The 72,089-nt window shown below is 41.4% G+C and overlaps 2 protein-coding genes across 2 annotated transcripts; both read left to right on the top strand.

Annotated features, from left to right (window-relative positions):
- The first annotated feature begins 9,474 nt into the window (after positions 1-9,474).
- On the top strand, positions 9,475-21,439 carry LOC140467414 (pepsin A-like). The gene is made up of 10 exons (XM_072563756.1): positions 9,475-9,530; positions 9,627-9,789; positions 11,820-11,864; positions 16,247-16,319; positions 17,548-17,666; positions 18,377-18,576; positions 19,706-19,825; positions 20,090-20,234; positions 21,016-21,114; positions 21,267-21,439. Exons 1-10 carry the CDS (start codon positions 9,475-9,477, stop codon positions 21,411-21,413), a joined length of 1,167 nt encoding a protein of 388 aa, XP_072419857.1. The 3' UTR covers positions 21,414-21,439.
- A 9,957-nt stretch (positions 21,440-31,396) lies between these two features.
- Positions 31,397-54,946, top strand: LOC140467412 (cathepsin E-A-like). Its single transcript, XM_072563754.1, has 9 exons — positions 31,397-31,546; positions 34,394-34,556; positions 38,152-38,269; positions 40,330-40,448; positions 41,441-41,640; positions 45,010-45,132; positions 51,753-51,897; positions 52,216-52,314; positions 54,630-54,946. The coding sequence occupies exons 1-9, from the start codon at positions 31,491-31,493 to the stop codon at positions 54,795-54,797; spliced, it is 1,191 nt and encodes a 396-aa protein (XP_072419855.1). The 5' UTR covers positions 31,397-31,490; the 3' UTR covers positions 54,798-54,946.
- The last annotated feature ends 17,143 nt before the right edge of the window (positions 54,947-72,089 follow it).

Below are 72,089 nucleotides of genomic sequence, written 5' to 3' on the forward strand. Positions count from 1 at the left end.
AGTGCATGTTAAAAGAAAAACGCTCATCAGGTTAATGCACTGGTAACGATACTGTGGCTTGAAGAGGCTTACTTTGTCCTGGTTTCTTTTAGAAAGAGATTGGGGGACAGGGAATGAGCAGTCAATGAGAAGATAAACAACTTGTGAATCCTTGTGTTTTTTTAAAGTTTGAACAATAGAAGCATCCTGAGTGGGTGTGGGCGAGCTCCCACTGAACCAGGGATTTTAGATTTATCTTTCAGCCATAAGCAAGGGTTCTCTGCCACTACTGGGGTTGCATGTGAGACAACCTGTATTCTTAATTTGCCTTTTGCCAAGGGTGTATTTATGGGATGTTGCTATCGCAGAATAGTTAATTAATAATAATTTTTCTATCCAGTGTTCTGTTAAGTTTTCTCATAGAGTTAAATTATTTTAATGCCTTCTTTCTTTTGTTGGATTCTAACTATTGTGTTTGAATAAATTGTGTTTTGCTCAATGTTTAGCTAATCAAATTGCATCTGTAACGCAGCACTTCACATTTACCTTTCAAATAAGAAAACGTTTGTGTCTTGGCTACCTTCTTAATATATTTGGAGGGGGTCTGGTCTGGTCCATGGAATACTGAACAAACTAACTGCTATTTCTTGTGAACAAATGGTTTTTGACAAATAACAAAAAAAATGCAAATTACTAACTTATAATATCCTATAATTTACTCTACTCTTTGTAAGAAAAGAAAAGCACACATACAAATGGATGCACAAAGAAACAAGACTAAATACAAAAATTACAGGAGGGAAAGGAACAAAAAAAATTCAGGCAGCACAGTGGCTCAGTGGTTAGCACTGCTGCCTCACAGCACCAGGGTCCCAGGTCTGTGTGGAATTTGCACATTCTCCCTGTGTCTGCATGGGTTTCCTCCAAGTGCTCTGGTTTCCTCCCACAGTCCAAAGATGTGCAGGTCATGTGAATTGGCCATGCTAAATTGCCTGCAGTGTTAGGTGAAGGGGTAAATGTAGGGATGCTCTTCGGCAGGTCGGTGTGGACTTGTTGGGCCGAAGGGCCTGTTTCCACACAATAAGTAATCTAATCTAATCTAATCTAAATTGCCCGTAGTGTTAGGTGCATTAGTCAGAGGGAAATGGGTCTGGTTGGGTTACTCTTCAGAGGGTCAGTGTGGACCCGTTGGGCCGAAGGGCCGGTTTCCACACCGTAGGGAATCTAATCTAATCAGTGAAGCACAGTTCTAGCATGAGTCCAGATTACAAGTGTTGATGCAATGTTTTCCTTCAGTGCCCTTCCAACCTCTTTATTTCTTTGAGGAGGACCTGAGGACGTGAATATTCCAATTCTCAACTTTTCACACATAGGGTAAGGTTTCACCTTTCCAGAATTTCTGACAGTGGTTTTTCCTTTCTTCTTTCAGAAGGGGATTTGCAGAGAGAGAGAGAGAGAGCAAGAGAGAGTATTCAGCTGCTTGGAATGTTCTTTTATCTTTCAACTCACAGAGGTGGGAGTGGGTGAGGGATGTTGACTCCTTCATAGCCTGTTTGCTTCTGCTGTATTGTCCAAAATCAACGCTGTAGCCACTCACCCAGAGTCCAGTCAAGAAGTTTTACTGAGCGGAGTACTCCTGAACATGCACAAATAGTCCTGGTTCCAAAACCAATCAGAAATCTGTCACTGGGCAAAACTGTCCCTGGACACATACCCGTGGTGCAGAGGTGTTCAACATTCTCCCCCATTCTAGGCACCTTCTAGGTAGAACACACAATGAATTCCAGTAACTTGTTTATTCCAAAGAACTGCAGCACCTTCTTCTACAGTCCGTTGATTTAGAGCATCTTCTTTTCCTATTTTTAAGTCCACAATCCTAAATCAAAGTGGTCTTTACAGCTGTAATTGCTGTGGCTCTACATTGCCCCTCTCTGCTTTCTGACCAGGAAAGGTGTTATTCATCCTTGTGAGTGGTTTTATATTTAAAAACATTGAATCTTACGCAGGTTCCCAGAAGAATGGAAACTTATTCTGCCATTGACACAATATTGGCTTTCTTTCTCATCACGGTCTAAGAAGGTGTTCAATGCTAGATGTGTCCAGTCACAGCTATTCCTGTGCATTCAAACATCAAGCTTAGTTATTTGTCTGACTTCAGCAGGCAGGAGTTTGTGTTCAAAAGAGTGGTGATGACTGACTGGTTTAGAGACTGGTATGCAGTGAGCTTGTTATTGGATTAATTGAAGGATTTTCTGCTTGTAATAAGTTAAACTCCAGAGTGCTGATAAAAGGACTCAAGGGAAAGAATATAAAGGTGACACTGGTAATAGAGAGTGAACTTCTTATAGGCTTCTATATCTCTTTACATCTTTCATCTTCCTTTTGAACTGGAAACTACCTTTATCACTTGCTTATGATTATGTTTGACATTGCATCTTCATTATTTTCTCTCAAGGTTGTCAGATAATAAGATTGCTCTTCCTTTACCTCGAGGAAACCTCATAATCAGTTCATACAGTACAGACAAGGTACACACAATTTAACTGGGAAGCCTTGCTCTAAATTTAAGACTTTGTTGCACTCAACTGGTAGACATTGTACAGACAGGATGAAAACAGAAAGTTCTGGAGAATCTTCTCAGGCCTGGCCAGATCTGTGGAGGGAGATACAAAATTAGTGTTTCGAGTCCAATCTGAGTATTGTTCAGATGCAGCGCTGAGTCACCACACTTGGTTGTGAGAACATAGACACAAAAGTCTTGCTCCAGGCATAACAAGAACATTTCAAGGATAACATACCACATGATGATTGTCCAAGAGATTGCACGCAGGATTTTTAAAAGTTAATCTAACCTTGAAGATTTCAAGGTTTTAGATTAGATTATCGACAGTGTGGAAACAGGCCATTCGGCCCAACACGTCCACACTGACCTTCCGAAGAGTAACCTACCCAGACCCATTCCCCTATCCCGTATTTAGCCCTGACTAATGCACCTAACACTGTGGGCAATTTAGCATGGCCGATCCACCTGACCTGCACATTTTTGGACTGTGGGAGAAAACTGGAGCACCAAGTGGAAACGCACACAGACACAGAGAGAATGTGCAAATTTCACACAGACAGTCGTCCGAGGCAGGAATCAAACCCGGGTCCCTGGCGCTGTGAGGCGGGAATGCTAACCACTGAGCCACTGTGCCATCCCAAACTGCTAGAATAGGCTAAACCAGGTGCACTGTTTCATTAATCTATTCTGTTATTACATTTTGTATCACCACTCCAGTGAAAGTCTAATAATGTAACTCAGGGAAAACAACTTTGGTAACATGCAGGATGTATACATCACCTCACATCAAAGAAGCTTTAAGAAGGGGTTCTCTGCGTACGCAATACTCTGAACTATTTCTGTGCCCTTGTTAAGTCAGTGAATGAAACAGATATGCATTGAAGCAAGGCATAGTATGTTAAATATTATACATTGCAAAAGGTAGCAACAGGATATCAAGCAAGCTAACATCTGATAGCCACCTGTGAATGCAATCACTCAACCTGAATATAAGCATACAGATGACAAGTGTTGATGTGAAGTTTTCCTTCAGTGCCCTTCCAATCCCTTTATTACTGTGAGGAGAACCTGAGTTTATGAATATTCCAATTCTCAACTTTTTGCACAATGTTCGAGGATTCACTTTCCGAGAGCATCTGAAGGTGGTTTTTCCTTTCTTACGTTCAGATTCAGAAGGGAATTTGCGGAGAGAGAAAGAGAGAGAGAGAGTATTCAGCTGCTTTGAATGCTCATTTATTTCTTGACTCACAGACATGGATGTGGGTGAGGGATGTTTTCTCCTTCTGCTGTATTCTACCAAAGGAGTGAGACCAATCAGCCCCTTTAGCTTGCTCCGCCACGCATTGGCTGGTCTGACTATGCCCACAACTCCATATTCCCACCTACTGGGGTCACCATTGACTTCTTTGTTAGTTAAGAATCTGTCCACTCCTGCCTTAAAAGTATTCAATAAAAGTATCCTGCCTCCACCACTCCCCTTTGAAAACAGTTCAAAAGACTCATGAGCTAATGAGAGAAAAAGTCCCTATTCATCTCCATTCTAAATTAGATTAGATTCCCTACAGTGTGGAAACAGGCCCTTTGGCCCAACAAGTCCACACCGACCCTCTGAAGAGTAACCCACCAAGACCTATTTCCCTTTGACTAATACACCTAACACTATGAGCAATTTGGTATGGCCAATTCACCTGACCTGCACGTCTTTGGACTGTGAGAGGAAACCGGAGCATCCGGAGGAAACCCACGCAGACACGGGGAGAATGTGCAAACTCCACACAGACAGTCACCCAAGGCTGGAATTGAACCTGGAACCCTGGTGCTGTGAGGCAGCGGTGCTAACCACTGAGCCACCCTTATTTTCAAACCTGTCCCAGAGATCGATTCTTCCAAAAGGGAAGTCAATCTTTCAGCATCCAACATATCACCTCCACTCAGGATCCTGCTGGGCCAGCACAGTGGCTCAGTGGTTAGGACTATCGCCTCACAGCAAGCGACATGGGCTCAATTCCAGCCTTGGGCAACTCTCTGTGGAGTTTGCACTCTCTACTTATGTCTGTGTGGGTTTCCTCCCACAGTCCAAAGATGAGATTAGGTGGATTGGCTGTGTTAAATTGCCCTTGGTGTGCAGGCAAGGTGGGTTTGGGTGGGATGCTCTTTGGAGGGTTAATGGTGACTCAATGGGCTGAACGGCCTGCTTCTGCACTGTGATAGATTCTATGCTTCACTGAGATCACCTCCCATCCTTCAAAACTGTAATGGATACAGGCTCAATGCTTTCTCACAAGATAACACCCCACCTTCCAAGTATCAGTCAGGTGAAGCTACTTTGTACTGTTTCAAACATATTGCCATCCTTTCTTAAAGAAGGAGACCAAAACTGTACACAGTACTCCAGAAGGAGCCTCACCAGCACCCCATACAACTGTAGCAAACCAACTCTTGTTTTATATTCCATTCCCTTACGTTAAATGACATTATTCCAATTGCCTTCCAGATTATCTACTGTGACTTTGTGTTGAACATCAGGAGATAGGAGAAATATTACATGAATATTTCACATCAGCTTTTAATTTGGGGAAATAAATGTTAATGTTTGAAAACAGTTCACATCACAGAGGAGGAAGTGCTGGAGGTCTTAGGAAACATAAAGGTGGATAAATCTCCAGGACCTGATCAAGTGGATCCCAGGTGATAAATTAGGGAGGAAATTGAGGGGCCTCCAGCATAAACATTTCTATCATCTATAACCACGAGTGAGCTGCTGGATGACTGGAGGGTGGTTAATGTTGTGCTTTTATTTAAGAAAGGTTGTAAGAAGAAGCTTGGGAACTATTGAGTTGCAAGTCTGACATTGGTGGTGGATAAGTTGATGGAGGTGATTCTGAAAGATAGGATTCACATGCATTTGGAGAGGTACAGACTGATTAGAGATAGTCAGCGTGGTTTTGCACGAGGGAAATCATGTCTCACAAATTTGATTCAGTTTGGACTTTGGAAAGCCTTTAATAAGGTTCTGCATGGTAGATTAATTAGTAAAGTTAGATCCCAGTGGGATTCCGAGTGACCTTGCCAATTGGATACAAAATATTAGCTCCTTCCTATTGGAAAGGTGTTGTGAAACCTGAAAGGGTTCAGAAAATATTTACAAGGATGTTGCCAGGGTTGGAGGATTTGAGCTATAAGGAGAGGCTGAACAGGCTGGGACTGTTTTCCCTGGAGCGTCAGAGGCTGAGGGGTGACCTTATAGAGGTTTATAAAATCATGAGGGGCATGGATAGGATAAATAGTGTGTGTGTGTGTGTGTGTGTGGGGGGGGGGTCCAGAACTAGAGGGCATAGGTTTAGGGTGAGAGGGGAAAGATATAAAAGAGACCTAAGGGATAACCTTTTCACGCAGAGGGTGGTACGAGTATGGAATAATCTGCCAGAGGAAGTGGTGGAGGCTGGTACAATTGCAACATTTAAAAGGCATCTGGATAGGTATATGAATAGGAAGAGTTTGGAGGGATATGGGCCGGGTGCTGGCAGGTGGGACTAGATTGGGTTGGGATATCTGGTCAGCATGGACGGGTTGGACCGAAGGATCTGTTGGATCTGTTTCCATGCTGTACATCTCTATGACTCTATGACTCTTTACGATAGGAGATAGAGGGTAGTTGTGGAGGGGTTTTTTGGACTGGAGGCCTGTGACTGGTGGTGTTCCATTGGGATCAATAGTGGGACCACTTTTGCTTGTCATTTATGTAAAAGATTTTGATGAGAATATAGAAGGCATGGTTAATAAGTTAATAAGTTTGCGGATGACAATAAGGTTGGTAGTATTGTGGCTAGTGAAGAAGGTTACCTAAGATTGCCAAGAGATCTTGAACAATGAGTCAATGAGCTGAGGAGTGGCAGATGGAGCTTAATTTGGACAAATGTGACTGCATTTTGGTAAAACAAACAAAGGCAAAACTTATACAATTAATGGCAGGGCCCTGGGTAGTATGAAGAACAGAGAGACTTCAGATGCATACTTGTTTGAAATTTATGTCACAGGTAGTGGAGGGTTTGAGTTATAAAAATAGCCTGGATTGGATGGGATGTTTTCACTGGAGTGTCAGAGGCTGAGGAGTGACCTTATAGAGGTTTATGAAGTCATGAGTACATAGATCAGATGAATAGCAAAGGTCTTTTCTCTAAGGTGGGGGGAGTTCAAAACTAGGGGGCATAATGTTAAGGTGAGAGGAGAAAGATTTAAAAAGGCAATGTTTTTACACAGAGTGTGGTTAGTGTTGGAGTGAGCTGCCAGAGGAAGGGGTGGATGCAGGTGCAGTCACAATGTTTAAAAGACATCTGGATAAGCTGAATAAGAAAGGTTGGGAGGGATGTGGGCCAAACACAGGTAGGTGGGACTAGTTTAGTTTGGGAAAATAGTTGGCATGGACTGGTTGTCCCAAATGGTCTGTTTCCATACTATATGACTCTATGACTGTGTCCCAACATATTTAATTCAGGTCCTGGGACACTCAATTCCCTCAATACTGCAGAGATCTGCAATGTCTCTCCTTTTGAATTATATGCTGCTTCTCTATTCTCCAATGCTCAGCAGACGAGTTCACATTTCCCCTCATTATTATCTACCGCCAATGTTTTGACTGCATACTTAGCCTGTTTATATTGCTTTCCTGACTCTTTTTCTCCTCGTTGCAGCTTACCTTCCTAGTTGACTGTAGATCTATATCACCAGCTAGTTTCGCACCCTTCCATTTCGTTGTTCCATCCAGTTCGTTGATATGGATTGTAAATAACTAAGGGCTAAGCTATAATTCCTGATACACAACATGCATCACATCTTGCCGACGGGAAAAGTGACAAATTTCTTCCCATCATTTGCCTCCTATTCACCAACCAACCCGTGCTTATATATTAGCCCTTTATACCACACTTACTCATTTTGTGTAGTAACATTTGATGTCGCACCTTGTTAAATGCCTTTTGGAAATCTAGGTACAATAAGCCACTGGATACCCTTTATTGAAGTTGGTTGTTACTTTCTAAAAGAACAAATAATTAGACAGACATGATTTTGCTTTCACAAAGCCATGTTGACCCCGAAAGCATTCAGAAGTTCCAAGTGCTCTGAAGCAACCAGCTTGATAATAAACTCCTGCTTGTTCTTTATGACAGATGTTAAGCTAATTGGCCTGTAGGATTCTGCTTTCAGTTTCTTTCCTTTCACAAATAGAACAAATATTCATTTTGTTTTCTAACCTGATTGGACCTTGCCAGGATCTAGGAAATTTTGGAAAATTGAAACAATCTATCTACCATGTTAGGCCCTTTTGCAGTGGCCAGCAATACAACATTGCTCAGAATCAAGTGAATAATAAACAGAAGTAGAATTTCATGTTATTTTGTTTGTAGGTTGGATCATGCTGAAATTGATTGCAATACAACAGGTGAAATCAGTGAACTGATAAGTACCGACAATGTTTTAAATATGCATTGCTACAACACACTTGGGATAATTCGCTGATGCTCAAATCTCACTGCTTCCCGGAACAACACAAAAGATAATGATTTAATCAAAACACACAGAGTCCTCCTTCTGATTGACTGTTGGAATCAAGTTAACAGAAACACTGAGCAGTTTCCTACACATAACAAGGACTACAATTTGTTACTCTAATCTCAAGTAAATAGCTTTGAACTATCAACATATGATGCTACTCGTTAAAACTCTAATCCTCTTTTAAAACCCTACACATACATACAAAACAAAAATTAGGACAGAAAAAAAGACTAGTTCACAGTTCTATTAAGTTTTGCTTGCCAATGTCTTCTCGCTTTTGATCTCCTTTCTCTGGAATCTTGCACTTATCCACAAAAGGCACAGAGTGATTGGTATACCAATTACAAAGTCTCTCAGCCACTGGTTAAAGGTGAGAGCTTATAGCAGCTGGTGGGAAAAAATCATTGACTTTCTTTAAGTTTTGGGCATTTTTGCTATGGGGGAGACAAGACCTGCCCTTATAGCAATTCAAAGACTCCTTCCTGCCTTGTTCACACGCACAAGCTGTTCAGCTGTCCAGAAACCAAATAGAGAGTTGTCATCTAGCTGATGACTGTTCATATTTGCACAAACTAATCAGCTATTTGCTGCTAGCCAAATCACAGTCTGCACTTTATGTATACCACCCAATGATATGGCATTACAAACATGGACAGCACACACTGGCCTTGCCAGTGACACATAAATCTAAAGAATATGTTAAAAGAACATCACATCTGTTTTGGTGGTTTTGACAGAGGAGATGAATATTCAGTACAATATTAGGTGAATCACGACTCATTATGGATTAAGTTTGGTTGAACAGGCAAAAGCTCCATATTTGAACATGGCATTTTATCTGTAGGCTCAAGGTTATGTATTAAAGACCAGGATCAGCCTTGCAATTGAAGTTATCAATTGAACCTCTCAATTAAAGTGTAATAAAACTGACCACCCCAGGAAATTCCGCATCAGAAATGTTTCACCTTCTGCAGTGATTAACAAGCTAATTGTTATATGTAGCAATTAAAACAGTTAATTTATCTTCAGATGAACTTGTGAAATTGCAATTTTCCAGCTTTGATGCAACTGTTTTTGCTTTGATTTGAAATATATTTATGGTTACATTATCAGTGATAACACAGTAATTGTACAATATTTAATAGTTTTGTTGATAATTCAAATATTCCCTGTTGGATATCAATTGAGTGAAAGAATGGCCTTTCTAAGAGAGATTAAATTTAAAATAAAACAGTCATGAGTTAAATATTATTTACTTCATATATTATGTTGGAAGCCTCGTGACAATGGAAAGGTTTGATTACAGTAAGTATAAATGTTGCTGCTCAGACACAACACTTCAGATTCTGACGAGTCTCTGAACCAACCCAACTGGCAACATGAAGTGGCTACTTGTCGCCCTCGCTTGTATCCAGCTCTCGGAATGTGTGATCAGGTCAGAAATTGTCACACGAAGAGAGAGAACGGATAATCTGACAGTGAGGAAGAATAAAACATGACAAAATTTATAACTTTTGTTTTTTCTTGGCAGAATGCCTTTGATTAAGGGCAAATCTGCCCGTGATGTTCTCCAGGAGAAAGGGCTGCTGGAAGAATTCCTGATGAAACATCCATATGATCTCTGCTCAAAATATCAGGTGCCCTACTGCAGCCAATCTCTGGATACAACAGAACCAATGATTAACTACCTGGATGTAAGTCATTTTTTAAACAAAGAAAAAAACCTACATCTTAAATCTGTTGCACCTTCTGACCTTTGAAGAACTTGTTGTGAGACAACCTTAGTATTTGAGAGGATAAAGTGTGTTTTTTCTAACAATAAGCTGTAAGTCTTTAACCTATTGTTATATGCAGTACAGGACTATTGGGGTTCAGATGTTTCAGAATGGGTGGTTGCTGGATGTTCTATGTCACTTGAAGAAATGTTGATCGATAAACGAAAGCTGACAGGGATCTGTAAAACAAAGTCTTTTTAATGAAGTAGCAACACGAAGTTGATCAGGTTTTGAAGTGGTCTTGGTGTGTGAACTCCCTAAACTCATTTGATAAAGTGCTATACAGTTGCCTGGGTGAGTGCTGTTCCAACGACACTCAAGGAGCTTAATAATATGCAAGACAAAGCAGCCCATTTGATTGGCACTACAACTATAAACATTAAGTCCTTCCAGCACCAATGCAGAGCGGTGTGTACCATCTCATAGCACGAACCCACAAACACTACCATCGAGAAGAATAAATGCTGTATATTCATGGAACCTCACCATCTGGAAGTTGTATGCTTTTCCAGGGATTGGTATTAGCACATTTCAATTAATGAAAGTGCTGGTAAATTTCAAAACTTGCAGGTGAGAGAAAATGTGGAAGTATTGTGAACTGTGACAAAGTTAGGAGCTGACACCACAAAGACCGAGACAAATTACAGGGTGAGGAAGAAATGCAGTAGATGAAATTTAGTGCAGGGAACAGTGAAGTGATACATTTTGAAAGGACACAGAGAGACAAAGTTACTTAAAGGGTACAATTCAAAAGAGGAGTGTATATCTGAACAAATTGTTGAAGTTAACAGGGCAGGTTGGTTAATGAGGCATTTGGGAACATGAGCTTTGGTAAAGGTCATGAAAGCAAGAAAGTAGTAATCCATCATTAAAAAAGCACTGATTCAGCCTGAATGGGAGTATTGTGCCCAAGTCTAAGCACCACAATTCAGGAAGGATATGAAAGCAACAAAGAGGATACAGAAAAGATTTATGTGAACTTTTCTAGGAGCAAGCAACCTCACTAACATGGATAGATTGAAGAGTTTGGGCTTGTCCTGCTTAAAGAGAAGGAGAAAGTGAGGACTGAAGATGTTGGAGATCAGTCACTAAGTGTGACTCTGGAAAAGCACAGCAGGTCAGGCAGCATCAGAAGAGCAAGAGAGTCGGCATTTCGAGCGTAAGGTCTTCATCAGGAATATTTTTCCAGCGCCACACTTTTTGACTGCTTAAAGAGAAGATTAAGAATAGATTTAAAGGAGGCTTTCAAAATCTTGAGAGAGCAGGGCAAAGTAGACAGATAGGAAGCTTTCTATTGACCAGTGGTCAAGAACCAGTGGACACTGAATTAAGACTTCTAGCAAAAAGAACAAATGGGGGCCTGAGGAAACATATTTCTTGCACAGTGTTTGGCAGGAGTTTACAGTGCACGGATTAACAGGGTGGATGAGATAAATTCAATTGCAGCTTTCAAAAGGAAACAGGGTAATGATCTGAATAGGGGATGTATACAAGGTTACAAGAATAAGATAGGGGGTGTAGGAGGAGTGGGCTGCTCTTGCAGGGAGTCAGCAGGTCATGACTGGTCATGCTGTAACCATTCTCTGATTGTGACTGCTGCTCAGAACACTGAATTCTATCAAACTGATGGAAGTTTCTGATTCAATGTGAGAACTTACTGATGATTTCTGTTGGACCTGCTGACTTGGTGTTTCCTTGCCATTGGTCAATATTTCTAAATACCCTTAATGAGCTTGGCTTGTGCTGTTGGCTGGCATATTAACAATGCTGGCATCTATGTTAGCACCACTAGCTTGGAGTTACCATAGGAATTCAGAAGAGCAAATAATCATGTGATTTCAGAAGGTGCACACTTTCTGAAAGGTGCAGTATATAATGAGCCCAATAACATGTGTTGCTCAGCTATATTTCCAGTTGATAAGTTGTGGTCTTCTTGTTTTTGTTGACAGTTGTCATACTATGGAGCAATCAGCATTGGGAATCCACCACAGAGTTTCATTTGAGTGGGAGCAGCGGCCGAGGAAAAACGAACCCGGGAGACTACAGCTAAGGTAAGACAGTTTGTTTCAAAATTACTTACCTGTAGCGGGCAGCGGTGTTTTTTTTTCTCTCTTCACAAAAAGAGCGGGAGCAGCAGAGGAAGTGACGGCAAACAGAGGGGCAGCCGGGAAGGAGAACGGTGAGTATAAATACTCACCCTTTAATCACCAACGGTCATTTGAGTGGGAGCAGCGGCCGAGGAAAAATGAACCCGGGAGACTACAGCTAAGGTAAGACAGTTTGTTTCAAAATTACTTACCTGTAGCGGGCAGCGGAAGTGAGGTTGGAGCGCATAGCTGGGCGGGAAGGCAAGTGATTAGTATTTGAGTGGGTGTGTTCTAGACCCCAGGTCCTACTTTCGTAGGGCCTCCTCTAACCTAACTTTAAAGTCCACAGGTTATTGACTCAGTGTTCTTGTTTTTGGAGACAGTGTACAGTCATGGCAGTGCAGGCGGTGGAATGTTCCTCCTGCAGGATGTTTGAGGTAGGGGTGACCACCGATACTCCTGCCGACTTCGTGTGCAGGAAATGCAGTCAGATCCTGATCCTCACCGAACGAGTTAGGGAACTGGAACTGGAGCTGGATGAGCTGAGGATTATTCGAGAGGCTGAGAGGGTGATCGATAGAAGCTACAGGGACATAGTTACGCCGGAGAACAGAGGTAGCTGGGTAACAGTTAGAGGTGGGAAGGGGAAGAAGCAGGCAGTGCAGGGTTCCCCTGTGGTCGTTCCCCTAAAAAATAAGTATACAGCTTTGGAGACTGTTGGGGGGGACAGCCTTGCAGGTGTAAGCTGCAGTGAAGGGGTCTGTGGCTCTGAGATTCAGAAGGGAAAGGGGGAGAAGAGGAGAGCGCTAGTTATAGAGGACTCTCGAGTTAGAGGGACGGACAGGCAGTTCTGTGGACATGGGCGAGACTCTCGGATGGTTTGTTGCCTCCCGGGTGCTAGGGTCCGAGACATCTCGGACCGTGTCTTCAGAATCCTTAAGGGGGAGGGTGTGCAGCCAGAAGTCGTGGTACACATTGGCACCAATGACATAGGTAGGAAGAGGGGTGGGGAGGTCATTCAAGAGCTCAAGGAGTTAGGCTGGAAGCTAAAAGCTAGGACAGACAGAGTCGTCATCTCTGGGTTGTTGCCGGTGCCACGTGACAGTGAGGCAAAGAATAGGGAGAGAGTGCAGTTGAACACGTGGCTGCAAGGATGGTGTAGGAGGGAGGGCTTCAGATATTTGGACAATTGGACTGCATTCTGGGGAAGGTGGGACCTGTATAAACAGGACGGGTTGCACCTGAACCAGAAGGGCACCAATATCCTGGGGGGTAGGTTTGCTAGCACTCTTCGGGGGGGTTTAAACTAATTTGTCAGGGGGATGGGATCCGGACTTGTAGTCCAGCAAGTAAGCTAGCTGTGTGTCAGGATGTCCAAGACTGTAGGGAGGCTGTGGAGAAGGTAGCACTGACAGGAACTACTTGCGGACACAGAGATGGGCTCAAGTGCGTATACTTCAATGCAAGGAGTATCAGAAATAAGGTGGGTGAACTTAAGGCGTGGATCGGTACCTGGGACTACGATGTTGTGGCCATCACGGAAACATGGATAGATGAGGGACAGGAATGGCTGTTGGAGGTTCCTGGTTACAGATGTTTCAGTAAGATTAGGGAGGGTGGTAAAAAAGGACGGGGGGTGGCATTGCTAATTAGAAATGGTATAACGGCTGCAGAAAGGAAGTTTGAGGGGGATCTGCCTCTGGAGGTAGTATGGGCTGAAGTCAGAAATAGGAAAGGTGCAGTCACCTTGTTGGGTGTTTATTATAGGCCCCCCAATAGCAGCAGAGATGTGGAGAAACAGATTGGGAAACAGATTTTGGAAAGATGCAGAAGCCACAGGGTCGTAGTCATGGGCGACTTCAACTTCCCAAATATTGATTGGAAGCTCTTTAGATCAAGTAGATTGGATGGGGCGGTGTTTGTGCAGTGTGTCCAGGAAGCTTTTCTAACGCAGTATGTAGATTGTCCAACCAGAGGGGAGGCGATATTGGATTTGGTACTCGGTAATGAACCGGGACAAGTGGTGGGCTTGTTAGTGGGTGAACATTTTGGTGATGGTGACCACAATTCTGTGACTTTCACCTTGGTTATGGAGAGAGATAGGTGCGCACAACAAGGAAGTTTTTACAACTGGGGGAAGGGAAATTACGATGCTGTAAGACAGGATTTGAGGAGCATACGTTGGGAGCATAGGCTGTCAGGGAAGGATGTGGTGGAAATGTGGAACTTTTTCAAGGAGCAGATACGACGTGTCCTCGATATGTATGTACCGATCAGGCAGGAAAGAAATGGTCGTGTGAGGGAGCCTTGGTTGACGAGGGAGGTTGAATGTCTAGTAAAGAGGAAGAAGGAGGCTTACATAAGGTTGAGGAAACAAGGTTCAGACAGAGCAGTGGAGGGATACAGGATAGCCAGAAGGGACCTGAAGAAAGGGATTAGGAGAGCTAAGAGAGGGCATGAAAAATCTTTGGCGGATAGGATCAAGGATAACCCCAAGGCATTCTATGCGTGTGTGGGAAACCTGAGAATGACGAGAACGAGGGTAGGTCCGATCAAGGACAGTGGTGGGAGACTGTGTATTGAGTCGGAAGAGATAGGAGAGGTCTTGAACAAGTACTTCTCTTCAGTATTTACAAACGAGAGGGACCGTATTGTTGAAGAGGAGAGTGTGAAACGGACTGATAAGCTAGAAGAGATACCTGTTAGGAAGGAAGATGTGTTGGACATTTTGAACAACTTGAGGATAGACAAGTCCCCCGGGCCTGACGGGATATATCCTAGGATTATGTGGGAAGCAAGAGAGGAAATTGCAGTACCGTTGGCAATGATCTTCTCGTCTTCACTGGCAATGGGGGTGGTACCAGGGGACTGGAGAGTAGCGAATGTTGTGCCACTGTTCAAAAAAGGGAATAGGGATAACCCCGGGAATTACAGGCCAGTTAGTCTTACTTCTGTGGTAGGCAAAGTAATGGAAAGGGTACTGAGGGATAGGATTTACGAGTATCTGGAAAGACACTGCTTGATTAGGGACAGCCAGCACGGATTTGTGAAGGGTAGGTCTTGCCTTACAAGTCTTATTGAATTCTTCGAGGAGGTGACCAAGCATGTGGATGAGGGTAGAGCAGTGGATGTAGTGTACATGGATTTTAGTAAGGCATTTGATAAGGTTCCCCATGGTAGGCTTATGCGGAAAGTCAGGAGGCATGGGATAGAGGGAAATTTGGCCAATTGGATAGAAAACTGGCTAACCGGACAAAGGCAGAGAGTGGTGGTAGATGGTAAATATTCAGCCTGGAGCCCAGTTACAAGTGGAGTTCCGCAGGGATCAGTTCTGGGTCCTCTGCTGTTTGTAATTTTTATTAATGACTTAGATGAGGGAGTCGAAGGGTGGGTCAGTAAATTTGCAGATGATACGAAGATAGGTGGAGTTGTGGACAGTGAGGAGGGCTGTTGTCAGATGCAGAGGGACTTAGATATGATGCAGAGCTGGGCTGAGGAGTGGCAGATGGAGTTCAACCCTGCCAAGTGTGAGGTTGTCCATTTTGGAAGAACAAATAAGAATGCGGAATACAGGGTTAATGGTAGGGTTCTTAGTCAGGTGGAGGAACAGAGGGATCTTGGGGTCTATGTGCATAGATCTTTGAAGGTTGCCACTCAGGTGGATAGAGTTTGTAAGAAGGCCTATGGAGTATTATCGTTCATTAGCAGAGGGATTGAATTCAAGAGTCGTGAAGTGATGTTGCAGCTGTACAGGACTTTGGTTAGGCCACAGTTGGAGTACTGTGTGCAGTTCTGGTCGCCTCACTTTAGGAAAGATGTGGAAGCTTTGGAGAGGGTGCAGAGAAGATTTACCAGGATGTTGCCTGGAATGGAGAGTAGGTCGTACGAGGATAGGTTGAGAGTTCTCGGCCTTTTCTCGTTGGAACGGCGAAGGATGAGGGGTGACTTGATAGAGGTTTATAAGATGATCAGAGGAATAGATACAGTAGACAGTCAGAAACTTTTTCCCCGGGTACAACAGAGTGTTACAAGGGGACATAAATTTAAGGTGAAGGGTGGAAGGTATAGGGGAGATGTCAGGGGTGGGTTCTTTACCCAGAGAGTGGTGGGGGCATGGAATGCGTTCCCCGTGGGAGTGGTAGAGTCAGAATCATTGGCGACCTTTAAGCGGCATTTGGATAGGTACATGGATGGGTGCTTAATCTAGGATAGAAGTTCGGCACAACATCGTGGGCCGAAGGGCCTGTTCTGTGCTGTATTGTTCTATGTTCTATGTTCTATGTTCTATGTTCACCGTCATCTTTGACACTGGCTCATCCAACCTCTGGGTCCCTTCAGTTTACTGCTCTGAACAGTCATGCAGTGAGTAAATGTTTTCATCCGTTTAAATGTGTTTCCATTTGTGATTTTTTTGTTTCTTTTAAAGTTCAGTCCTGTGATGAAGATTGAAAAAGAATAATATATTTCTACAATAGTTAAAGTTGAACATTGTGCTCTGATGATTGGATGAAACAGGGGAACTTTTCTTGGCTATCTTTCTTGGGAGAAATATTTTACAGAGGTTCAACTTCTTAGTGGTTTAACAATGATGCTGTACTTTCCTCTGGAACTGAGATGAATCATGAGATGAATTTACAGAAAAATACTTAGCATTGGTATGAAGTAATTTCCAGCTTGCATTCCTTGGTTGGATGTTTTGTGGCACAGTATTGCTCAGATGATATACCTTTCGGCCTTGATTTTGACTTACTCAGGAACGTTGGCTCTACTTGGGACTGGTAACATGGCAACACAAGCTCTTTCTCAGCCTGAAAAGCCTCCCAGTACGCCTGAGGGCAACTGTAAGACAAAAGTACAATGACAGTGCATTCTTCACAACACTGTGTGTTAGAGACACAGAGGAATCGAGTCATTATTGCCCTGTGTTCTAGGGACACAGAGGAATATAGATCATTACTGCACAGAAGAGGATTGTTCAATTTATAGAATCCATGCTGGTCTCTGCAGAACAATCTAGACAAGGGACAAGCACCATTCTGTTACTGTAGCACGCTGCTTGGTTTGCTTCAAATGCCTAAACAATTTCCTTTCAAAATCATTGGCTATGATTATTTCCACCATACTCATTGGTAACAAGCACCAGGTCATTACTATTTGCTGGGCAAAAATAACTCTTTCCATTTGATAGGAATCTACAAGGTTGCTGAACTAAACTGTCACAGTTCAATAATCTTTTACACTTGCATCAAATTTTCCATGAAGGCCTCCCTGGGTCAGTAAGAGGTATTTCCCTTTGCAAATGTGCACATGGACACATATACACAACCACTTGTCCAACTCAAAACTTCCCCTCATACATGACGACACAGTATCTTTCAGGATTTCTGAGCCTCCTCACATTTTCAGGATCTCCCTTCAAAGAAAAAGCAACCAGACAAACACATATTAGGGTAAAGGAATGCTTGTAAAAACATAAACATTTTAAAAATGTAACATAATAGATTATTTATAGCACAAATCTTTCTTCCTACATTAGGCTAAATGTTCAAATATTTCTTATTAATTTCATTACATGTCTGGTCCATTACAGAGATGCATCACAGATTCAATCCCAGTGCATCTTCAACATATCATTCCAACAACCAGGGTGTATCTATCCAGTATGGTACCGGCGCCATGAATGGAATATTGGGATATGACACTGTCAGAGTAAGTCAATTGTAAACTTCATCAAATGATGTAACATTGATCATTTTAGTTTAATGACAAAGCAAGTTCAGTAAAATAGATTGTCTCACATGCAATTCTAACAGCAGAAAGAGAACTCCAGCTTTTAGCTGCAACAAACAGAGAGGGAGAGAAATATAGCAGCTTTCCCAACCCCAACAGCTACAGAAAGCTAACCTAAAAAACTTGGTTCAGTGGGAGCTTGATCCCACTCATTCAGGCTGCTTCTATTGTTCCAACTGTAAAAACAACATCCCAAGGCCTCACAAGTTATTTATTGGCTTGAAGCAGACTGATTGGTACCTCTGTCTCAACCTCTTTTCATAAAAAGACAACCAGGACAAAATATGCCTCTTAAGGTCATATTATCATCACAGTTTGCTGAGAGTCCTAGCAGTCCCCACTCCTGTCCACGCAGCCTAAAGAATCTTGTAAATGTTGAACAAATGCAGGCTCCTCATACATTCGAAGAGCATAAATCTCCTCCTCGTTCCTTTTCTGAAATGTATCCATGCTCCAGGGTTGTGTGAAAAAATTTAATTGTCTCTCTATCTCATTTGTTCTCAGCATTGTCTCTAAGAGGATTGAGAAACCTATTTGCTAAGTGTGAGCAATTTATGGGGAATGTATAATTCACAAGATAATGCTTTGCTGAGTTCCTCAGGTGTTCTCACTTGACCATATCTTCCTAGATTTCAAACATCAATATCCGCAATCAAGAATTTGGTCTCAGTACTAGTGAACCCGGTGGCTTCTTTTCCTACGTGAAGTTTGATGGAATTCTGGGCATGGGCTACCCATCTCTTGCAGCATCAGGAGCTACAACTGTGTTTGAGAACTTGATGTCTCAGCATCTGGTGGATGAGCCTCTCTTTTCTGTCTACCTGACCAGGTAAGCACTTCTCACCTGTTTTTCTTACCGTGGTATATTTTGCTGAATGTTGGGACATCTGGTCGGCATGGATGGGTCAGACCGAAGGATCTGTTTCTATGCTGTACATCTCTTTGACTCTACAACTGCATGTTTTTCTTTCATAGGGACATAGGGCAGATGTAGTACATTCAGACCCTTGACAGTTGAAAAGCAAAAAGTTAATCTTGAGTTGTGAAAGCTCTTGTCTCTGTGTCAGAACATCATGGACTCAAATTCAAAGTAAAACTTAGTACATTGTGACAGTCAATTCTTAAGTATGTTATTGTTTTCCATACCTGGAAGACTGCAACAACATTTGCTTTGGACATAGCACAGCAAATGTTGGCCACAGCATTCAATGTTTTTGTTGTTTGCTCATACTTTTCTTTTGACTGCTCCCTGTGTGCAACTCATTAAAAGCCTGGGTATGGTCACATAGAGAGAGAAAAGGGGTGAACAAAGTCAGGTTGTTACAACAATGACATTAGAAACTTTGGAAATAAAGCTTACCTTGCTCCCTTCAAAACTCAAGTACCGTTTCTGTATATCTTAAAAGGATAAAACATAATAATGAGACTAAAATACAGAAAATTCAGGTGGGGCTTGACAGGGGTAAAACTGTCATCTCTTTTCCAGAGGCTGTGCAGTTTAGAAATGTGAATGGTCGAGTGGGAAGATGGATATTAATGACATGGGATTTGTTGGTAGTGATAACAAGCAATAATTAATGCTATTTGCATCTCACCACTCCTTAATGAGAGTGTCATTTCCCCAAATGCTGTCAGAAAACCCAATGTGCTTTTCCTAAAATTGAGGAAGTCTCACTAGATTTCTTTTGTCCTTCTCCTAGATTTTTCACCAAGCCCCATGTTGTTCAGGGTTGTATGTGCTTCAGCCAGTAGTTTCTCAATGCAAACAAATAATATTCAAGCGGATAGTATCTGTGGCTGTATTGCAATCAATTTATTTTCGAAGCTCATTTGGTATTCAGTGATTGAGGTACAATATCTAGTGGGTATTAATAAATCTCTAAACCAGAAATAGGTTGATGCTAATGATGTTATTTCTTCACCTCTCAGCATGTTTATGATTCTCCTGTGTTTTACAGACAGGACGGTGCATCTGGAAGTGAAATTGTGTTTGGTGGAATTGACTCAAGTCACTACTCAGGTCAAATTCACTGGGTTCCCGTCACTCGTGAGGCCTATTGGCAAATCCTCATTGACCGGTAAGTGATTACCCCCACCCACAACTAGGATCGATACTTTGCACTGAAATCCTCGAGAGTGATTCTACCAAATGGTCTTGAAATTTAGAAACTAAAAGACAAAGAACAATAAAATAATTGGCTAGTTTTTAAGTTACAAAATCAACATTTGTGGTGGATATAATAAATATGTCATCCAACTAAGAAACTCAAGTTGGTTTTAATTGCTCAACTGGCCTAATTAGTCTTTTTTTGGCTAACTGTTCATTCATTTCTCTCCCTCAGGGTGACAATCAATGGACAGGTTGTGGCCTGCAGTGGAGGTTGTCCAGCCATTGTTGACACTGGCACTTCTCTCCTTGTTGGTCCCAGCACACCCATCAACACCATTCAGCAATACATTGGAGCAATTCCAAGTTACTATGGACAGGTAGAGATGGCATTTACAGTATTGATCATGGCATAATACTACCAAGATGTGCGCATCACAAATTCATTCATCATGCAGCCTGTAGCTGATCATTTGAGTTTTCGCAAAGTGAAAATAGTTCATTCGTAAAAATGACGCAAACTCCTGCATATAATTTGCTCTGGAGAGATCCCCTCAGCCTTTTGAGGGAGGTCGGGAAAGGGGGCGGACAGAACTACAGGCGCAGGGTTACATTAAATTAATTTTAACCAATATGAGCCACTGTCACTGCAGCAAAAATATTGGGAAATGCATCAGTATTTCAAAAAAAGATGAAAGTGAAGGCTCTTTACATGCTTAAACTTATTTATTCAGACAAAGTATTGTGTTGAAATAAGGCACTGTGTTAGAACAACCAGGTGTATGGAATCCTGAAATTGCAGATGAGCCATGCTCATATTGAATGATGCTACAGGCTCGAAGGGCTGAATGGCCTTCTCCTGCACCTATTTTCTCTGTTTCCATGCTTCTAAGAAAAAAAGTGCTTAATCTATAACCCACATAACACCTTAAGATCAAGATAATTACAAATATTTAGAAATACTTTAGTGTTGTGATGCAAGTTGGAAATTAATTACATCCTGGGGACCACTGCTATATAAACATTTTCTATTAGCCTTCTGGTATATTCCAATTTCACCTATGTTTAGTCATTATTAATTTAAGTTACTGTGCCACAAATTCTAAGTTGTATATTTCTACACCTACACAGTGACTGAATACTGTCTCTGTTTCCTTGCAGTACACCATAAACTGTAACAATCTGTCTAACATGCCCGATGTGGTCTTCACAATCAATGGAGTCGACTTCCCTCTTCCCCCACAAGCCTACGCTTTGCAGGTATGTTTTTGGACAGCATTATTGTGCTAGAATACATTTATAATTTCAAAACATTTATAGAATACACTTTTGGGGATAAATGTACAAGACTAATAATAGCTAAAGGTGATGATGATATGAGCCAGTGTTAACTGTGCTTGTTTTCCTTACAGAGCACTGACAACAACCAAAGAAGCTGCATGAGTGGATTTGGTGTTAGTGGTGGAAGCCTCTGGATTCTGGGAGATATTTTCATTGGGGAATATTATTCCATTTTCGACGTGGGGAACAACCGTGTGGGCTTGGCTAAGGCTGCTTAATTCTTCGTTTACTTTCTCATTAAAAACACACCCTGATCGGTATTTCTGGGATGACATTCAGTGATCACATCGTTCTCCAGCACTGCAGTTGTCACATGGCTTCACAGTAAAGTCTTCATCTCTTGAATGCCTACAAATAAAGATATATCATTAGCAATAGCCTGTGGACTGTGCTTAGCAGTGCTCCACATTAACTTACAACAAATGAATGTGAATATAACAAATAAATCCCTTGTCAGGATGGGTTTTTAAAGAAACAGACTAAGGACACTGGATCTGGATTAGAAATGGGAACATAGAGACAGTCTCACTATTCCCACACTTTGATTGTGTAGCTCTTTTACTTGGTTCTTTCTTGGCTCTGACACTCGCTGTGATAAACTCTTGGAGCTGTGATACTCTCCAGAGACATGCAGGTTTCTGTTGAAGGTGGACATTGTCTGCAGCGAAATCTGAGTTGGTGTGAGTGTGATCCTAACACCACACAGCTGCCTGCTCTATTCTCTGGAATCTTCTCATTATGATAGTTTCTGAAACTATATAATATAATAAAACCATGAAATGCAATTTTCCAATTTTCAGTCTTTTATTCCTTATATGTCTGTGTGAGTGGAAGCCTGAATTTATTTCACATTTAAATTGTTCCATAGAACTATTGATTTATTTCACTGTTTATCAAATGCAGGTAGAGATTTGTAGAACACATGAGTATTAATTAATATTCTCATAAAGTTTGATAAGATCTAATGAAATCCGGTTTTAAACTCTATTTGTGCCTCAAAATAATTTTACTATAAGTTCCAGTTGATTCATGATGTGGATATACTTTCCAATTCAAATTGATTATTAATGAACTCTGGTTAAGTTAGTCTAAGATGGCCATCAATTTCAGGTCAGCAGTGTCTTGTGCCCTGAACGAAGGTTAGCAACATAAATTTGCTGAGATCTAGATGTAGATTTCTTGTTTTTTCAATGTTAGTTTCACCTTGAGATTTCAGTATTGAGAATCTGTGACCTCCAAAGATACAGGAGAAAAGTGGCAGATAGATCAGCCAATCGGATTGGAGAAATGATAGCAATGTAGTCCTGCAGCGAATTAACTTACACAAATACAGTTGACATTAAAATCAATACCAAGGACACAAAATACAAATCTGGATATGCTCATGCTGCTGAGGAAGAATCATAAATATCAGAATGAAAATTCTAATAAGATTTTATTAAAAATCTGCCACTTTTCTTGTGCTCTTCTCTGGAAATAATACTCCATGCTTATAAAATGTGGTTTTCAGTGCGAACGATGTCAGTTAACAAAAAGAAAAGAAATAGAAACAGGGCTAGGCTGTTCAGCCTCTCTCACCTGCATTCCCATTCACAACTGATCTGTTTGTGGCCTCAACAACTCGTTCCTACCTGTTCAATCATAACCATCGCCTTGAATATGTTCAATGATCCAGGTTCCATTGGTCTGTGAGGTAGAGAAATCCAAAGATAAATGAGTCTTCAAGTGAATAAATTCCTCTTCACCTCCATTTTAATCTGAAACTGTGTCTCTTAGTTTTAGACTCCAACACAAACATAAGCATCCTGTCATTCCCAGCTGTTTGTCAAGCCCCTTATAAGTAACAATGAAATCACCTCTCATTCTTCTAAATTCAAACTCACAAACTTTCCTCTTAAGATAATCCTTCATACAGGAACAAATCTAGTGAGCCTTATTTTAACTGCCCCCAATATGAATACATACCCCTATAGTGTTGTGCAATGAGGCAGACTTGTTAAGAGAGCTTAAGTTGAAGGAACCCTTACGGGGCAATAATCATAATATGATTGAATTTACACTACAATTTGAGAGGGAGAAGCTAGAATCAGAGGTAATGGTATTCCAGCTGAATAAAGGCAACTACAGAGGTGTGAGGGAGGAGCTGGATAGAATTGAGTGAGAGAGAAACAGGAAAGACAGTGGAACAGCAATGACAGGAGTATCTGGGAGTAATTCAGGAGACATGGCAGAGATTTATCCCAAGGCAAAAGAAGCATGGTACAGGGAGGATGAGGCAGCCATTGTTGTCTAGAGAAGTCAGGGATAGCATAAAAGAAAATGGAAACACATATACAGAGGAACCTCGATTATCTGGCATTCAATCATCTGAATATTGGATTATCCGGCAAGATAGCAAGGTCCCGTGCTCAACTAAACTATGCTATCCGGCATGCAATTATCCAGAATTTGATTAACCAAATGAAATACTTCCCGCCATAACCAAGCTTCCTCTGTAATGTGGCAAAGAGCAGTGGGAAACCAGAGGATTGGGATGTTTACAAAGACCAACAGAGGGCAACAAAAAAGAAATAAGAGAAAGAAGATTAAATATGAGGTAGACTAGTCAATAACATAAAGGAAGACTGTAAGAGCTTCTTTAGATATACGAAGGGCATAAGAGAGACAAATACGGACATTGGGCCACTGGAAAATGGCACTGGAGAGAAAGTAGGGGGTGCAAAGACATGGCTGAGGAACTGAATAATTATTTCACATCAGTCTTCACTGTGTAAGACACAAGTAAAAACCCAAAAATTCAAGAGAGTACGGGAGCAGAGCTGAGTATGGTGGCCATCACCAAGGAGAATGTGCCAGAAAAACTGAATGGCCTGAAAGTGGATAAATCACTTGGATTACACCCAGGAATTCTAAGGGAGATAGCTGAAGAGATAGTGGAGGCGATAGTGGTGATCTTTCAGGAATTGTTAGAATCAGAAAGTGTCCCAGAGGACTGTAAAATCGCTTACGTGACTCCCTTGTTAAAAAAGGAAGTAAGGCAAAAGATGGAATATTACAGACCGATTAGCCTAACCTCGGTCATGGATAAGATCCTGGAATCCATTGAGAAGGATGAGATTTTTGAATACTTGGAAGGGTACAGAAAAATAGGGCAAAGTTAGTATGGTTTCATCATGGAGAGGTCATGCCTGATAAATCTGTTAGAATTATTTGAGGAAGCAATGAGGAGGTTAGACCTAGGAGGATGCTATCAAATGGACTTCAAGAAGGCCTTTGACAAGGTGCCACACAGGTGACTACTGAGTACGATAAGGGCCCATGGTGTCAGAGGCAAGGTGCTCACATGGATAGAAACTAGGCTGTCTGGCAGAAAGCAGAGAGTGGGGGTAAAAGGGTCCTTCTCAGGATGGCAGCCAGTGGCACATGGTGTTCTGCAAGGCTCAGTGTTGGGACCATAACTTTTCAATTTATACATTAATGATCTGGATGAAGGAACTGATGGCATTCTGACTAAGTTTGCAGACAATACAAAAATAGATAGAGGGACACGTAGCATAGAGGACGTGGTGAGGCTGCAGGAGGATTTGGACAGGTTAGGAGAATGGATAAAAAAGTGGAAGATGGAGTACAACGTGGGAAAGTGAGAGGTCATGCACTTTGGTAGGAAGAATAGAGGCATGGACTATTTTGTAAATGGGAAGAAAATTCAGAAGTCTGAAATGCAAAGATACTTTCTTCATAGAACAAAAACAAAAGAGTTATAAACTGATTGGACTGGTCTGTGATTAGTCCAGCATAGCACACACTCAAAAAAGACAAAAAAAAAATGTTGGGAAAAGAAATGGCTTTACATCAATAGCATTCAAAGCAATACAATTACTGATCAGGAATATATTGCAAAGATGTTAAACAGACAATTTTTCAGACTTCCACATACATTTTTAGTAATGGAAGACCACATTTATCTGCTATTATCAAAGCATCATTAGAACTTACTTCTTATTCAATATAAAATGTAAGAAAGAAAAGCATAACAGGTCAGTGTAACCTGGATATTCAGATGTAACATTTTACGCCTCATGGTTTCCTACCAACCTGGAGCTGTGTTATCTCCGAAGAAAAGCAAACATTGAAATGGGAATTTGGGTAGTCATTGTAAGATGTTTGGCCAGGTGGATCTCACCGAGCGTGAGTTCCCTGATTGGGGCTGTTAATCTGGGCCAATCAGGGAACGCTGGTTGACAGATATAAATAAGTGTCTCAGAAATTCTCCTCACTCTAGGGACTGGCTCTGAGTTGGCTGGTCAGAGCCCATGCACTGTGCGCATGCATATAAAGGGAGGTTCACTGATGGGATATGAAGTTATTTCAGAACTCAAAAAAAGTAAAAACCGGAAAAGTACACTTTAAGGCAGTCAGGAACTCATAATGATCATAACTTAGATTCCAGGGTTCCTACTTTATATACAAAGTCATCTCCACCTTATCCATAAACATAATCAGCTCTATCTCTCTCTCTCTGAACCAAAACAAATCAGTTTCCATCTCTTGCAGATATATCTGTCCATGAAAGTAACAGTAAGAGTAACCACCACACAGTCCTTCTGGAGATAAAGTCCCATTTTCACATTGAGGATACCCTGCATCTTATTGTGCGACATATCCATTGTGCTAACTGGGATAGATTGCAAACAGATCTAGCAACACCAAACAGGGTATGTGTGATAACAATGTGGGCCATCAGTAGCGGCAGAAATGTACTCAAACACAATCTGCACCTCATGGCCCAGCTTATTCTGCACTCCACCATTACCATCAAACAGGGGATCAACCCTGGCTCAAGGAAGACTGCAGGAAAGTACATCAAGAGCAGCTCCAGGCAAATCTAAAAAGGCAGTGCCAACCTGGTGATGCTACAAAGCAGAACTACTGCAAGCTGAATAGTGTGAGCAGCAAGTGATAGAACTAAGCAATTCCACGATCAATAGATCAAACCTGAGCTCTGCAGTTCTGCAACATCCAGTCATGAACAGTGGTGGACAACTAACAGGAGCAGGAGCCTCCGTAAATCTCCTCATCCTCAGTGATGAGGTGGCCCAATATAACACAGCAAAGACAAAGCTGCAGCATTTGTAGCAATCTTCAGCCAGAAGTGCCAGCTGGATCATTCACCTTGGCTTCCGCAGAGTTCCACACATTCCAGATGCCAGAGTTCAGCTAACTTCCCTCACTGCAGATGAAACCAAAAGATGGTTAAACACGCTGGCCACTGCAAAGGCTTCTGGTTCTGACAACCCTCTGGCAATAGCCTGAAACATGTGCTCCAGAACTTGCCACACCCCTAGCCAAGCTCTTCCAATTCAGCTACAATACTGACACTGACAAGACCATATAAGAAAGCCTGGCAGTAAAAAAAAGAACACATTTGTATAGCACCTTTAAAGTGATAAGGTGACCTAGAGGTCATTCACACAGGAGAGACATGGATAGAATGGCCAATGATTTAAGATGAATTGGCTAAAAAAAGGGGTCAGAAGAAATATTTTAAATGCAAGGCAAAGCAGCTTGGAATGGGAATTCTGTGGTTGGGAAAGATGATTGGCGTCTCTAACACCAAGTTTAAATATTGGTATTGAAGGAAAAGGTTGATTTGCAGGGAATTTGACACAAGGTTGGAGTTCAACAAGTGAAAACCGACACTCGAAGGGGCATTTGGTTTGGAAAAAATTGATTGGAATAAATATTTCCAATTTCATGTATTGGAAGTCAGTGAAGGTGAACAAGAACACAGGTATGAGACTCATGTTTAGCAAGTTGATGCTTGTACAGTGAGGAGACCAGGATATTAATAGCCAGGCTTTAAGAAGATAAGTCTCAACCAAGGTTCTCAATGCCAGAGATCTCAGGCAATGTTGAAAATAAGTAATGTCGCTGAGATAACAGGAAATGCTGTAGCACTAAAGATAAGTTGCATATTTGTACCTCAGCGAAATCGACGTTTCGGGCAAAAGCCCTTCATCAGGAATCATGAAGGGCTTTTGCCCGAAACGTCGATTTCGCTGCTCATTGGATGCTGCCTGAACTGCTGTGCTCTTCCAGCACCACTAATCCAGTATTTGGTTTTCAGCATCTGCAGTCATTGTTTTTACCTATTTGTACCTCAGCTCCAGTCTGAATATGACACCAAATCTGCTTCAGATAGAGTGAGCAGCTGGACTGTAGAATACTTCCAGAGATATAGGCATGAGCCAAGTAAGCTGGGTTCCCAGGGTTTTTCCAATTATTGTATTGTCTCCCAGTTTCTCTGCTGAAGCAGTATCATTTAACACAAAACACTAGACTTAATAAAGATCCAGTCTGAATGATTGATGTTTTCAATGCTGCTTGGATAAAAAAATCCTCATTATTAATTCAAACAAAAAGAGAAAATCTTTACCCATGTTCCTTCATGTACAAACATTTTCTTTCTTACAAAACAGTGAAACCATTTCCTTGTAACTGCAGAATCAGAAGTCACACTATGCCAGGTTATAGTCCAACAGGTTTAGCTGAAATCACAAACTTTCAGAGTGCTGCTCCTTCATCAGGTGAAGTCACCTAGTGTCGGGTGATTTCTGACTTTGTCCACCCCAGTCCAACACCAGCACCTCCACACCTTGTAATTGCAGTGACAGGAATACTTATGAAATTGGGATTTGCTAAAATTAACTCTTTTTGAAGAGTTAGGTGATTAAAAAAATACTCCAATTAACTCCTCTCCTGACTGTCCAAAACTTTTCCCCATCTGACAATGCACAAGTCGGGGTGTGTAGGAATCCTCTGCACTTGGCTGATTCAGATCCGGCAACACTCAAGCTGCTCCAGTCCATCCAAGGCAAACATTTGTTTGATGTAACATCTGCCACATTAAGTATTCACTCTATCCACCATTAAATCATCATTGTTAGTATCTATAACATGCAAGGCTGCAACTCACCAAGTGCCCATAGGTAACACTGTCTAAACCCATGACCTTTACATTTAGAAGTAGCGCTGTAGAACAATGGAACTTCCCCACCTGCAAGTCTCCCCCTTGGTCACACCTACTTGACTTGGAATTATTTTGCTGGGTTAAAATCCTGGAACTCCAGCCCAAACAGAACAGTGTATGCGAGTGCAAGAAAACAGCTCACTAGCAACTTCTAAAGGGGCATTAGAGATAAGCAATTAATACTGTCCTTGACAGCAACTCTTACATTCTAAAAGTGAATTTTAAAAATCCTAGGTCTTGTCCAAAGCTCTCACTCCTGCTGTTGTTCACCTCACAAACCAGTAGATGACGCTCTTGAACAAGTAAATGATGAACAGGAAAATTGAAGGTGAAGTTAAAATAGTTGATGCTGGAAAAATATTAAGCAGCACCTCCAGAGAAAGAAATAGCTAACATTTGAAATCAATTACCTATCACTGGAAAGATTTACAGATGAAACCTGTTTAAGCAAATACAATACAGGAAAAAGAGAAAAGGAAATAGGAGAAAACTACAAAGAAAAAGTCGATGCTAGGTGAAAGGAAGGAATCATCGAGTCATAGAGTCACACTGCATGGAAAAGTACACTTTGATCTAACCAGTCCATGCCGACCATAATCCCAAACTAAATTGGTCCCACATGCCTCTGCTTGGCCCATATCCCCCCAAACATTTCTCATGCGTGCACTCATCTAAATGCCCAGTAACTGCACCCTAATTGACTTCTTCCTCTGGAAGTTCATTCCACGCATGAACCACCCTCTGTGGAAAAAAGTCCCTCATTGCTTTTCTTAAATCTTTCTCCTCATACCTTAAAAATATGCCCCCTCGTCTTGAAATTCCCCACCTTTGGGAAAAGACAAATGCCATTCACCTAATCGATACTCTTTATGGTTTTGTAAACCTCTATAAGGTCATCCCTTTACGCTCCAGTGAAAAAGGTTCCAGCCTATCCAGCCTCTCCTTATAAATCAACCCCTCCATACCTGGTAAATCTCTTCTGAACCTTCTTATAACAGGTTGACCAGAACTGGTCACAGTACTCTAGCAGAGGCCTCACTAACATCCTGTATAATGTCCCAACTCCTATACTCAAAGCTCTGAGCAAAAAAAGGCAAGCCTGAAAATTAAAAGAATTGTAAACCAGTAAAATTGCTCCTAAGAGTGAATGCACTGGTCAGGCTGATTTTGAAGCACACCAGGTGAATTAGATAGTATGGAAAACAACAAATGCTAGAGATGAATTGATAACTAGACTCAAAATGTTAGCTTGCTGTCTCTCCATGGATGGCGGTATGGTGACTCAGTGGTTAGCACTGCTGCTTCACAGTGCCAAGGACCTGGGTTTGATTCCAGCCTCAGGCAACTGTTTGTTTGGAGTTTGAACCTTCGGCATTGGTTCCCTCCCACAATCCAAAGACGTGCAGCTCAGGTGCATTGACCATGCTAAATTGCCTATAGTGTCCAGAGATTAGAATAGATTAGATTAGATTACTTACAGTGTGGAAACAGGCCCTTCGGCCCAACAAGTCCACACCGCCCCGCCGAAGCGCAACCCACCCATACATCTACCCCTTACCTAACACTACGGGCAATTTAACATGGCCAATTCACCTGACCTGCACATCTTTGGACTGTGGGAGGAAACCGGAGCACCCGGAGGAAACCCACGCAGACACGGGGAGAACGTGCAAACTCCACACAGTTAGTCGCCTGAGGCGGGAATTGGACCCGGATCTCTGGCGCTGTGAGGCAGCAGTGCTAACCACTGTGCCACCATGCCGCCCACTCCACCGTGCCGCCCACGGTGTGTAGTTTAAATATAGGGTAGGGGTGGATTACTCTTCTGAGGGTTGGTGTGGACTTGTTAGGCCAAAGGGCCTGTTTCCACACTGTAGGGATTCTACAATTCTGTGTTGTCTGACCCGTTGTGATCGCCAGCATTTGTTGTTTTCATTACAGCTGCAGTAGGTTGCCCCTAGATTAGATAGTATGTATCATTCACAAGTTTTACTTGTTTTTTTCCTTTTGAGAGGTTAAATGAAAAAAAAAGGGTAATGTGAATCAGGCAAAAAGAGATAATAGTGGGACAAATAAAGGAAAAAAACAGGAGTCTAGAGAAATGTAATTGCAATTAGCAAAATCATCATCAACAATCTACCATCCAAAATATTATTTACCTGAAATGTTAACTCTGTTTCTCTCTCCACAGATCATGATCTATTGCATATTTTCTCACATTTTTTGAGTTTTTTCAGGTTTTATTTCAGATTTCCAACATCCCTCTGCTTTTGTGCGAATAAATATAGGTGCATAAAATCATGTACATTTTTCACATTCTTGTTTGAGGAAATTATTGTAGTTAATGCCCTAATCAATATCCTTGATGAATCTTGATCAAAATATATGAGTCTTAAATTTCAGTTGAGTTTTGGATTTAAGTAGAAAATTACCAGGATTGGGTTATGACTTGGAGGTGCCGGTGTTGGACTGGGGTGTACAAAGTTACAAATCAAACAACACCAGATTATAGTCCAACAGGTGTATTTAGGAAGCATTAGCTTTTGGAGAGCTGCTCCTTCATCAGTTGGTTGTGGAGTATAAGATCATAAGACACAGAATTTATAGCAAAGGTTTAATGCAATACAACTAAAATTGGGTTAAGGACTGGGATTGGGACTGGGTTAAGATTTGCTACCTTCTGATTTTAAATGGGATAGTCCAATGTTTGGATGCACAAAGTTGGCAGATTAGTGAATGTGTTGATGTAGTCTTCATGCTAACTGGCTGCGTGAAAATCTTAAAATGAGCCTACTTTTGCAAAAACCACAATTTGTTTCTTTTTTAAAGGTCTATACGCTCACATTAACAATTGAAAGCTGAGTCATTCTACAGTATGTATCCAAATGCTAACAATGATTTTTTGATTTGGCAACTCAACGACTTTGGTCAAATCTCCTTTTTGTTTGCTTCCAGGTTCCAAGCCTCTGGTTGTTTACTGGGTGTAACCAACAAATGCATATTTTTTAATCTGAGTTGAGTCTCACAATGATTAATATTGGGGCAGTGTATGTTTCCAATTGGTTCTGACTTAGTAAAGAAAAAGGTCATCATAAAATTTGTTCTGATAATTCACTATAAAACTTACTTGACTTCCTGTTGCCATTGCACTTGGAGTATTGCTTCCCACAGTACAGTAATCCAGAGTTTAAAGCAAAGATTTAAACATTTACAAGAACGTGAACCTGACTTCAAGCAACTTATTGGCCCTGATTGGAAAGAGAGAATGAAGTGGATAATTTTTGCCCTTTGCTGTTTCCATTTGTCAGAATGCCTTAAAAGGTAACAAAACAGAAACAAATTTCCTAAGGATGGTACTGTTGATTTAAATTTGTACAGAGGAAGACTAGAGTATCTAAAAGTCAGTAAGATTGTTTACAACTTCACAATTTTAGCTTTGTTTTGAGCTTCCTAACTAGCCTGACCCTGGTGGTGTGTTTATTTTCATCTCAAATGACTGCCCCTCTGGATAGTCAAGGAATGGGGGCCATATTCTCAGGAGAAAGACCAATCATTTCAAGCTCAGATAAGGAGAAATTTCTTCCCTCAGAGCACTGTGTTATTTGGAGATTCTCTGCCCCAGAGGGCTCTGGAATATCAATGATCAAGTATAATCAAACCAGAAATGCAAGGGCTGGGGCTGGAAGAGATGGGATTCGAGGGATTGGGACTGTTGGAAGGTGGAGGGTGGGCAGGGGTGTGGATGAGAAGTTGAAGCTTGCAATCCTTAACATCTGCAAGAAACAGGAAAAGTTTGGAGTTAAGGCGTCGAATAATACGAAGGATGAAAGGAAACTGTGGACCTGGACAGTTTTGAGAGAGAGTAAGTTGGTGCTGCTGGAGAGACGTGTCGAGTGCTTTCACATGGCCCTGAGTGTGGCTTTTAGGATGCAGCGAGATGCAGTTGGAAAAATCTGCAGTAATTTGCTTTTTTCCTAATCTGAGGCCTCATAACTCAATGTTACCCCTACCTTAATGTGGAGGTGCTGGTGTTGGACTGGGGTGGTCAAAGCTAAAAATCACATGACACCAGGTTATAGTTCCACAGGTTTATTTGGAAGCACTAGTTTCAGAGCGCTGCTTCTTCATCAGGTAATTAGTGGGCAGGATCATAGGACAGAGAACTTGTAATAAAAGATCAAAGTGTCAGTCAACTTATGCAATGAATTGAACAATTGCTGTTAATCACTTAGAATGTGTTGCAGGTTTCAATTCATTAATATGTAAATCCCAGAACTTCTTTCAAGTCATCTTCCTGAGGTGACTTAAGTTTTTATAAAAAAAAGTGGCAACTCAGCTCAGACAATGTGTTAAAGGTATGAGGTTAGAATCTGTCTGTTTTCCAACCTTGAGTCAGACTGGTTCTATTTGCAAAGTAGGAATTTATAAAATATCACATGGACTGATTGCCTACAGATTGTGTGCTTTTGGAACAGAATAGAATGTATCTGCAAACATAGGTCGGCAAATGCAAATTCACCCCATTGACCTATATTTGTGTGCGTGCATGTGAGGGAGAGAAGGGAAGAGAGGGAGAGAGAGAGAAAGAGAGAAAGAGAAAGAGAAAGAGAAAGAGAAAGAGAGAGAAAAAGGAAGAGAGAGAATTGTGTGTATGTGTGCGTGTGAGAGAGAGAGGAGTGTGTGTGTGTTTGTATGTTGGAGATATGGAGAGAGTGTGTGAGTGTGTGTCTGTGTGTGTTTGTGTGTTTGTGCATGAGCGAGTGTGTGCGTGAGTGTGATAGAGTTTATGCCTGTGATAGGGTGTGCACATGAATGTGTGTATCTGTTCTTATATCTGAGAGAGAGCATGTGTATGAGAGAGGGTCTGTGAGAGTCTGTGAGCATGTAAGAGTGTGTATGTATGTGTGCTTGTGTGTGAGTCTGTGTATGTGTGCACATAGTGTAGTGAGATCACTTGTAGTGTGAGATAAATCCAAGGTCCCACTAAGGCCATCCTCATGTGTACTGAACCTGGCTATCAGCCTCTGCTCGGCGACTCTGCGTCGGTGTCTATCCTAAAGGCTGCCCTGGAGGACAGTCACCCAAAGGTATAAGGCCAAATGCCCTTGACCACTGAAGTGTTCCGCGACTGGGGGGGGGGGGGGGGGTTACATCTCTACCTGATGATTGTTGCGTGGTATCCAATCATTGTTGTTGTAACATCTGCTTGGTCTCTCCAAAGTACCATATCTCGGGGTATCCTTGTCTTCAGCGAATGAAGTGGACAACATTGGCAGTCAGTCCATATGACATTGTATGAATTCCTACTTTGGAATAGAACTAGACTGACTCAAGGTTGGAATGTAGACAGACTCTAACCTCAGGTCTTTAATGCATTGTCTGAGCTGAGATGTCACCTTTTTTTAAATAAAACCTTAAGTCATCTCGGGAATGCAAGAAATTCTGGGATTTATATATTAATGAACTGAAACCTGCAACCTATTATAAATGATTAAAGACTTAACAGCAATCTAGGTTTATTCAATACATCGCATCAGTTGTATGACACGTTGATATTTTGCTGTAAATTCTTTGTCCTATGATCCTGCCTCACAAGCTACCCAACAAAGGAAAAGCACTCCAAAAGCTTATACTTCCAAATAAGCCTACTGGACCATAATCTGGTGTGTGTCATTTTTAACTTACCCCCTAACTTAACAATTAAAGATAATTTCAGAAGCTAGGAAGTATGTCATTGTAGATAATGGAAGAATTCCTCACCAGTAAAATGCAGGTGCTTTTCTGCAGTAGGAATTGAGGTGTATTGTAGGGTTTTGTTGGGTGTTGTTACAATTCAGAAAATCAGGCACTGAAGGGAAGAACTGGACTCTAGTCTGATTGCATTTCATTTATTTGTTACTTCTGTGGGTCAGCTGAGTTTATGGAAGTGGGTGGGTAGTTATTGTGAAAGATGTTCTTCTGTGCTAGGATGCAAAATACTTAATCTTTAACCATCCTTCCCTTCTTCGCTCTTGCCCATTTGAAAGCTGCTTCACATGTTAAAGAATTTGAGATAGCTGCTTTGCAGAAGTATGAAAATTATATCATTTGGAAGCTACTCTTTGACAAGGAAATCATGCTCGATCATTGGTTGTGACTTCATCAATTTTCCCTCTTATAATTTGACAGAATTCCACTGAAGAAGTACAAATCAGTCAAGCAAACAATGAGAGAGAAAGGGATACTCTCGTATTTCTGGGAGCACCATAAGATGGATATGGTACAAATGGGTCAAGCTCAGGAGTGTTCTGCCATACAAAAGACATCTGAGCCCCTTCTTAATTACATGGATGTAAGTCTGTTCCGACAGCTTAAACTTACTTGTGAAATGGAGTTATAAATATTAGGATTAGAAATTAAATAAATGAGATTTATATCATTGCTGACGGAATGCCTTTAATGTAGCTATACGACTAAATTGGGTAGACGCCAATCATCAGAGGAAAGTTTAGAAATAAATTGCAGCTGCTATAGTTACCCAAACTGAGTTAGGCATGGAGAACTGACCTTTCAACTTCATACTGAGACCCAACTTCATAATTATCTTGGTGGCCTTTCAAAGAACCTGGAACAGGCCACTTAACAAGTATTTATGGAAAAGCTGTTTTGTTTTGTTGCTTTTTTAATACTCATATTACTAATGGGCATGTTCCCATAAGTCTCAGTGCTCTATGTGCTATCATCCTCATAAGCAAAGACCATAGTCTTCCAGTCCCAACATGCTTGTGAGATGCTACTATACTGGAACAGTTACTGTTTAGTGGTTAAATAATCTATTCTTCTGTTAAGTTTTCCAATACAGTTAAGTTATTCCAATTTCTCTTTTTTTGTGTGTATTTTAACTATGGAGTATGAATAAAGTGTGATCCACTTCAAGCCTGATAGTTTGACCAATTGAATTGCATCTGGAATGCAATGTCTGGCACTTGCCTTTACAATAAGAAAAGCTTAGGGTCGAGACTATCTCTTTGACATGTTTTGAGGGGGGTGGTTGGTCTACCCATGACAATATCTTCACTTAATTTTGAAACAATAGAAATGCTCAGACCATTCCATAACCATCTTGTGCTTTGAGAAATTGTAGCTACGCTGACAGCAACTTAAAGTGGAAAAACAAAAGAATGAAATGGGAAGAAACTCAGGGCAGAAACATTGTACTGGGACTAAGATGTCAGGATTATTTCTGTTTTCCCAAAGAACACCCCTCCCCCACCACCACCACCACTTCTTACCCACCCCCCTTCCCCCCCCCACAACCCCCTCCACTGCCAACCCTGGCGGACCTGGCCACCCACTGAGCTTTTGATCAGGGTACCTCTCCACAATTGGCAGAGTCAGGTTCCTTGTAGAAAGAAGGGTGGCAATTGTGTTTTGGAAAGCCAATTAGAGGGCATCCGGTTTCACAGGGGCAGCTAACTGCAGTAAAGGGGAACAAACAGAGGGTGCTTCAATATGAAGGAGCCATTACACCGTTTAAAAAGAGGAAGAAATAGCCAGGCCGCCCAAAGAGATGGCAGTGGGAGATGTCGAGGGTGGCTGGGGTGCCCCTCGAGAGGACATCTTTTGGCTGCACATGCACATGTTTGAACTGCTCTCACAACAGCCTCACTCCCAATGCTGCCATTGTGTTTGTAAACTAGAAACAAACTGAGGAACCTCCTTTAGCTGACTGTAGCAAGGTAAATGGCTTCCTACTTTGAGATGTTGTGCAGCCCACACTTGGCTTGATCAAGGTGGCTGGCAGCTGAAAGGCATATTGTTTGGCACTGCTGTTATTTTCAGGCCCTTGTTTCCAACGTTGGTGGTGCCCAAAAATCCTAACTTCAAGGCCCAATGTCAACTCCTCTTCGTTCAGTGGAAATCAGGTTAATAGATGAGAATGAACACAGCACGGGAGCATTTGCACCATATTTCCACCCACACTTCGATTTTACACAGGCACAATAAAACCTGCTATTTTGATTTCAATGGCTATGCCTCTGGGGTTGAAGTGCCACTTTAACTGATTGTGGCACATACTGGAGAGGCACTTTTCAAAACCTGACACAGCAGGATTTCAAATGAAAGTCCCTTCTGTTAAATGGTACCAGGAGTTCTTTCTCTATTCCATGAATACAGTGGTCTTACATCTTATCCACTACCTACCTTCCAACTCCAGAGTGCTGGCTTATTCACTGTCCCGATTCAATAATTAACTTGCCAGAGACCATTTTTGGTAAGTTACTGAGAAAGCTGGTTTGGCACTCCCACCACCTGACCAGTCACCTGACCAATCACGTGACCAACGTTGCGTCCCCTCTACGCATGTGATTCATGCAAGTTTTTGGACGTTCAAATGCCTCATATTCCATGATTTGCCCTCACAGCTCCAATTTCACGCCAACCCTCCCTCAAGTTGAAACCAATCCATTCCTATGAATGTTCTGAAAATCAGTTGTAACTAAAGCCTTACAGTTTACCGAAGATTCAGCTCATGTTCCAGATTTCAAGAGCACACAGAAAATATTTTTTGTATCATGATTTCTTTGAGAAGGTGACTAAGGAGGTAGATGAGGGGAAAGCGGTAGATGTGGTATATATGGATTTTAGTAAGGCGTTTGATAAGGTCCCCCATGGTAGGCTACTGCAGAAAATACAGAGATATGGCATTGAGGGTGAGTTGGAGGTTTGGATTAGGAATTGGCTCTCTGGAAGAAGACAGAGGGTAGTAGTTGATGGCAAAGGTTCATCTTGGAGTGCCGTCACTAGCGGTGTTCCGCAAGGATCTGTTTTGGGACCATTGCTGTTTGTCATTTTTATAAATGACCTGGAGGAAGGGTTAGAAGGCTGGGTGAGCAAGTTTGCGGATGATACGAAAGTCGGAGGAGTTGTAGACAGTGAGGAAGGATATGGCAGGTTACAGCGGGATATAGAGAAGCTGCAGAGCTGGGCAGAAAGGTGGCAAATGGAGTTCAATGTAGCTAAGTGTGAAGTGATTCACTTTGGTAAGAGTAATAAAAAGATGGATTACTGGGCTAATGGTAGACTACTTGGTAGTGTGGAAGAGCAGAGGGATCTTGGTGTCCATGTACACAGATCTCTGAAAGTTGCCACCCAGGTAAATAGTGCAGTGAAGAAGGCATATGGCGTACTGGCTTTTATTGGTAGAGGAATTGAGTTCCGGAGTCCTGAGGTTATGCTGCAGTTGTATAAGACTCTGGTGCGGCCGCATCTGGAATATTGTGTGCAGTTTTGGTCGCCATACTATAGGAAGGATGTGGAGGCACTGGAACGGGTGCAGAGGAAGTTTACCAGGATGTTGCCTGGTATGGTAGGAAAATCCTATGAGGAAAGGCTGAGGCACTTGGGGTTGTTTTCATTGGAGAAAAGAAGGTTTAGGGGTGATTTGATAGAGGTGTACAAGATGATTAGGGGGTTAGATCGGGTTGACAGTGAGAACCTTTTTCCACGTATGGAGTCAGCTATTACAAGGGGGCATAGCTTTAAATTAAGGGGGGGTAGATATAGGACTGATGTTAGGGGTAGGTTCTTCACTCAGCGAGTCGTAAGTTCATGGAATGCCCTGCCAGTAGCAGTAGTGGACTCTCCCTCTTTATGGGTATTTAAGCGGGCATTGGATAGGTATATGGAGGATAGTGGGTTAGTGTAGGTTAGGTGGGCTTTGATCGGCGCAACATCGAGGGCTGAAGGGCCTGTACTGCGCTGTATTCTTCTATGTTCTATGTTCTAACGCGGACGGATGGAATTTATCAGGAGAAGGCTTACCCTTATGTTGCTCATACTTGATATTATGGGACAACCAGTGTTTCATTGCCAAAGTATGGAGTTTGCTTTCAGGTCAATCTACTGCAAAGTGCATTAATATAATTATTCATGTCTCATTACAGACTCAGTATGGCGGGGAGATTTCCATTGGCACACCACCTCAGAATTTCACTGTTGTATTTGATACTGGTTCATCCAATTTATGGGTGCCTTCGGTTTATTGCTACAGCAGAGCTTGCAGTAAGTAAGACCAGTGAAAGATTCCATTGTCACCAGATTAATCCCCAAAATCCCTTGCTCAGATTGGTACTCCTTCTCGAATCCAGGTTATCATCACAACATGCATTGTCTTCTGTTTCCATACATGTGTGAGAGAATATAATAGGGGTTGTCAATTTTGGTGCGACGTTGTTTTAAGGATTGGACATAGACATCCCATAAACCTTTAACACGGTGATTGCATCGATCTTTTCAGTTGTGTCTGAAAGATCAATGTCTGATTCTGTCTGGTTTTTATGGGGTCTGGCAATTCCTATAGTGCAGGTGAGGATCAAGCATTGGCACAACTCGGGATTTGTGGGTGATGGATGTGGTGGTGGTGGGAAAGTGCAATGTGTTCATCTCCCTGGGAGCAGAGTCAGGAGGTCCAACTTTGTGTCAAGTGTCAATCAGCTCATTTCTACAAAGACAACTTCATAATGGCCATTTCAGGTAATTGTCAGGATTCAAAGCCAGGGAATGTGCCTGAAGAACATGTTTCTTTCTCCACTGAAATTACAATATGCCTGAATCTTTCAGGCAGCAGAGGATAGCTGCAATGAGGGACTAGTGGATAAAGTTGGTGCCAATCTGTCAGTTTCACCTCCATCTGGAACACAAAGTCCCACCTAAGTTTGGGATATAAATCTAGTCTCAGTAATAGTGACCATGACAACTCTCACTGATTGTTGCAAAATGCCATCTTATTCACTAACGTCAGTTAGGGAAGGAAATCTGCAGACCTCACCTGGTCTTGCCTACATGTGACTCCAGACCCACAGCCAATGTGATTGACTCTTAACTGTCTACAGTTCATGGGCAATTGGGGAAAGGCAACTAATGCTGGCCTTGGCAGAGATGCTGATCCCTCATGAAAGAATAAAGAAAACAAAATCTCTCGTCACACACAGCAAGAGGGCAGCTCCAACTACATTCTGTCCCACTCCTGCCCCTTCATTGACTGCATACCTCTCTGGTTGTCATGTGTCTGAGAGCTGTAAGGCATTCATCACTGGCAACTATATCCAGTTTTATGTCATTGGCTAACTTAGTCATGTGAGACAATATTACATTGTCCAAATTGAAATAACTTGACAGCAGCCAGTACCCCATCACCAACTCACCCTTTATTGACATGTGGAGAGATATGACACTAATCCAGCTCCCTCAGAGACAGCTCTCATAGTGAACAGTACCTCTAACACTCGTGTTCTTATCTGTCAGCCAGGCTCCCCTATTGACCAGATTAACAGCCACAATCAGGGAACTCATATTTTATGAGGTCCACCTGGCTGACCTCGTTACAATCACTGCACAAATCATGGATAAAGATCAGAAACAACATCACATCACTGACCTCCACTGAAAGGCAGGTTCCAATCTGTCTACTCCCTAGTTACCTCCCTCTACACTATCTATCCTTTAAGTTTGCACATGTGCAACATTTACTGTCATCCAGTGAGAAGGCATTCAGTGAATTTGGATATTGTGTGAATCAAAAAGGTAACACTCTTTGCTAGATCCCCATTCTTCTAATCTAGAAACGCCCCCCAAATAAGCAGTAAATTGACCACATCTAATCTACCATTCTAAGATCCATATTGCCCTTTATGTTCAGCCTCTGCCATTCAAAACGTTTGCATACTCATTCATTTGAAAAGGAATAAGGATATTTTAGTAATGAGAACTAAACTCGGCATATCCTAACCAACTAGGATGTCATCTCCTCTTTGTAGATGGAGAATGAACTTACTTATACGTGGGATACTTCTGGGAAAAGAAATGTGCTGTTTATGCTTTTGATCTTGTACTCGTGAAAACAACATCTTTGGAATGCCAAATCTCAAAGGGAACAGCAATTTCTACAGAATATTGTTTCTGTCTTTGAAATTATCTCGCTGCAATTCTGTCCTAATGAGGACAAGATAAAGGGTCCAACAGAATGTCACTTTGGAAAGTCTATATATTGAAATGTTAGACCACGTTGGCTTTTTTTAACGAGAATTCTGTCTCAGCGAGAGGGTTTTTTTTTTCTTTTACAGAAGACCATGACAGGTTCATCCCAGATAAATCATCGACTTATACAAGGGATGGCCGTCCTTTCTCTATCCATTATGGTACAGGCAGTCTGACAGGAATAATTGGAATAGATACTGTAACGGTAAGTAATTATCATATTTTAAAGAGGAATCTGAAATGTCAAGAGTGAGGCAGTAGATGTGGAATATTCCAGTAAATGAGAATGTTAATCCAAACAAGACTGGTATCAGCCAGTAGGTGGAAGGCTGGATTGCTTCTGGTACTTAAGTAGTTCTTCTTCAAGGTTGTTGACCTGAATTGTTCAATGAGTTGCTCTTGGCCAGATGACATCTAACATACTGAACAGTTCCACTATTCTTGGTTTTATTTCTGGTGCACTTGGTTTCAGGCTAGGACCAATTTTATTTTCCTTTATTCATTCATGGGATGAGGACCAGGTAGCATTTATCATCCATCCCTAATTATCAGAGGGCACGTAAGAGTCAACTACTTTGCTCTGGATCTGGAGTCACGTGTAGTGAACCTAAAGAACATTGGTGAACCGGATGGGTTTTTCCAATAACGGATTCATGGTCATCATCAGATTCTTAATTCCGGATTTTTATTGAATTCATATACCACCATCTGTATGGCGAGATTCAAACCCAGGCTTCCAGGACATTATCTGGGTTTCTGAGTTAACAGCCCAGCGACAATACCACTAGGTCAAAACCTCCCCTGGTTACATGCTATTTTTTCACATTCTTCAGAGATTTCAATATAAAATGTAGGCTCATTCTCCTGGGCAATGCTGTTGGAGTGCTGCTCTACCAGAAGTGCTGTCTTTTAGAGGACACCAGAAACCAAAGTATTGACTTCTTCTCAGGCATTTGTAAAATGTCCCACAGAACAATTTTGAAGAGCAGGGAAGTTTTGCTCAGTGTTCTAACTATTGTTTATTCCTCGACTTGCATCAATAAAACATGGTCAATGCCTCATCTCTCTAGGGACTTGCTGTTCGAAATTTGCTTAATATGTTTTCTACATTACAACAGGGCTACAGTTCATTGCTTTGAGATGTTGTGAGGCCAGGAATGATGTCACTTAATCTCAGGTCTTTCTTTCTGTACTTAGGTTGAAGGCATCACCATTGTGAACCAGAAGTTTGGTGAGAGTGTGACAGAGCCTGGCACAACGTTTCTGTATTCCCCATTTGATGGGATTCTTGGACTGGCTTACCCATCTATTGCAACAGCAGATGCTACACCAGTATTTGACAACATGATGGCTCAAGGCTTGGTAAACTTGCCCATATTCTCTGTGTATCTTAGCAGGTGTGTCTTTCTTTTAAAGGTCCTTACATGGAGTAGATTAAATATTTGAAGATCAAATCTTTCAAGATAAATACTCCCTTTCCTTTGACACAATATATGCAGTGCAATATATTAGATTAGAATATTTGGATTCTGCAGCATAGAGTTTGGTCAATATGATTCAGAACACTCAAGTATTTAATCAATGCAAATTCTAATTTTGCCTAAACCAAACTCAATGCATTATTATATATTTCTGTTTTAGACATTTAGATTCACTTCTGTTCAAGCAATAAATATGTCACATTACTGTAGCATTTTGCGAAAGGGATGACTGGAATAAAAATATAAATATAATTTACTACATTGAGTCAATTGCATTTTGGGAGTTTAAGTATCCATGAAGGATGCTGTATAAATTGCCCTCATGACCACCGTCCCCTCCACACCCAAAACTTCTCCCTGAAGATCCAGTTCAAATATACATCTCTCTGGGTCAAGAAACTTCAGGGTTTATTTCTGGGACTGAGTTGTGTGAATAACTTTAGACATGATTTCAAATGCATCTGGTCTAGGGAACAAACAAAATCAACCAGAAAATCTGCTCCTGATCACTTTTGGGTAAAGCTATCAGTAACAGTAAGGATTAGAGAGTGAGTGGGCAAAGGACTTAAATACGTGGTGTTTACATTCTTTCTGTTTGATTATGTCTTGCTGCTAACTGAGCTATGTTCACTGTGCTTGATTGATTAAGGCTGGGTGGAGGCTCAGTGTAAAACAAAGACACCAGAAGCTACTACAATTTGAACTGGAAGCAAAGATTTTTGCTTGTAGAGATATTTTAAAACCCCTGTAAATGTACTGGTTTCACACTGAGAAGCAGCTATCAACTTTGCATTAATCTGATCTATATGAAATATACCAGAGGGTTTTAAGAACATAGCAAGTAGGGGTGTAGTTTGCCTGAGTGTCAGTGAGCAGGTATTGATGAGCAGTTACAGTTTAATAGCAATTTTAATTACACTTTCCATCACTTTACTGGCGGTCAAGTAGGAGGCGGTAATTAACTGGGTTGAAATTTCTTGCTTTTTGTGTACAAAGTGCACCTGAACAATGATCTACTTTGGCTGTTGTAAGTGTTCTGGAACAGCTTGACCAGGGGCATGGCAGGTCCTGGAGCATACACCTTCAGTTGAACCTTGACCAGAATGTTGTCAAGGCTCGTAGATTTGCGGTATCCACTGTTTCTTGAGAATACGTGAAGTGAATCAAATTGGCTGAAGACTGGTATATGTAACACTGGGGACCACTAGACGAAGCCAAGGTGGACCACCCATTGACATACATGTCATGGGACTGAGTCATGGATGACTTGCATTGTCTTGTGTACACAAGAGCACAGCAATTGAAACGGTGTACCCTCAGAGAGTGGACAATTAGAATTCAGGCTGTATAATAAGGTTCAGATACCTGTAAGAGAAATATCTTTGCTTTCTTCCCGATTGCTGTATCTTTCTGAAGATGAATAACATCATTCATTCATTTCCTCAATTTGTGGGTGCTAATTAATGCTGAATCGAATTTGAGTAGATCTTGTAAGAAATTACTAGAAACTTTCCACAAAGTGTGCGGAGAGTTTAAGTTCAATCAAAGTGACCCATCGCGGCAACGATACCATTACAATTTCAGATCCTGAGTCCTCAATTTTCGAGCTGTAAACCAGGTTTTGGGGACCTCTGCCCAATTGTCCATTATAATGATTTGAACAAATTTTCTGAATAACATATTTAAAAATTCACATTAAAGTTTTAAATTTATCCATTAATTTATCTTATGATGTTATATTAAAGTTTCTATCTGCCACTTCAAGAACATGGTCTTCAACTGGTATCTTTTACTTTGCAGCTTTATTTGCATCTATATCATAGAATCATTGAATCCCTATGGTGTGGAAGCAGGCCATTCAGCTCATTGAATCCACCCCAACTCACCAAAGAGCATCCCTCCCAGATCCATCCCACCCCTTTACAATATCCCTGTAACTCTGCATTCCCCATGGCTAATCCTCCTAATCTGCACATCGCTGAACACTGGGCAATTTAGCATCTCCCATCCGCCTAACCTGCACATCTTTGGACTGTGGGAGGAAACCGGAGCATCCGGAGGAAACCCATGCGGACAGAGGGAGAATGTGCAAGTTCCAAACAAACAGTCACCTGAGGCTGGAATCAACCCCGATCTGAGAGTCTACAGTTTCACAGTGTTCAACCATTGTACAACTGGAATTGAAGTGTAGAAGGACATTTCCCTTCAAAGTGTGAGCATTACCAGAGTTTCTTTGCATTTAATGTTGCCAAAGTCAACATTAATGTGGACAAAGATGTCCATGGATGTCCATGAGTGGATGACACTGGTGATGTCACACTACCATGGCACTATGCCTTTGCACATGTTCAACAATGCCACTGGCAACCAAGGAACTCTCACCTCCTTCACTGTGCTCACTGCTCTGAAGTCTGCTTCTCCCACTCCCGGCTCTACACTCCCACTACAGGCTCCACTCACCTGCTCTGCACACTGGGATCTCAACCAAAGGCACTGAGATGGGTATTTTCCAGTCTAAGAACATCGAGTTGGCCAGAGATCAGCAAAGACTGCAAACTATTCAGCTCCCTGTCACTCCCAGCTCAGCTCAGCTCAGCAGCAACACATGTACATCACAAGCACTATGACTGCATTGGCTGCAAGTGTTTCCCCTACAGCTGCAGTGTTCATGAATACAACATTTTCTAGAAGACTTAGTAAGAATGTAAGATTGAATTCTGCAATCAGCAAGGTTCCTTCATTAAACTGCCAGGTCTCAGCAATTTATAACACTTACAAACCATTTCTTGTTTCCTTCAGGTTTTAAAGATTTCATTCCTCAGGCCTATCCAACCACCACCAAGCCCCTCGTTCTGTTACTGCCAAAGTGTTGGCAAATGTTTGGATGGGTTTCACAGTCTTTGCTGATCTCTGGCCAACTCGATGTTCCTAGACTTGAAGACTCCTATCTTTAGTTGAGGATCTCAGGTCCCATAGCTTCCCTCAAGGCTCCTGAAATCTTTTTCTCAAAGCAACCTAGAGACTTTGCCCAGTGGAAGCTAAGAATCACATCAAATTGCCCAAACTCACTTAATTTCCTCAATAAGAGCATAGAGGGAGGGAACAATTCCCAACCGTGGGTATAAAGACTATATTTATCACTAACGCTGAACAGAAGAAATCCCGAGCTGTGATTTTAAAACTAACACTGATTGATATTACATTCTGCTGCCACTTTTGATGTGTTTTTTTTTACATCACTATTGACCAAATTTTAATGCTTTCTCTTTTTGTTTTATTTCCCAGAAATCCAAATGATGAGTCTGGGAGTGAAATTGTTTTTGGTGGATTTGATTCTTCGCACTTCACTGGTGAACTTCACTGGATTCCTGTGACCAACAAAGGATACTGGCAAATTCAGTTAGACGGGTAAGTGCAGGCACGAGATAAACTGCATTTGCATTCCATACATTAAGTGGTGTTCCAGGGCATGTAGTTTTTCACAAAACCACTAGATGGTGGTCAAAACCTACTTCCCATGGAGCACCCCTTCAATTATACCTTGACATGATCTCTGATTCTGAATTAGGTTTTATAGTACATTTAGGATGAGATGTGGCAGGAAAATCTGAGTAAAGGAGTAGGGCATTTGATCACAAGGATGGGGAGGGTAATAATATGGTCAAGTAAGAGATTCCTTAGCAGATAATAAAGAGTTGGAACTGCTTATTTTCTTACACTGTTACTCTCAAGGTATTCAGTTTTAGATTGTTTCAAGGTTGGTCAAGGCTAACGGAGAATAGAAATCCTTGGCTATAATATGAGGTGGATAGCATCCATTATTCAAGGGAAAGTTAGATAAATACATGAGAGAGAAAGGAATTGAAGGAAATGTTAACAGGGTGCAATGAGGTTACTGTGTAATACCTGCATAGACTTTTTGTGCCAACTGATTTTCTGTTACATACCATCCTCTGCATAATTCTGCAGGATCTCTGACTTAATATAGGCTTAAAAATACAGTAACCACAAATTAACTGTACAATTCTAATCTTAAGATTCAGTGCCCTGTCTGATGAAGGCAAGAAATTTTCTGCATCTGAATTCCACTACATTAATATTAAAACAGGTGAATTACCGGCACATATAGAAAACCATGTGTAAAATCTGTAGCCATATCTATCTACTGGCCATCAATAAAACCAAATCTGTGACCTGGATATCTACGGGTATGTGACATTCAGGAAGAATATAAAGGTGGGAAATGAATGGGTGGTAACTCTGTAAGTTACAATGTGCATTAATATTGCAGCGAGAGATTACCTTTGTTCTAATGTCAAAGACACAGTATCAGTTTAAAGTAGAATTAAGAAACATCAAGAGGCAGAAGACATTGGTGGAAGCTGTTTATCAGCCACTAAACAGCAGAGGTAACCACATACAGTATAAATTGGGAAAGCAGGTGTGTATAGTTACAGTAATATGGTAACCATGGAAGTTTTTAAAAGAGAATGGGAAACCTAATTAAGTGTTACAGAGGATGAATCCTTGAAATGTAGGTTTTTTGAAGCCATTCCCTGTGGAACCAATTAGGAAATGGACTCTAAATCTAGTATCATGCAATGACAAAGGTCGTATTAATAACATTGTTGTAAAGTACCTTCAGGAACAGTGACTTCAATGTGGAAGACTGTTCCATTTAAGCTTGAAGGTGATGCAGTTCAATCAGAAACAAGGCTCTTAAATCTTAACAGAAGAAACTATGAAGGTGTAGAAACTGTGGGTAGAGTTGAGGAACCTCAAAGCGAGTTGTGCACAGGCCTCTTAGCAGTAGTAGGATGTGGGGAAGAAAATAAATCAGGAGACAGAAAAGACATGTAAGAAAAGCCATGGGGACTTCAATATGTAGGTGTACTATGAAAACCAGGTTGGCATCAGATGGGGCAGCACAGTGGTTAGCACTGCTGCCTCACAGCACCAGGGACCCAGTTTCGATTCCTACCTCAGGCAACTGTCTATGTGGGCTTTGTCTAGGTGCTCTGGTTTCCTCCCACAATCCAAAGACATGCAGGTCAGGTGAAGTGACCATGATAAATTACACATAATTTTAGTTGCATTAGTCAGGGGTAAACACAGGGTTAGGTGGGTTACTCTTCGGAGGGTTGGTGTGGACTTGTTGGGCTGAAGGACCTGCTTCAATAAGGTAAGGAATCTAATCTCAAGAAATGGAATTTGTGGAATGTCTGCATGATGTTTTGTTTTTGGAGCAGTTTGTAGTAAGGCCCACTAGGGAGCAGGCAATTCTGGTTACGATGACGTGTAATGAGGCAGACTTGATTAGCGAGCTCAAGGTGAAGAAACCTCTAAGGGACAGTGACTGTGATATGATAGAATCACACCGTAGTTTAAGAGGGAGGAGCTAGAATGAAATGTAATGGTATTACATTTGAGTAAAGGTAGCTACAAAAACATGAGGAAGGAGCTGGCTAGTGTTGGTTGGAAGGGAAGCCTAGCAGGGAAGATATTGGAACAGCAGTGGTGGAGTTTCTTTGGGCAATTTGGATGGCACAGTGGAAATTCATCACAAGGAAGAAGAAACATACTCAGGGAAGGATGAGACTGACAGAAGATGTCAGGGACACCATAAAAGCAAAAGAGAAAACATTCAATGTGGTGAAGATTGGGGGGAATCCAGTGGATTGGGAAGCCTTTAAAAGCCAGCAGAGGATAATTAAAAAAGCAATAAGGGGGGAGAGAATCTGAAATATGAGTGTAAGCTAGTTAGGAATACAAATGAAGATTGCAAGAATTTTTTTTAGATATTTTAAAGACAAGGGAGAGCCATGAATGGGCATTGGGCTGCCAGAAAATGAGGCGAGAGAAGGAATAATGCAGAACAAAGAAATGGCTGATACTTTGCATCAGTGTGCACAGCAACATACCAGAAGGTCAAGAGTGTCAGGAGGCAGAGGTGGGGTAACCATCACAAAGGAGAAGGTGCTAGCGAATCTGAAAGGTCTGAAGGTTGATAATTACCTGGACCAGATGGATTACATACCAGAGTTCTGAAGAAGATAGCTGGGGAAATTGTAGAGTCATTGGTGGTGATCTTTCAGGAATCACTGGAGTCAGGGAAGGCCCCCATAAAACTGGAAAATGGCCAATGTAACACTCATGTTTAAGGAGGTAGCAAGGCAGAAGTCAGGAAATTATAGGCCAGATAGCCTGACCTCAGGTATTGGTAAGATTTTAGTATCCATTATTAAGGATAAGATTTTGGAATACTTGGAAATGCACGGTAAAATAAGGTGGAGTCAGCATGACTTTGTTAGGGGGAGGTCAAATCTGTTAGACTTCTTTGAGAAGGTAACATGCAAGTTAGACAGAGGAGAGCCAGTGGGTGTGATTTATTTGGATTTCCATAGACCTTTGATAAAGTGCTGCAGAGGAGGCTGCTAAACAGGATAAGAGCCCATAGTATTAAAGACATGGATAGAGGATTGGCTGACTGGCAGAAGGCAGAGACTGGGGATAAAGATGTCTTTTTCAGGATGGCAGCTGGTGATTAATGGAATTCAGCAGGGATCAGTGTTGGGACTACAACTATTCATGTTAAAGATCTGGACAAAGAAACTGAGGGCATTGTTGCTAAGTTTGCAGATGACACAAAGATAGGTGGAGGGACAGGTTGTGTTGTATAAGTAGGGGAGCTGCAGAAGGAATTCAGACAGGCTAGGAGAGTGGTCAAAGAAGTGGCAGATGCAATACAATGTGAGAAAGTATGAGATTATACTCTTTGGTAGGAAGGACAGTGGTGTAGATTATTTTCTGAAAGGGGAAAGGCTTTAGAAATCTGAAGCACGAAAGGACTTGGGAATCCTAGTTCAGGAGACTCTGTTAAGATTGAATTGTAGGTTCAGTTGGCAATTAGGAAGATAAATGTAATGCATTTTAAGAGGGCGAGAATATAAGAGCAGAGATGTACTGCTGAGGCTGTATAAGGTTCCGGTCAGTCTTATTTGGAATACTGACTGTAGTGTGGGAACCCATATTTAAGGAAGATGTGCTGACATTTTGAAGGGGTCCAGAGGAAGTTTACAAAGAAGATCCAGGAGACGTAGGGCTTGTTGAATGAAGAGCAGCTGGGGACTCTGGGTCTGTAATTGATGGAATTTAGAAGGATGAGAGGGGAATCTTACTGAAACTTGCAGAATACTTCAGGCCTGGATAAAGTGGATGTGGAGAAGATGCTTCCACCAGTAGGAGAGACCTTTACCCCTTTACAACTGAGAGGAAGAGGAATTTCTTCAGCCAAAGAGTGTGAATCTGTGGAACCCATTGCCTCAGAGAGCTGTGGAGGCTGATTGGCCTAAATTTACTCCTATATCTTATGGGCTATTTCCAGAAGAATAAAACAACATTCAGCTTATCAAACTCATGCTTCTGGAGCTCATGTAGAACAGTTCTAACACAGTCTAAACATTAGCCTTCTCCTATGGTCATTTGTATAAAAGCATTTTAAAAAGTTCTGGCTAGAGCAAAGAACAAGTATACCTTTCATAGATCTACATTTTCTGATTTTATAAAAGCTGCAGACACCCACATAGCAAACTTTTTAAATGACAATTGAAAGATGCAGATGATGAACCCTGGCCAAAAACAACCCTATTCTAGTCACACAGATCAAGCTTCTTAGAGAATAGACAAGGTTATTAAAAGAGCTATTGCAAGCTTTTATAGTTAAATGGTTAGCTGAAACACAATTGCTGCTAAATAGTACTTTAAACAATTTTGCATTGACATCAAACAGGGGAAAATAATTTGTGAAGCATTGTCTTTGAGAGGATAAGTCTGAGTGAAGAGGTCTCATGGCCCATTTAACAGCTGTTGAAAGTGTCATTAGGCACAGAGCCACAGTGCTGGGGAATTGATTGCTGTGATCAGGAGGTTGTGGGAATGTTTGAATCACAGGTCAAATAGATCACTGTGACCAATTTCTCAATAGCAGCAACAGGCCAGAGTTTATGTATTTTTAACTGGATACTTGAGAGCTTAGAGAGCAGTTCAATGATGTCTATATTAGGCCATGTGGTTTTGTTATGACTGTACAAAAAAGCAATGCTCCTTCAAGGATTTCTTCTGAACAACTGCATCACTCACTGGGAATAATATATTATAAATCAAACCCAACCATTTCCTGAGTTATCACAACTTGTGAAAATTAGATTAAACCAATTGCCCAATTCTACACACATGATTATTTCAGGTTAAAAGAATGCACACACTAAGTATTTTTACATTCACAGAAAAACTTTTATTTATTGTAATCAAACTGTTTTTAACCAATGGCAAAAAGTAGACCAAATGAATTGTTCCTTTACAACTGTATGATGTAAACACGTCTAGTAAAAGGACAGGATTCCTAATGTATGTAACTTTAATTTTACCCCACACACACACAGAGGAACACGGTTCTGTACCTCCAGTCCAAATCACCAAACAGATTGGTTGGTGCTGCAATCATTTTTCTTTCTTCAATGGTACCACAATGTTATTTGAGATGATTGTTTTTTAGTTGACTGGCTGCTTAGAAACTTGACTTCATTTGACTTAAATCCTTTGAGGTAAGGTCTGTCTCAGCTGTTTAGTCCATCAGTGGATCTCCTGGCCCAAGTTCAGAGCGGGTGACAAAGCTCTCTATCCAGCTGCAGCAGTGAGTTATTCTCAAAATTTTTGTTTATAACTTTTCCTTGCTATGTTTGTGTGCCAGATCAAGTAATAGCCTGTATTAGGTCTTTTAATTGATTTGCAATCACATCATTATCATGTTCAAAGCCACCATCAGATGTATTTTCTCCAGCCTCTTTTCAAGGTTATACTTGAAGAAACATGTGTTTGTCTAGAGTGTTAATGCCCTAATCTTTATGGTCACAGAAACTGAAGCACAGCTCCCTCACAACTCCAACAGATATGAGCAAAAATCAAGTCTTGACTATTATCTTCCCAACCTGTCTTTCTGTTCTCACACCCACAATGCAGTTCTTCAGTCAGGATACCATTTCTTCTACAATGTTTCTCTCTAGCACAATGAGATGAACGTAGGGGTGGCATGGTGGCTCAGTGGTTAGCACTATTGCCTCATAGTGCTAGGGACCTGGGTTCAATTCTAGCCTTGGGCGACTGTCTGTGTGGAGTTTGCACATTCTTCCCATATCTGTGTGCGTTTCCTCCCACAATCTAAAGATGTGCAGGTTAGGTGAATTGGCCATGCCAAACTGCCCATAATGTTCAGGGTTGCATGTGTTAGGTGTACTGGCCAGTAGTAAATGGAGTCTAATAGCTTAGGGGAATGGGTCTGGGTGGATTGCTCTTCGGAGGGTCGGTGTGGACTTGTTAGGCTTAACGGTCTGTTTCCACACTGTCGGGATTCTAACAGGACTCCACGAAAACCAGTTTACATATCTCAATGTGCAATGAAGAAAAGAACAATTACATGATTCAAAGTAAGTAATGCAATAGAAGAGTAATTAATACATTGGCTTACTGGATTGTGTGTGTGTGTGTTTGTGCACTTGCGCACCAGTATTGGCTTACATTGTGGAAATTCATTTTCTAATGAAATGCCCTAAATATACAATGGTTGGCTAACTCCTTTCTGTCTTGGGTGAGATCAGAAAAATGAGAAGTGATCTCAATGAATAAGAAAGATTTTAGTGAGCTTGACAGGGTGAAGCTAGGAGTCTGTTTCTCTCTAGTTGGAGAATTTAGACCTAGAGGATTAGAATTTCAGATTGAGTGGTTGGCTATTTATGGTGAGATAAGGAGATATATCTCAACACAGAAAGCTGTGAATCTTTGGAACTCTGTGCTTCAGAAGACTAGTTATTAAACTTATTCAAGACTGAGATTGATAGAGTTTTTGGGTTGTGAGGGAATTAAGGGAATTAGGGATAGAGCAGGAAAGTGGAGGTGAGGTGGACGATCTTGTTAATTAAGAGAGTAGACTCAAGGTTGCACGTGGTCTATTTCTGATGTCCTTGTGTTTTTAGTGTGAAGGTCGGTGGAACTGTTCTGTTCTGTGAAAATGGATGCAAAGCCATTGTCGACACTGGCACATCTCTCCTTACTGGACCCACCAAGAGCATCAATGCCCTACAGAACACGATTGGGGCGGTTTCTAGCAGAAATGGAATGGTATGTACCAGAAAATGTGACTTTAATATAGAAGCAGTTCATTATGGTCAATCAAGTAGGACAAGATAACAGGATTTCCTTATCCTTTTATGATGACAGATTTGAAAAGTTAGAGGTAGTAAAATATGTCTCTCAACTAAAATTCAACTATTATGATTTCAAAATGATTCCAAAATAAAATATATTTCACAGGAAGACTTTGTTTGCACAGTGAGTTGTTACAAACTGGAAGCTGCCTCTAAAATGCCTCATGATCACCTCCTACTGCTAAAGTAGATAATTGCTCTTTTAATAACTGGGCACTGATGTGTTTTACAGTACTCCATAGACTGTGATTATTTGTCCAGTATGCCTGATGTGACGTTCACAATAGGAGGTGTGGACTATGTTCTTCCACCACAGGCCTACACACTTCAGGTATGTAGCCACTTATTTCAAGAGGAAAGAACCATTTGACTTGACAGGAAAATTGAATTCTACTGTTTGATAAACTGTTATTTCCCCAGAATGATGGCAGAACATGGGGTAGATTTACAATTGAATACTCCCAATGTGTAGAGCTTCTCAGGAGAGGAATGTATACCACAGATTTCAGTCATGGGATCAACATGTCCACCTTGAGAATGGGTGAAAAGTCCAATGGGTTGCAAATTGGGTGGAGCAGTGTCTGCGCACAATCGTTGCATATTGGTCCTGGCTTAAATCAGATTATTTACAAAATTTTGCCTTAAAATCAGATTATTTACCTCATAGTTCCAGAAAGGAATAACTAAAGACAATAACAGCAAAGGCGTAACATTTAATGTATAAATAAATATATTCATCTCTGCAAATTATAAATAACCAACAGTTTCTAAACCAGACCATTCACTTGTAGTTTTGCATTGATATTTATATTGACTTCAGCTGTTACTCAGAAGTAGTTGTCTCACTCCTGAGTCAGAAGTTTCAGTTCTCCTTGTGGTTGAATCTTCATTACTTTCATAATTGAATGATATGACTTTTGGCAATGACATGATATCAGATATCATGGGACATTAATGCACATGTTAACAATGTGACCTCTGTTTGAGCATTCAATATAGGTTGCGTATGAAACATTGTCATGGTTTAGCTAGCATGTGTGCACTGAGAGCCTATTCCCCGTTTCCCTATATCTCTGTCCCACATCCTGATTCCCTGTCTTTCACCCTGTTCCTCTCTTTCCCATCTGTTTCCACATGTCTCTTCCCTATCCTTCTTCCTATTCCCTCTCCCCTATCCATTGCTCCCATACCATTTCCACTGCTGCTCTTCTCTGTTCAGACACAGGGACATGAACAACAGCCATGAAGGGATTGGGAGCAGCCATAAAAAGCTTTATCTGTCAGGTTTCAGGGTGGACAATGCAGGCATACTGGAACTGGACTGAATTATTTTATTTAACTGGTGAGTTGGAGTTGCAGCATCCATCTCTGGGGTTGGGGGGTGCATTGGTTTCCATTGATGCCAATGAAAAGCCCACTCCACCCTCGAGGTTAGTGAGAAAAAGAGTAAGGGGAAATCTGGCACTTGGATTATTCCCTGATTATCAAGCTGCTCTAACAATCATTGTTGTGAATCTTGTGGGACCAGTCTCAAAAACAGCCAATCAGTGGTGGTAATGGGTAGGATCAGGAAGGGGGAGAATGAAACGTGTTGAACACACATCATGATTCATTTTGAAACGTCCATCAACTGTATGGTGCAGGAGTTTATAAGAAAGACAATAACACAATATAGGTGCAAAGTACTGCAGGTGCTGGAATCTGTACTGAAAACAAAAAATGCCAGATGTGACACATTGACTTGCTCTCTCTCCACAGAGCTGCCTGACCCACTGTGATTTCAGCATCTTTTATTTTCCGTTTTAAAAAATCACAACTGTTTTGAACTGGAGCATATCGGCAGTTCAAGTTGAGTCAAAGATTGCGACTCAACAATTTTGTAACATTGTCTAAGATGCAACACAAACTGACAGTCCTGGGTGCTAGTGAGTGCTGCACTGTGGGAGGTGCTGTATTTGAGTGAGACATTTAACTAAGGCCCTGTCTGCATTCTTGGCAACATGTAAAATAATACAATTGCGACCTTGAAGAAAAACAAGCGAGTTCTTGTGGAATTCAGACCAATATCTATTATCATCACTGAACACAGATGATCCAGTCATTAGCTGAATGAGGATTTGGAGGATCTTTCTGTATGCAGATTAGCTGCTGTATTTTTTATTTTATAATGCGGAGGTGCCAGTGATGGACTGTAGTGGATGAAGTTAAAAATCACACAGCACCAGGTTGTAGTCCAACGTGTATAAGCTTTCGGAGCACTGCTCCTTCATGAGATAGCTAGTGGAGCAGGATCGTAGGACGCAGAATTTATAGCAAAAGATCATAGTGTCATACATGTATCACATCAGTGTATGACACTATGATCTCTTGCTATAAATTCTGTGTCCTATGATACTGCTCCACTAGCTATCTAATGAAGGAGCAGTGCTCCGAAAGCTTATACACGTTGGACTATAACCTGGTGTTACGTGATTTTTAACTTTTTTATTTTGTAGCATTGCTTTATCGTATGTTATAGTACTTCAATAGAACAAAACTTAATTATTGCAAAGTCTTCCTCAGGTTCTGGAAGCATTCTGTTATGAGTTCTCTCCTTACTTGAAATGCAGTAAGTATTGCGATTAACCAAGTCTGATCCCCTTGCAGGAGGAGGATGAATGGGGACGAATTTATTGCAGCAGTGGATTCCAAGGCATGGACATACCTCCACCTGCTGGACCATTCTGGATTCTGGGTGACGTCTTCATTGGCTCTTATTATGCAGTGTTTGATAGAGGGAACAACAGGGTGGGCCTGGCTAAATCCATCCCGTAATGTCCCATTTCACTGATTCAGGCAGACCGAGTTGCAACGTTTATTGCAGTTACTTAGAATGTTGCTAAAACTCCAATGTGTATAGCATCACTTTGAAATTAAGGATTTTAACATTCAGAAATCACCGCATTAAAATCTTCTGTCAATAATTTGCCATGTTGCTAAAAGTCTCCACACGCAGTTTGCAAATTCACAGTACAATCTTTACTAGGGTTTTGATTTTTTTTCAGGATTTTGATTTAAAATAAATCTTAGGGTAGGCAGTGTCATTGTTGCTCACAATTACATTTAGAAAATATGGCATAGAGCCCAGTGTCGGTGCTGTTTAAATGATATTTGCCCTTTAAACCAATTGCTATGAAAATACTCATTGCTTTCAGAGATTAAGTTTACCGACCAGTAATTACTTTGCCCTCAGGGTGATTTTATTGAATATACTGAGAACTTGAAGCTAAAATGTTAGATAGTTATGTTTGACTTTCATTGAAATGCACTCCTATCCACAAATCTGGGCAAAATTGCCATTTTGAGAACCAACCCTGTCCTGGGAAAGGAGACACAGATACCACTATTATGTGTCAGGAGACCTCCCACCATGTACATGGCAAGTGGCAATATGACTCAGCCAACGGATTCTATCTCATACGCTGCAGGAAAAGATGCCCTGAGGCATGGTACATTGGAGAGACCAAGCAGAGGCTACGGCAACAGATAAATGGACACCATACAACAATCAGCAGACAGTTGTGTTCCCACCCAGTCAAGGAACACTTCACACTTCAGCAGTCCGGGACATTCGACCTCGGACCTTTGGGTGACTGTCGTCCAAGGCAGACTTCGGGACAGGCAACAATGTGAAGTGGCCAAGCAGAGGCTGGTAGCCAAGTTCAGTACTCATGGGGATGGTGTCAACTGGGACCTTGGGTTCATGTCACACTACAGGTGACCCCACTGTACTATACTCACACACACACACACACAGACAGGTGCTCACACGCACACAGACAGGCGCGCACACACATAGACACAAACACTCCTATAGACACAGACTCATAAAGGATATTAAGGTGACAAATCCCCAGGACCAGATGGGATATATCCCAGGTTGCTGAGGGAGGTAAGAGAGGAAATAGCTGGGGCCCTAACAGATATCTTTGTAGCTCCTTAAACACAGGTAAAGTACCAGAGGATTGGTGGGTTACTCATGTTGTCCCCCTGTACAAGAAGGGTAGTAGGGATATTCGAGGTAACTATAGACTAGTGAGCCTAATGTCAGTGGTGGGAAAGTTGCTGGAGAAGGTACTGAGGGATAAAATCTATTTATATTTGGAAAAGAATGGGCTTATCAGTGATAGGCAACATGGTTTTGTGCGGGGTAGATCGTGCCTTACCAACTTTAGAGTACTTTGAGGAAGTGACCAAGTTGATAGATGGAGGAAGGGGTGTAGATGTCATATACATGTACTTTAGTAAGGCGTTTGATAAAGTTCTCCATGGGAAACTAATGGAGAAAGTGAAGTCACATGGTGTGCAGAGTGTTCTAGTGAGGTGGATAAAGAACTGGTTGAGCAACAGGAGACAGAGGATAGTAGTTGAAGGGAGTTTCTCGAACTGGAGAAAGGTGACCAGTGGTGTTCCACAGGGATCAGTGCTGGGGCTGCTATTGTTTGTAACATACGTAAATGATCTGGAAGAGGGCGTTGTTGGTCTGATCAGTAAGTTTCATTGGACAGGGTATTAAGTATAAGAGCTGGCAGGTCATGTTAAAATTTTACAAGACTTTGGTTCGGCATTTAGCATATTGTGCACAGTTCTGGTCGCCACATTACCCAAAGGATGTGGACGCTTTAGAGAGGGTGCAGAGAAGGTTTACGAGGATGTTGCCTGGTATGGAAGGTGCTAGCTATGAAGAGCGTTTGAGTAAGTTAGAATTGTTTTCATTAGAAGAAAGGAGATTATGGGGCCATCAAATTGAGGTCTACAAAATCATGAAGCATATAGACAGTGTAGGTAGAGATAAGCTTTTTCCCAGGGTGAGGGATTCAATAACGAGTGGTCACGCGTTCAAGGTGAGAGGTGAAAAGTTTAAGGGGTATATACGCTGCAAGTACTTTACACACAGAGAGTGGTAGGTGACTGGAACGTGAAGCCACAGAGGTAGTAGAGGCAGGCACAGTGGATTCATTTAAGGTGTGTTGGACAGATGCATGAGTAGGTGGGGAGCAGAGGGAAACAGATCCTTAGGAATTGGGCGATAGGTTTAGATAGTGGATTTGGATCGGCTCAGGCTCGGAGGGCTGAAGGCCCTGTCCCCGTGCTGTACATTTTCTTTGTTCTTTGTTCCTACAGACACACACACACTCCTACAGATACATACACATTCCTACAGACACATACACATTCCTACAAACCCATACACTCACACAGACCCTCTCTCATACACAAGCTTTCTCTCATACGCTCACACATACACTCCCACACTCTCATGCACACACACACCCTCTCACACACTTATACCCCTTTAAACTCACGCACTTGCACACACTCTATCACAGGCACTCATGACCCTCCCCCCCACCACGCACACACGCACGCACATACACACACGCATATAAGTTTGTGAGGTGAATTTGTACTTGCAGAATTACATTTTATTTTGCTCAAAAACTGCATGAATCCATGTAAGATTCTGTAAATCCCTTTTTTAGATTAGAATCAGTCTGAACATTGGGGCACAGGCAGTCTCACACAGGGCACCTCACACCTTCAATGCATTATCTGGGCCAACATGGCACCTATTGTTAAAGTTCACTTGACAGTGTAACTTTAAAAAAGGTCTGCGATTTACATATGAAAGAATTGAAACCAACATGTTGATTCTAAAAGATGAGAGACTTAACAAACAATCTAGGTCTTTTTCAATATATAATTTCAGTTGCATCACACTATAAACTTTTGCCATAAGTTCTGTGTCTTATGATCTTATTCTCCACAACCACCTGATGAAGGAGCAGCGCTCTGAAAGCTAGTACTTCCAAATAAACCTGTTGGACTGTAACTGGTGTTGTATGATTTTTAACTTTCCGTTTATAGTGAATTGGTGACATTGTTCCTGGAAAAGGAGAAAAGCTGGAAGTGGAGATTGCATTTGTTGCAATGAACTAATATGCATCAAGGTCTTGCATCGCAATTGGCTTTATTCATCTTGTTCGGCAACATTGTATTGCAGTGCTTCCTGAGAGAGAAAACTATTCTTCAAATGTTTTGTAAAATGGGTTCCTTTTTAAAGAAATCTATATATACTAAGCGCATTGCTTCTGTTGCTTATTGAACTGTAACTAAAATCACAAATCAGGATCAACATTGATTGTTTCTGTAACTAATTGAAATAATTAAACTGACTTCCTCTCAGTTAATGATTAATCATTCAAGAAATGGTTCCTCATGTTACTCAATCTCAGTCTCCAATGTCTGATTAGTGGAGACGGTAAGGATAAAATGGTAAATAATTACTGTTGGTAAGATAGGAACATGCAGTTTGGAGAATTTACTTCTTCGGTCCAGGCAGCATCCTGGAAATCTCCTCTCTAAAGCTTCCACATCCTTGCTGTAATGAGGCGACCAGATCTGAACACAATATTGATCATCTTCATTCAGAAAAGACTCTGAAATCCAAATGGCATTCTTGAACATGAACATTTGAATTAGGAGCAGGTAAAGGCCAACTGGACCTCAAGTTTGCTCCACCATTCCAGAAGATCATGTCTGATGTGATTCCTCAACATTCCCTCATACCTCTGATAACCATTCAATCCTTGATTATCAAGATATTAGTGACCTCTGCCTTAAAGATATTCAAGGACTCTGCAGTCATGGCTTTTGAGGAACAGTTTTAATGATTTGCAGTCATTTGTGAAAAAAGATTTCCCTCTACCTCTGTCTCGTAAATATTCTCTAAACTGCTCCCAATGCACTTACATCCTTACTTAAATATGGAGACTGAAATGATACAAAGTAGTCCAGACATAATCTCACTAATGCCCTGTATAACTGGAGCATAACTGCCTTACTTTGGATTTCCCTTTCAGTAAGCAATAATATTCTATTAGCTTTCCTAATTACTTGCTTTACCTGAATAATAACCTTTTGTGATTCATGCACTGGGACACATTGATCTCCCTGCATCTCAGAGTTCTGCAATTTCACAACATTTAGATAATAGGCTTTGTTTTCATTCTTCCAAAATGCAAATTTCACATTTACTTACATTATACTCCATTTGCAATATCTTTGCCCACTCACTTAACTTACCTACAACCCTCTATAGCCACTATAGCCTTCACAACTTACTTTACTACCTATCTTAATACTCTCAGCAAATTTAGGAACCATACCTTTAGTCCCACCATGCTAGTCATTTATACATATGATGTAAAAAGTTAAGACCTTAACACTGATGTGTGTAGAAAACCACTTGTTAAAACTTGCTAGCAGAAAAGTACTCGTTTATGATGACTGTGTTTCCTGTAACTAGTCAATCTTCTGTCAATGGCAACATGTTACCCACTTATATCATAAGCTTTTATTTTCTACAGTAACCTTTGTGATACCATGTCAACTGCCTTCTGGAATGCGAAGTACAGTACATACCAAATGCCATGAAACAATTCTGTCCTATTAATGAATTTTCATTTAGATAATCTGATTACTATGAAAGAGTTGAGAGCTGGAAATGGTACATGTCTGTACTTCTGAGTCCCTCAAAAAAATTGATCATTAGTTTGTGAAGTCACTTCCTATTTGTCGTTTAAGACATTAGCTATCAAGTGATTAGCTCATGACACCATTAGTGACATCAGGACATGTGAAATCAGTGTGCAGAAGCTTTTCTTTAAGGTGATCATACAGGGATATCTCACTGTTTCTTTGTAATGCACATCACAAATATAACTTTATTGATGTGAGCATAAGAAGAAAGTTAGTAAGTTTGCAGATGACACCAAATTTGGAGGTGTAGTGGACAGCGAAGAGAGTTATCTCAGATTACAACAGGATCTGGACCAGATGGGCCAATGGGCTGAGATGTGGCAGATGGAGTTTAATTCAGATAAATGCGAGGTGCTACATTTTGGGAAAGCAAATCCTAGCAGGACTTATACACTTAATGGTAAGGTCCTAGGGAGTGTTTCTGAACAAAGAGACCTTGGAGTGCAGGTTCATAGCTCCTTGAAAGTGGAGTTGCAGGTAGATAGGAAAGTGAAGAAGGCGTTTGGTATGCTTTCTTTCATTGGTCAGAATATTGAGTACAGGAGTTGGGAGGTCATGTTGCGGCTGTACAGGACGTTGGTTAGTCCACTTTTGGAATATTGCGTGCAATTCTGATCTCCTTTGTATCGGAAAGATGTTGTGAAACTTGAAAGTGTTCAGAAAAGATTTACAAGGATGTTTCCAGGGTTGGAGGATTTGAGCTATAGGAGAGGATGAACAGGATGCGGCTGTTTTCCCTGCAGCGTCAGAGGCTGAGGGGTGACCTTATAGAAGTTTACAAAATTATGAGGGGTATGAATAGGGTAAATAGGCAAAGTTTGTTCCCTGGAGTCGGGGAGTCCAGAACTAGAGGGCATAGGTTTAGGGTGAGAGGGGAAAGATATAAAAGAGATCTATGGGACAACGTTTTCACGCAGAGGGTGGTACGTGTATGGAATGAGCTGCCAGAGGAAGTGGTGGAGGCTGGTACAATTGCAACATTTAAGAGGCACTTGGCTGGATATATGAATAGGAATGGTTTGGAGGGAAATGGGCTGGGTGCTGGCAGGTGGGACTAGATTGGGTTGGGATATCTGGTCAGCATGGACAGGTTGGACTGAAAGGCCTGTTTTCATGCTGTACATCTCTATGACTCTATCTGTTGCAGGTCCATCTCTGAGCACACTTCCAAAATGGTGGCAATGGTTAAACAACAAAATCTTCCCCCGAGAAACAAGAAAGACACTGATCAGCATCCAGCACTGTCCCAAAAATTTAAACAGAGGGCAAGAGTCTCAATAGCCTTGTTTCAATACTAAAGAGGGAAAGAAGAGTAAAGCAGTCGTGCAGTGGATGGAAGAAAAAGGTACCAGAGATGGAAAGAAGTAAACAAAGGAAGTCACAATAGACAGTTAGAATCCCTACAGTGTGGAAATAGGCCAGCTGGACCAACCAATCCACACCCACCCTCCGAAGAGTATCCCACCCCTACTACTCCACATTTACCCCTGACTAAAGCACCTAGCCTACACATCCCTGAACACTATGACCAATTCATCTAACCTGTACATCTTTCTGATTGGGGGAGGAATCCCACGCAGACAACGTGTAAACTCCACACGGACAGTCGCCCGAATCTGGGATCAAACCCAGATCCTTGGTGCTGTAAGGCAGCAGTGTTAACCACTGAGCTACAATGCTGCCCATTCAAGGTGAAGATTGAGAAAACATAGGGAAAAATAACAGCAACTGCTGAGTAGATAGACTCCCAGCAGTGAATGAAACCTCAGGGAATTACACCCCTTGCGAGAAGCAAGGCTACCGACCCTCTAGAGAGCATCCCACCTCCACCAGCACACACACACACACACCTCATCCTTGTAAACCTGTATTTCTCTGGGCTATTCTTTCAAAAACAGTTACAGGAGTTTCTGCACCTCAATAGTTTGATTGCATTCTTACATATATATTGACTGATGTAATAAGTGGTGTTATAATTACATTATCTTAAGATGAAAGAGTCCAACCACCAAGCTATCATTAAGAAATTCATGATGTATGTTTCAACTGAAACTCGCACTGTTAATAAAAACTGAAAGAACTGCAGATGCTGGAAATCAGAAACAGAAATTGCTGGAAAAGCTCAGCAGATCTGGCAGCATCTGTGGAGAGAAATTTGATTTGATTTATTATTGTCAATGTACCTACACACAGTGGAAAGTTTTGTTTTGCATGCAGTACAGGCAGATAATAACATACAAAGATCATAGGGTGATGGAACAGAGCGACGAATACAAAGTTGTGGCTGCAAAGAAGGTGTGCAAGATCAACATTAGATTTGAAATTTGAAAGGTCCATTTAGAGGTCTAAAAACAGCGGGGTAGAAGCAGTTCTTGAATCTGTTGGTACATGTGTTTAAGCTTTTGTATCTTCTGCCTGTCAGAAGAGGTTGGAAGAGATTATAACTGGGTTGGGAGGGATCTGTGATGATGTAGGCTGCCTCTCTGCAGCAACAAGAAGTGAAAATGGACTCATTTGATGGAAGATTGGCTTCCGTGATGGTCTAGGCTGTGTTCACAACTTTCTGTAGTTTCTTATGGTTCTAAGCAGAGCAGTTGCCGTACAAAGTTGTAATGCATTCAGATAGAATACTTTCCAGGGTGCATCTGTAAAAGTTAGTGAGGGTCCTTATAGACATGCTGAATTTCCTTAGCCACCTGAGGAAGAAGAGGCATTGCTATGCCTTCTTAACCATCTCAGCTACCTGGATAGTCCAGGACAGATCAGGGTTAACGTTCTGAGGCCCAGGGATGTTGTATTTCTGAGGCCATGTTACTGACTGAGCTTATCAAAGCTGTTGGGTTCATGATATCTCCCACACCACTGAAATGATATGAAATTGAAGCACTGATAAAGGCATTGTTTAACTTTTTTTTATCCGTTATATCATAAGGCCATTAAACACATTTCTTCCAATGTTTCTGCTCAAAAGGTGAGGGAAATGAATGCACTCATACTGCACAATAATAAGACAACTTCCACATTCATTAGTTCGCTATGCAGGATCTGCAATGACGTTTTAAACCACACTCTGTAATCTTCAAGATGAACTGCAGCTCATAATTATCTCCTCTTGATTGAGCAAGGGTTACATTAAATTAAACAATATTTCTGAGTGTGTTTATGATCGTTTTATTTGTTTATCATGTCTTCTTTCAATTAAAGTATCTTCTTTTACTGCTTTCCATGGATCTCTGCCAGGCACATTAGTGAGTTATCTGTTTTATTGCCATATACTAACAGCACTGTTATCTTGTCACTGCTGAATGTGCTGTGTGTTAGAATATCACGGGCTGGAAGGGGGCATCCCTCACTGAGAATAGATAATGTTGTTGAACAGTGCACTGATACATTGACTGGGAAGATGCATCCTGCTTATTTGTATAAAATCAGACAAAAATATTATTAATAATGAGAACAAAGTTGTTCTATCTGGAAGGAGAGATCTCCAGCTTGCTGCAACTTGTCTTCTGGGTTGTAATGTCCAGGACAGAGAGAGGTGTTCTGGAGCAGAGTTTCATTGGAACCTCCAGTGGTGGCCATGCACCTTGGAATTGAGGGTCCAGGAACTGGGAAAGGTGGAGGTTAACTGATGGTCTGATGATTGGAGGATCAGAGAATGGGAGTGGAAAAGCCTGTGTTGGCTCAGGAACGGCAGAGATTTCTGACTGAGAATGGGAGAATTTGGAAAGTCGGGACTGGGGATATTGAGGGAAATGGGAGAGGCAGAAATTTTGAAATTTACAGATGTCATCAAAACTTGGACTTATAACATATAGTGAAGGAGACAATAACAGACTTCAAGAGGACAGAAATGGGCTGGTGAAATAGGACTTTGGTTTAAACAAATTCAACTGTTTTGTCTGCAAAACATTCCAATAATATGAATTACCTCATTGGCTTGGGACTTGCTGTGGTTGTGAAAGGTGTGCTATTCACAGGAGTCAGGAAACCAACAGCCAGCTGAGGGAAAGAGAGAGAGGTTGGGTCCATTCATCTCTTTGAAACTACTTTTCACAATATTTCATGTTAACTAGAAACTCTCCTCGTGATCACTTCAATACGTCCCTCATTGTCTTAATTCGCCCCAAACTCCTCTACCAGCTGCATCCCCTTAATCTTCCCCCCGATTATGACTTCTTCATTCCTCTCTCCATGATCAACCTCCTCCCCATTAGTTGCTCCTGACCTCAGTGCCAATCTTTCTTCTCATCTCCCTCCCCTCAATCAATCACCCCAATCCCTGATCCTATCAATCTTCCATCTGATTTTCTTCTCAACAGTTACTACCTTTCCTGACCCACAATCTCTTTAACACCATTGCACACTTCTACCCCATTAGTCTCTGTGGGAGAATTGTTAGATTCATGGCAGCCATTATGTCATATATTAAAAAACTGGAAACCATTTTGAATCTCATCTTAGTGCCTGCTTGCTAAAAGCCTGTGTTTTCCCAGGCCCATTTAAGATGGTTGGCCTTGCAGCTGCACTGGTACCTGAGAAACAAATTCTTCACTTTGCGTGGAGCTATTCTTCTCTTTGCAAGGACCTATTGTATACTAACACCTGCTTATCAGCTACTAACCAACACTGTCCAGACATTACGTGATTGAAGCTAATGACTGGGCAAGCTGCTCGTTATCCTGCAATTAGCAGTTTGCTAATTGTTAAATGATTGTAACCAATATAATCACACAACTCTCCTCACACAACTCTCCTATCTCATTGGAGTGACTTGTGGCCATTCGGTCGACTTGTGTCTCCCCGTGAGCTCACGAATAAAACAATCAATACTCAAGACTTGTGTGGCACAATGCTTCTAAATTTGACCGCTACAAGTGAGTCATCCACTGCATAATTTTCTTCCATCTCCAACAGTCTCCCCCTCAACCTTGAATTTCATCAACACCATCCCGTGATGTTCTCCCAACCCACAACTTCAGCTTTCCCCATGACTCAGCCTGATTTGTGACCCCAGAGATTGATAAATCTGTTGGTTCATGTTTTCAAACTTTAGTATCTTTTGCTCAATGGAAGAGAATGGAAGAGAGTATAACCAGGGTGGGAAGGGGTCCTTGATTATATGATTGCTTTCTAGAGGCAACGGGAAGTGTAGCCTGATGTTTGCAGATGTAGGTTCCGTATTTCCAGTGTGGGCACACAGCAGACAAAGCCTGAATTTGGTTTATTGACCACAGTTTGCAGTTTCTCATCTCCTTTTATCCCACACATCATCCAAGGACATCTGATTCCACGTCTGATTTTCTCACATTTCTCTAACCCAGAGAGCTGTGATTGCTTTGTTATTGAAGACTGAGATTTTAAGAAAATACGAGAATTGGGATATAAAGATCGGGGCAGGACAGTGGGGCTGAGGTAGAAGCTCCTTGAACGCAGAGAATTCTAACCTTGGACCTACACTAGCTCCGAATTCTTACTTTCTCCTTCTTCAGATTTGTCCTGTTTTTATTCATATTTACACAATGCTTATGTTCCTCCAATGAAATGACAAAAATTTTCCTGAGTGCATATCAACTAGTTATGCTCAGATTCATGAAGCACAGAAAGTCATTACACCTCTGCTGGCTCTTTAACACAGTTATCTAATTAATTGGATTTTTAATAAATTTGTTCACGGGAAGTGGGAATGGTTGGTTAGGCCAACCTTTATTGTCCATCCCTAATTGGCTATTAGGGAGGGTGGTGTTGCCATGTATCTGCAGCCCTTGTCCTTCAGAAGGCAGAGGCTGTGGCTTTAGAAGGTGCTGTCAGAGGAGACTCAGTGAGCTACTGCAGAGCATCCTGCACACGGGTCCCACTGTATATTGATGGTAAGGGGAGTGAATTTTGAAGGTTGTGCATGTGTGCCAATCAAGCATCATTTGCCAATCAAGCATTATCTGCTCTTGATCTTTGCCCATAAACTCACAAATTGTACTTTTTCAACATTAAATCTCCTGGTTGTTAGTTCTTAATGAATCTGCTTACTCCATTCTTTCAGTCTAGAATAACTTGCTTTGTGAAAAATATTGTCCTCATTTCTCTATAGCTTTTGTCAATTCATTTAAAACAAAGAATTGTCAGGCAGGACAGATGGCACACGCATCAAAGCCATGACTTTGGCCTTACCATTAGTAGCAGTGTGCATGAAATATAAACTCAGCCAGATTTTAGACTGTCCACATATGCTGTACCATTCATATTTTCCATTATTTAGGACGTTTGGCATTGTCATCTTTGCACAAAGCTCCTTTGTACGCAACTTTCCTTTCCAATATTTCCATGGAATGATTACAGTTCATCTCTCTCTCCAATCCTACACTTAAGCTGCCAGCTGTTGTATCCTTGTATTCATCATGTGACAGTTTCTGAGGTTTCTGAGCTAATTTTTTTCCAATTTTAAAGCAGTCCAATATTAAACCTACGTCAATTAACCCACTATTGGTTAATTAACTTTGTCCATGAGGCACTTTTGAATGTTCTGATGTGAGACAAAGCATTACACAAATGCAAGCTATTCTTTTCCTTTTGCAAGTCAGCTCCAGGAGTTTAAAATTAAACAGGATGTGTTGCCATAATATGGAATTGTACAAGTAGCTGTTTGGTTTGCTCCCAAGTCGATTCAATTCTTTTTATTTTGTGGTACTTTGGTGAAGTGCGAATGTTACATGAATTCCAAACTCCCTGGGCAAGGAAACTGAATGTGCCCACCTTATCCACTTGGTATGAGGGAAGGGGGCATATTCCTCTCTGTGTCTGAACTCAGTCTGACCAGCCCTCAATATTGGACCTCAGTCCTCGTTAACATCAGGTCATGGATAGATGGGAACGTGAGACTGGGGGACTGTCACGAATGGGTCTAGTTATAAATTACAAATAGATCATGAGATAGGCCTGGTGAAACCTGAAGCAGGAAAAGTTCTTTTATGTGTTTACAGCTACACAGTCAGACATAGACTGAATCAAAACTCACTCCCTCTGGGTCACCTGCCAGTTCTCTTAAAGAGGCAGTGCACACTCCCACCACATACATAACACCCCTCTCCCTCTATTTCAAAAACTTCCATTAATGAACATATATACAATAATTATAAACATGATGCAGGCATCATAGCCAACATACATACATAGGCATAAATATTTACAGAAGAATCATAGAACCCCTGCAGTGTGGAAACAGGCTCTTTGGTGCAACAAGTCCATACTAACCCTCCAAAGAGTAACTCACCCAGATCCATTCCCACCCTTCTGGCTCATTGTTCTTCTTAATGCCACCTCTCTGGTCTCTTCTGGCTGCAGTAGATCAAACATGGTTCTCAGTTGTCGGTTGAACATTAAGGACTTCAGTGAGCGTTGGTTGCAGCCCGAAGCTCTTCATGAATTCTGTTCTCGGACTGCTCCCTGCTGAGTAATCACCTGCCTCAGCATCAACTACAGCTCAAGTCCCCTTACAGTTATTACCTTTGACATTTCAATTTGTCTCCCAACAAGTCGACCACTCCACCTCCTCCTCAATCCCACGCCATTTCCAAAGTCGTGGTTGGTCTCCTCCCTTCTTTCTGAACACGGCAGTAACACGGCAGTAATGGGCCTTAACTCAGTCTTGTCACCAGTTATTATATTTGGGTCAATTCATAAATTATAAAAGACCACAATGTTCAAGTGAACCTTGAACTAGGAACAATTTCTTTTACATCTTTTACAGCTACACGGTCTGACCTAGACTGACTCAAAGCTCATCCACCCTCCCCCCCACCCTCCTGGTCACTTTAAAAGGACAGTAGACACCCCCAACAACATACATAGCAGTGACAGAGTGGAACGCCACTGCGAATGGGAGAGATGGTGTTCTGTGTGAGATAGATGATTGAGGCTCAGAGAGATTGGGCTTTGCTGTGTGAAGATATTGGATTCCTGGGTATGTATTGTGTCTTGGTGGTAGTTCTGATCAGCAGGGGTGGGGTGGCAGGTGGATGGCAATTTAAGTGTGAAAAGGACAAAATGAAACCTTGGGCTGGTCACTCTTGCTGGATAAGATTCCGTATCTTAACGTTCATCATCCTTTTGTGTGTTTCCTTTTAAACTCTCATTTTTGCTCCCCTTCTCTGTGTAATCTCCTTCAGCTCCTGAATCCTCAAAAACCTTTGTGCTGCTCACATTTTATATTCACTATTCCCTTCAGCAGCCTAGGCCATAAGCTCTAGAATTACAACAATCAGTTTCTATATCCCTTGACCTCTCTCTCCCCTTCTTTGAGGCGCTCTTCAAACATACCACTTTGTGCAAGCTTTCTGTACAGCTTTTTATCTGTCGAATCTTGCCTGAATACTTTGCATTTTAAAGGTGATTAATTGAATTTGGGCGGCACGGTGGCTTAGTGGTTAGCACTGCTGCCTCACAGCGCCAGGGACCCAGATTCAATTCCAGGCTCAGGCGACTGTCTGTGTGGAGTTTACACATTTTCCCCGTGTCTGCATGGGTTTCCTCCGGGTGCTCCGGTTTCCTCCCACAGTCCAAAGATGTGCAGGTTAAGTGAATTGGCCATGCTAAATTGCTCATAGAGGTAGGTGCATTAGTTAGGGGGAATGGGTCTGGGTGGGTTACTCTTCGGAGGGTCGGTGTGAATTATTTGGGACGAAGGGCCTGTTTCCACACTGTAGGGAATCTAATCTAAATGAAAGTTATTGATGTTGCTGTGCTAAGCAGTAAGAATCAACACTTCCAAGTACAATGTCACATGAACAATTCTCATTATTGGGTTCAATGATCAGAATGTCAGTGCCTGTGGTTTACCACTGTGACAGCGTCTTGAGGAATGAACTTTATTTTTCTTCCTCATTGTCTTGCACAGAGTTTTTTCCTTCAAAGTTTGTACCAAAACCACTGGCCAAAGTAATTTCCCACTCAATCACTCAGACTGTTGTTCTGCTGGGGACACTGAGACATTGATCCTCAATTACATACATTAAATGAGTCAGAATAGTACATGTGCCATTCACCAATTTTACTGATTTTTCCTTCAGGGTTTGGACGGAGAATCACCTGCTGAATCCTATAATTGTATCTTTATTTTTTATAGTCAGTGAAACGTCTAGATCATTTATAAATGTGTCTACAGCTTACCGCCACTTCAACACAAATGAGAGTGATATTCAGTTCTCTTGCCAGGATTGAACATGTGAGTTGATGCAGTTCCTTGTCCAACTAGGCCAAAGCAAACTCAATAGTTCCTTTCAAGATGATTAAAAAAATGTGGAATCTTGCTTGAAAATGTCTCCCTGTGGGGCAATCTAGAATGAGAAATCATAGTTTTAGACTAAGGGTTGGAGAGTCCAGAACTAGAGGGCATAGGTTTAGGGTGAGAGGGGAAAAAATTTAAAAGGGACCTAAGGGGCTACTTTTTCACACAGAGGGTGGTGCATGTATGGATTGAGTTGCCAGAGTAAATGGTAGAGGCTGGCACAACTACAACATTTAAAAGGCTTTTGGATGGGTATATGAATAGGAAGGGTTTAGAGGGATGTGGGCCAAATGCTGGCAAATGGGACTAGATTAGGTTAGGATATCTGGTTGGCATGGATGGGTTGGACTGAATGTACAGCACTGTTTCTGTGCTGTACATTCCTTTGACTCTATGACTCTATTTGAAAGAGATGAGGAAGATTTACTTCTCTGAAAGGGTCATGAATCCATGGACTTCACAAGCCCAGGGTTCACTGGACTCTGAATAAATTTAAGAAAGGAGACATACAGTTTTTTTAATGAGAAATGGATCAAAGGGTTATAATGAGGGAGCAGGAATGTGGAGTTGAGGCCAAAATGAGATCATCTGTGATCATATGAAACGACAGAGCAGGCCCGAGGGGCTGAATTGCCTACTCCCACACTTAATTCTTATGTTCTTGAAAAGGAAAACTTTTAGGCCAGGGGAAAGCTTAAGGCAGTAGGTCTAACAGAATAGCTCTTCATGAGTCAACACTGAAATGATGGATTAAATTCCAAATCTGATTCTGCCAGAGATAGTCTGGGTAATTTATGAAACTTTATTTTACACCAGTTCCAGATTAGTTGGTCTGGAAGCTAAGTGACAAGACTCTTACTGCTGAAGAATCACTTCAATTCAGTCTGCTTTGCACCAGCGCTACACAATACAAATCACACTGATAAAAAGCTGCAGCTTTGAAATCCAACTCATTTATTTACAAACTTGCTATCACTACAACTGCATTAGGATTGAAAGACAGAATATTAATAATGTGCTTCAGGGTCTAACTGAGCAGAATAACACACTGATTGCATTTCAAATTATATCATTTATAAATGGAAAAAAGACTTATTGCACAGGAGATACTGAATCATTTTTCACTTACTCAAAGCACAGGTGCCAAATAAAAAGGCATGACAGTTAATAACACTGCACAAAGGCATACTGCTAAAAATGTGCGTAAAATCCCAGGGTCTTACAACATCTTTAAAGACCTTTATAAAACCATATTAACAATATATTTTCCTTTGTGTAGAAAAGCAAGATGTCAAAGCCGTGGGCCATCTCCCTCAGGACAGTATGACTTGGAAAATATTCAGCAAAGTTCAGCAATTTGGTTATTATCACTGAGTTTTACTTGAGCTTGAGGACTGGTGAGCTCGGATGGCTGGTGCGTTATATAGACTTATGCCAAAATAATGGGTTTAATTCCTTTACTGGCTGAGGTCAACATGAATATTCCAACCTCTTGACCTTACTCCTTGCGTGAGATGTGTTGACTTTCACTTTAAATTACCTCAAGTTGTCTCTCTCTAGTGAGGGAGCAGGTCTGTAGGACTATATCTAGTTTTAGTAAGGGAAGTAAAAAAAAAATTCCAATGACTATGCATCTATAAGCTTGTACCAGAAAGGGAAGTCTGCCAGAATTCATAAGTTTATGTCATGAATGACTAAAGATCAGAAGTATGCTCATATATTGTATATGTCATAACTCAATCAACAGTTGGAAACAAATAGAACTTGGGCAACTCTGAACATGATAATTCAGGAATTTTATTCTTGTTGATGAGAAGTGAATATCAAATAGGAAAATAGATTCCATTTTGTATAGGGGAGGCACGAACAAGTGCGCCGTCTAAACATGTCTGGAGGCATAGATTAGCACAGCAACTATGGCAGTCATAGAGATGCTAACATTTTGAATATAAGCTGTTGTAAAATTCTTTCGGGTTATACATTCTGAGGGAATTTGCCAACTTTCTAGACACACTTTGGTGTAAGGTCCTCTGTGACACACAATTGGTGGATGGGGTGAGAGGAGGGGATAAAAGGGCAGATAAATACTGGATGGATTTGGCAGTCAGTCCTACTGACCCCCGAAGTAAAGGTAAGGACCCCATAATCCCTCTCTTTCAGTCGAGAGAAATGACTGGTGGTGAGTTTCACCTGAGGGGAACCACACCTTAGGCAAGCAGCAAAGTTGTGAAGGCAGGATCTCCACGGTGACCTCAGCTGGTACAGGAATTGAACCTGGGTTGTTGGCACCCAGCCAACCAAGCTAATCAATCCACTTCAATAGATTGTAGCTAGTCACAGGGACAGGAAGGTTCTGAGGTAGATAGTTGAGGAGTCCCACATTCATTCTCTACAATTTCAACTAAGTTGCTTTGAAAGCAGGTAAACTCACAAGCCCACATCCCTCAAACCATCCCCACTTGTCATGGTGCCTCATACCATCTATCCAAACACAATGCGAACTGATATCCCTTCAATGCTGTTCACTTATTATGTACATAACTGATTTCCTTATTATAAATTTAATAACAATAGCACATGTATAAACAAAAAAAACCTATTCAGAAATGTTCTTTCTGACATCCAAAGTTACATTTTTCCAAAAACTGCTTCTACAACCCTATAGCGGTGTCAATCAGCCAGACGGTTAAATTTTCAGCGACAAAGACTTTGGAAACTTGTCACCTTCCAATTTTGTCTAAAAAGACAGGAACAAAAGAAATCACAGAACTTATAATTTATTTTAATCACTTTAAAGACGTCAGTGAAGCAAATGAATTAGCAATTCACTTCACTTGTCAAAACAAGTTTCCTGTTGAGTAGATACTTTTTGCTGATACTTGGCTCTTGGCCAAGAATGCATAATTGGGACATGCAATTGGTACAGGAAACTGGTAAAAACAATGACTGCAGATGCTGAAAACCAAATACTGGATTAGTGGTGCTGGAAGAGCACAGCAGTTCAGGCAGCATCCAATGAGCAGCGAAATCAACGTTTCGGGCAAAAGCCCTTCATCAGGAATAAAGGCAGTGAGCCTGAAGCATGGAGAGATAAGCTAGAGGAGGGTGGGGGTGGGGAGAGAGTAGCATAGAGTACAATGGGTGAGTGGGGGAGGAGATGAAGGTGATAGGTCAAGGAGGAGAGGGTGGAGTGGATAGGTGGAAAAGAAGATGGGCAGGTCGGACAAGTCAAGGAGACAGTAACT

The sequence above is a fragment of the Chiloscyllium punctatum genome, chromosome 45, assembly GCF_047496795.1.
Source record: "Chiloscyllium punctatum isolate Juve2018m chromosome 45, sChiPun1.3, whole genome shotgun sequence".
In the NCBI taxonomy this organism is placed as follows: Eukaryota; Metazoa; Chordata; class Chondrichthyes; order Orectolobiformes; family Hemiscylliidae; genus Chiloscyllium; species Chiloscyllium punctatum.

Bases quoted from the DNA above. Each gene is read 5' to 3' on its own strand.
- LOC140467412 (XM_072563754.1), top strand. From the start codon at position 31,491: ATGAAGTGGATAATTTTTGCCCTTTGCTGTTTCCATTTGTCAGAATGC. The intron at 34,557-38,151 runs GTAAGTCTGTTC...GTCTCATTACAG, and splicing joins CCCTTCTTAATTACATGGAT to ACTCAGTATGGCGGGGAGAT. The intron at 52,315-54,629 runs GTATGTAGCCAC...ATCCCCTTGCAG, and splicing joins CACAGGCCTACACACTTCAG to GAGGAGGATGAATGGGGACG.
- LOC140467414 (XM_072563756.1), top strand. From the start codon at position 9,475: ATGAAGTGGCTACTTGTCGCCCTCGCTTGTATCCAGCTCTCGGAATGT. The intron at 16,320-17,547 runs GTGAGTAAATGT...GGTCCATTACAG, and splicing joins CTGCTCTGAACAGTCATGCA to AGATGCATCACAGATTCAAT. The intron at 20,235-21,015 runs GTAGAGATGGCA...GTTTCCTTGCAG, and splicing joins TTCCAAGTTACTATGGACAG to TACACCATAAACTGTAACAA.